This window comes from Coregonus clupeaformis, unplaced genomic scaffold (genome assembly GCF_020615455.1).
Source record: "Coregonus clupeaformis isolate EN_2021a unplaced genomic scaffold, ASM2061545v1 scaf1545, whole genome shotgun sequence".
Lineage (NCBI taxonomy): Eukaryota > Metazoa > Chordata > Actinopteri > Salmoniformes > Salmonidae > Coregonus > Coregonus clupeaformis.
The window spans coordinates 3,891-72,216 of record NW_025534999.1 but is presented as its reverse complement, the minus strand read 5'-3'; the positions used below and the strand labels follow the sequence as shown (position 1 = coordinate 72,216).

The following is a 68,326-nucleotide window of genomic DNA, read 5'->3' as shown; positions in this document are numbered from 1 at the left end:
CAGAGACAAGTAACAAGTAGGTGGATGGTTGTGGGTAGAAAGACAAGATGGGGAATGTGATGGGACGCTGACATCCAAATGGAGAGCTGATCGCTGATGGCTGTGGATCAGAACAGGCTCCACCCTCATTACAACCAGGAATAGGAAATTGGAAGCAGTGCTCAATGCTCGCTGCTCTGTCGGGAGGGACTGGAGCACGCAGCCTGACTGCTTCACTGTTCCGTACAGCTACTCAAGTTGGACAGGTGCGGGCCGATAATTGGTTGCCGTGTCGACGGGGAAGCACGCCGAGCCTGTCTCCTGGAGCTCATTACTATCACTCAGAACAAATCCAACTTCTCCCCCCCAAAACCTGAGCAAACCTCCAAATGACTAAATTTATTTCTGTGTGGGACATCGCTGATTCATTCTTGTGAGGTACCACTGTTTAAGGAGAGCATCAAATACAGAGCAGCGGCAGCCATCTTTGATGGGTGATCAATGACCAGGCTGTTTATCTGTTTGTGGCCTGTTTCTAGAATGTTCTAATAGGACTAATTTAAAAAAAGTTATTTACAGTAAATTAACCTGAAAGTGATTTAGACATGCTATTTTGAGCATATAGGGCCTACAGGTCCTACCACTCCTATAGTACCATTGTTCGTTGAAACATTCTAGACCAGCCTCTCAAAACAAGTGAGTTCCAAGGTATTCCTAGTTGATCACCAAACATTTCTGTAGAAAATAATGATAAAGTCTTGTGCTCCTATTTTTTTTTATTGGTCTTGCACTGTTGGCGGTAGGTGCACTTGATTCAGAAGCCCTGCTGTGCTGCCGGGTAGGCAAAGTGTTACCATTTTGAACCATTTAAAATGCTCTGAAAGGGACAAATGCCGCCTACCAGCGGACCAGGAGGAGCTGTGGCTAAATCACGTGCACCTACTGCGCTGGCAATTCGGATAGCCTCAAATCACTGTGCCTAACCACAGTTTCCACGACCCCACAGCAAAGTTTGATGCAAGCCTAAGTGAGATTTCACAACTTTTAAAACAATGACCAGAGAGAGACTGTCAAAGAATACAGCAAAGAGCTGATGTTTTTATGAGGGAGTTCATGTTTAAGTTTTTATTCCCAGCACTGTCAACACTGTTTTTATTCAACACATTAACAAAACATAAAAGGCTCTTTTCCCTACTTCCACTTCGCGTTGCAGCTGCAATGAATTCGAGTATCCAAGTGTATAGATAGCCCTCGTTTTTATTATCAGCTCGTAGTGTCTATTCTAATATTAAGGAATATTTCACTTTCTCTGGTCATAGGAACAACATGAATTTGTGATTGAGGCAGAAATAATGCAGTGCGACTCGGTTTCGCCATCAGGTGGAAGACGGTGTCCCCTCTCTCCGGTCAGTCTCACCAGAGAAAAGAGAGCAGGAGACTGTGAGCTGCTGCTCTCCCTCCTCTGATCATAGGGCAGGTTACCATCAGTCCAGTAAAATAAAATAATTAGCAAATTACTTCAATTTGTGCTCAGCTGTGCCTTGCAAGTGATACAACAACTGATCTAGGTTCTATTTTATTATCAAAGCTCAGTTTAGAAATATAACGTGGTCTGAGATGAACAATATTGGCAGGCCAAGCATAATGCCAATATACTCTCGATAATGTTTGTCGGACAGCCCACTGGGCACACACTGGTCGAATCAACATTGTTTCCACGTATTTTCAAAGAAATGACGTTGATTCCCACTTGGAACAGATGTTGAATTGGACGTCTGTGCCTAGTGGTAAACCTCATTCCTACAGAACTGTTTTGTTTTACGTTAATGTTGCATAGGCTTACATTTTTTACAAAAACATTTTCTGAACGGTAGATCTCCTTGCTTTTTGACTGCAAAGTGATCTTGACCACTGTTCTAGAGCAGTCCAAGAACATAAAGTTGGAAACTTCCCTGAGAAAAAAAGTGTGCCTACATTCAGAGAATGTTTGAGACCCCAAAAATTGTTATCTGGTTTTGTAAGGCATACAGAAGTTGATGCATTGTTGGAACTGGCAGTCGCTCTTCAAGGCCACCAGTGGACACAAGCCATGACTGGGGGCATCATTAAGCCTACAAAACTCAAGCCTGAGTAGGAACTGTTGTCTGAGCACTCTGTGGTAGCTTACATAGTCAGAGGGCTGAGGGACAGGCTGAAGAATGACAAGAGAAAAAATCTAAGTAGATCAACTGTTCAGCCCACATTTTCATGACGAACAATTGGGCCCCGGATAATACACTTTGTGATGTAATGTATGATCCAAACCAATTGCCCCCCTTTTACCAAATGAGCTGGATAGTGGTGCAGGGTACAATTGTCCTGGCAGCTTGTGAATGTATAGCCTATAGCCCACACTATTAAGATTGTAATTTTAAAAAAATCTATTTGCCATAATATCAAACAATAGGTTCAAAAGATAGGCCTATTTCTTTTGAGAAGGACTTCTGATAAATGTTTTGCCTTTTCTGAATGAGAATGTGTTCATGCTAAACACACTATTTCCGCTTGTGTCATCTCAGCACACAAACACACACACAGAACAGAAAAATGCTGATTGAGCAGATGCTGCTGAGTATGTGTCTGAACTCTGCGCCTTAAATAAAGTCTGGTGAGGAAAACTGACACCTCAGGAAAGCTGCTGCAAATTGTAGTGTGGCACTGTCTGGGTAGTTCCATAACAGCATGGTCTAGGAAATACATATGCGCATAGAGGACTGACATATAGACATAATATAATACTGATGAACATAATAGGTGACTGAATCAGCCTTCAAACTAATACAATCAAGCTACACTGCAATAATGTCCTTCACACCTGTATACTGCAAAGACCAATAATAAACCTACATTTTCCACAACCTTCTCCCCCCCTTTTGATAGATTAATTGAATTCTCATCCATTTCAAACGCTTTCTTCCATCTCCATCCATATAATTTTCTGCTGTAGGCTCACATTGAGTTTACTTTGTCATTAACTGCAGATAATCAACACTTGACTGATGACCACTTGAACGATTTACATCAGTTTGTCTGATATCCTCTCCTATAGTTTTACAAAAATCCAATTAGGCTAACACTCTATTACCATACCTCAAAAAGGTTCTATCTAACCTAAGTTCTTACAACGCTTACCCTTCTAAATATCATTTCAGTAATTGTCCATGCGTCCTTTACCCATTTTTCTGAGTGTCGCAGCGGGGTTCCCCTGGTGTGGCCCGTTTACGTTTTTATTTGGCCCCTAAGTTTCTTGAGCAAAAAAAACAACAACAAAAAAAACACCAGGAAATCAGCTCCAAGTGATTTTTTATTCAGGAAATCTGTTCAATATTCCCCCTAATAAAACAACGTGATCGTAACAAATGTAAGCAAGGTTTATATATGTTTTAGTCAAACATTATATCTGTTTGGGCTTCTTGCTGTCAATTTGCAGTCTACAAATGATTTACGTAACTCTGTTCCGGCCCCTCACCATCCGCTCAGAAAAAATAACTCGTCCCCGGCTGAATCTAGTTTATATCCCTGTGTTACAGTATGTGGTAGTGTTTGCCCAACATCCTGCATGTTACCAGCGTTTAACCCTTTAGGGGCTACAATGTACAGATAAAGTTAACATCGGATCACTCTGATTTCAGACAGAACCATCTATACAATACATTGAATCTTGATATTTAGGCTCCGTTCCTTCTATAGCTCACTGCCAAAGCATCATCATGTTAAGATAATAATAATTACAGGCAGTGAGCAAGGTATGCTATACCAATCCCCCTCACTAAGCTAAAACAGAGCCAAACAGGTGGAGGCTGGGGTGGTGGTGGAGATAACAGAACACTCTGCCGTTAAAGCAACAGCATGGCACCAGTAAAGTAGTGATAATATATTGGTGCAATATCAGCTGAATGCTATCACTCTGATTTCCTGCATGAACCTTCTCTATTAATGAGTAACAAACTTCTTCATTGCTAAATGATTCATGTGACCTAGACTAGAGTCCCTGCCTGCAACCATAACAACCAACCAGAGCCCAACACTGGCTTGTTCTATTGGCTTAGCAACAAGAGCCTTGTTTTTTATGCATTCACGGCATGTTACTGTACGTGCATACTGGTCTTATATTTCTTATTCTGACATTCGGCAGTGTGCCTGGGTTGACAAGCAGCTACAGAACCAAAGGCGTGGCTTTGAACTCCTCAGAGTTTTCTTCCACCACCCCCCACCTCCTCCTCCCTACCTCTCTCACTTTCTCTCTCTCGTTTTCCCTCCCTCCTTCTCTCTCTCTCCTGTGGAATAATCTCTGGTACAGTCACGTAGAATGCAAATACAGCGTGAGTAACTCCGTCTTTCCTAATGCCCAGATCTCGTTAGGACCTGGCTTACTTGTTACCCAGGAGTGTGTTGATTCAGCCATGTGTTGCACAGTGGTCATAATAACAATATGACCACAGAAAAGAGCTTTTGATATACTAGAATGGTCATATCTTTGGTTGACTACTTGGCTTCAATTTCATTAATATATTAATATTATTTGCCAATCCCTCAGCCATAGTAATAACAGGCAATACCTGCTCTGTTCCATTCAAGAATAACTAGAAGTAGCAGGCAAAGTGATCTGATCTCACCTCTGCTATTCTTATTTTCTATGAGCCCCTGGCCCAGGCCAATTCCATCTTACACTAATCTCTCAATTCTCCGGATCCACGTCATCTCCAATATATCTACAATATCTTACTTAGACAATGTATCTCAAACCCTCCCCAAACACTTTGAAGATCATAACAAATTCAGCTCCATCTCCAATTATATAAAATAACTCTAACCAAATCTCCCTGTTCCTCTCCAACCCTCCATCTTATGAATCCCCATCGTTTTCCATTCTAAATATTTAGGAATAGATATATTTCCTTCCTTAAACAAAACCATTGCCAAACTTTCAACAGATATCTCAAATCAATTAAATCCGACCTCAGTAGATGGTGTGAGGACTGTGATAGAGGAGAGTCAGGCGCAGGTGTTAGTGTTTTGAAATTGGATGTGGTGTTGGAGTCAGGCGCAGGACACACAGCTTAGTCCAAACAGACTTTACTTGTCAGCAAATGACAATACAAAATAAAGGGCCTCAAATAACGAGCCGATTGCCAAGAAACAGATACTAAAACACTAAACATAAACGTCGCGCAAACAGTTGCATCAATACCCACTTAATAACAAAGAATGCAAAATTCCCTCCCTAGTGATACAACAACACACAACTACACAAACAAAACCAGGAAACTTATAGGTGACATAATCAGGACAAGGATAAGACACAGGTGCACCAAACAGACAAAACCAACAACACAAGAACATCAAACGTACTAGTACTCGGGGGGACGTCGAATGCCAAGCCTGCCCGAACAAGGAGGAGGGCAGCCTCGCGGATTCAGTACATATTGACCCGCGGCTCGCCCATGTGAATCCCAGCCTCGGGCGGCCAGGGGGACTGGAGCAGGGCGCTAGGATACTGCATGAACTCATCAGGAGGGATGGATCTCAAATGTCCCTCCCAGGCGCCCAGCACCGTTCCTCCGGACCTTACCCACTCCCTCACACGAGGATATTGTAACCCCCATCGGCGATCTCAATCCCACATGACCGACTGATCCCCCTCCGATGTCCAGTGAGGCCGGGGGGTCTCCCTAACTTCACTCTCCTGGCTGACCAGCCTACCCCCGGCCTGAGGAGAAACACATGTGGAATGAGGGGTTAATATGATAGTCATTGGGCAGTTGCAACCTGTAACACACCTCATTCAATCTCCTCAGACTTTAAATAGCCCCCCCGCCCGGCCAAACTTCCCGGCAGAGGCAGGCGAAGGGCCGGGTTTGAGTCGGCCAACTCATCTCCCAGGCGTGAGCTATTGTGAGGTCGGCGCTCGCCTTCTGCCTGCGGATGCCCGCTGCAAGATGACATGAGCAGCGTTCCACGTCTCCTCCGACCCTAACCTCTCATCCACCGCGGAGCCTCGATCTCGCTCTGATGCCATGGTGCCAGAACCATCTGATAACCTAACACCACTGAAAAGGGGGTCAGGTTAGTAGAGGAGTGGCGGAGAGGTTCTGACCATCTCTCCCAGATATACCCCACCCTCCCCCCCCTGGCAACAGGATCTCAAAACCTACCCTTTACTCTCTCCCCTCCCATTACTCTGTTTCCCATCTAACCAAGACCCCCAAGCGTTCCATGAACCTCCAGACTCTAGGGGTGAATGGGGACCCCGATCCAAACACTATATCCTCGGGACCGTTCGCATGCTGGTAACAAGCCTCAGCAGTCTGTAGGGCAGTGGGGGAGACCCGGCATGTGAATGAGATGACAGGCCTTAGGGAACATCCACACTGACCAGAATAGTGTATTCCCCTGGGAGGAAGGTCCGTACAAGTCCACCGAGGTAACGGCCTTGTGAGGCGGGCAGGGGTTTAACTTCCCCCCTGGGCAGGTTCTCCCTTACACTGAGCGCACACACCAGCAGGAGGAACACACCCTCCGTCCTTAGCCATGTTCCCATATTTAATTCCACTAAGGCAGTGCCTTCATAGTCCTGGATGTCCAGGGAGGGTCTTACCAATAAATAGCCGATCACACTCGTCCAACCCACTGACACTCTGGGATAATTCTTTTGCTCAATTTCCTCACCTCCCTACCCCGTTTCCACCCAGACAACTCTGGCCATATGGGAGTGGGCTCAATGACCTCTCCTCTGCCATCATACCGCCGGGACAGGGCGTCTGCCTTACCATTCTGACCCTGGATGTACATATCTTAAACAACTCACTGTTCCCAACCTAGTTTTTTAATCTCCTAGCTGCCCCGATGTACTCCAGTTCGATGGATCGTTCAAGAATGAGAAAGGGTGTTGACCCCCTCAAGCCAATGCCTCCCACACCTCCTTAGGGCTTAACTTCACCTAACAGCTCCCTGCTCCCCTACGTCATATTCACGCTCCGCCCGAGCTGGCTTCTTAAATAAAAGCACGCGGCCAACTTGGTAGGTGCCTGAGCGTTGCACTCAATTACTGCCCCCAATACCGCCTCCTCCACTCTTGACCTAAAGCGGGGGTCGGGTGCGCCATCACCGGGACCCGAGGTAACTCTGGATCCTTCTGTTTACAAAACGCCCTGTCCGCCTCAGCTGACCACTGCAACTTGCCCGGGCCCCCTTCCCAGCAGGGAAGTAATGGGAGCTGCTCCTGTCCAAAACCCGGATAAACCAAACCAAAATTGTCAAAAAACTACTGCACCTCTTTCACAGTGGTTGGGGTTTCCATCTACTCACTATCAATCTCCATCTTTCACGGCCAGCGTTCAATCATACCCAAAGGAGATGGACTCCTGAAAAACAGACATTTCTCTGCCTTACATACAAGTCATGCTCCAACAGTCTACCCAACACTTTCGGCGTACCAGGGCCACATGCTCACACGTGTAGCAGAGTACACTATGATGTCGTCCAATTACACTACCTCCCTTCCCCCATAAGAAGATCTCATCCACAAATGATTGAAACTAAGAGCATTCATTAACCCGTATGGCATGACAAGATAGTCATAATGACCTGAGGTGGTCACTAAATGCTGTCTTCCATTCATCTTCATTTACCTTTTAAGTTATGCTCCTGAGATCCAGTTTTGTGAAAACCCAGTTCATCATACTCGCAATCAGAGGAAGAGGGTAACTGTATTTCACAGTGATCTGATTAACTACATAATCAATACCACCAACCTCCATCTTTCTTCTTCACAAAAAAAAAATAGCGCATGGGTTTCATCTGTTTCCAGACTCTATTATGTCCCGCCGCCGTCTCCTCTTGAGACAGAGGATACCCATGGCTCAGGAGTGCCGCACCTGTCTGGTTATCTACATCTCCCTCCTATCGCAATCGTTACCTCGTCTTTACCACAGTGCCAAATCCTCATACTCAGGGGGAGAATGTTGCATTCGCCTTTTTACTCTCCCCGTGTGCCCAAACACCTAACATCGCCCAACACACTGGCCAACCATTCCTTATCTGTTGCCCTTGGTCATGTGATAATAATAATTTCCTCATACCCCTCGTCTTCATCTTTAGTGGCGCTGTGACTTCCCCTAATCAACCCAGACCCCCGGCTATCTAGGGCATGGACAGGGAAAGGGTGTATCAGCGGGCGGAATCCCTAACCTAAAACAACATTTCAGATAATAAAAATTCCCAGCTGCGCCTGAATCACTAGCTCCCTTATGCTGGGAATGAGATCTACTGAGGAAATACTCAGGTATACAAAAGTACACGAGCTCTGGGTTAGTGGGGCGCCTACTCACCTCAAATGACTCTCCCAGTCCCGCTGTTTTCCCGATTCCCTAACCCTCCGCACCTGCCCAGTGTGTCCTCCACCGGCCACAGCTGGTGCGGGGGGCGGCGCCCCCTGGATTCTCTTTCCTTCTCCCTCTAGCGCCAGCACCCCGAGCTCCATTGGGATCGCTCCAGAGGTGCTGGGAAGATGAATGACCCCCCATCTCGGCGTCCGCGGGTGCCAGCAGGTATCCAGCCGGATGACATGTCCACTAGCTGGTCAAAGGACAGATTGGTTCCTCACTCTCGCACTCCTCTCCAGCTACACCTATAGTGGTCGATGAGGCCCTCTCATTCCACCCCGCATCCGCCAGCTCATCCAAAATCCAGGGTGAAATCCTGGCGCTCCTCTTCCCCTGTCGGAGGCGGCGGAGGGAATCTCTAGCTGATGGTGGCGCGTCTATGCCCCTCCATTCGGCGTTGTCCCACTCCAACGCCTTGCACGGAGAGACAGGGAGATGAGGCCTTCCCGGGGCGCCGGGTGTATGGTGGCCAGTAGAGTTCCCACCTGCAGGAGGACCCCTGACCTCCCAGCTGCTGTGCCATCATCCGCCCTCGGGACCACCAATCCCACTGATTCAACCGATCTGGTGGGACTGGCCGATGGTGGTGGTACTGTAGGAAGGTGTGGGCACCCTCCCCTTTCCCCTCCGTTTCATACTTCCTGCATGGCAGAGCCGAGATTGCTGATCCTGGCTCCTGGCAGCTACCCACCTCCCACTCATCCCCTTCTCCTGCTACTCCATAATGGTGTGTTGTTCTGTCAGTGTTTTGAGTGAATGATGGTGTTGGAGTCAGGCGCAGACACAGAAGCTTAGTCCAAACAGATTTTACTTTCAGCAAATACAATACAAAATAAAGGGCCTCAAATAACGACGTCAACAGTGCTAAAACACTAAACATAAGATGCTCCTAAACAGTGCTCAACCTAATAACAAATGCAAAATCCAAAACCTCAATGACAGGCGTACAACAACCACTACAAACAAAACCAAGGAAACTTATAGGTGACATAATCGACAGATCCAGGTGCACCAAACAACACCCCCAAACATCAACGTACACTATACTCCGGGGCCACCGCGACCGCTGCCCACAAGGAGGGGGAGCAGCCTCGGCGGAGTTACGTGACAGCAGGAGGGTATTCACCGAATGCAGAGTTTATTCCGTCGTACACAAATAGTGCTGGATAGCGTACAAACAAAACACGCACCGGGGAAAATCTATGGCAATAACAAGTAGAGTAGCTCCACTGAGCCTCTCACAATAAACAATCACCCACAAGACAGGGGGGGCAAGGAACACGTACACCATATGAGGGATATAACCAGTTGTTAATTAACAAAATAAGACAAATCAATATTATGGAGGCGGCAGTGGCTATAAGCCCGGTGACACGAACCCAAGCCTGCCCACAAGGAGGAGGCAGCCTCGTCAAGTGGTACCAGTACCCCCCTTACGGCGCCAGCTCCAGCAGCGCTTCACGACCCCGAGCGGCCAGGCCCAGGCCATGCCGGATAGGCGGCGGTGAAATCCCGCAGCAGGGGGGGATTCGGGATATCCCTCCCGACCCCACTGTTCCTCCCGGATCGAACCCACCTCCCCTCCCGGTACTAAGGCCCCCCCCACCCACCCTCGAATCCAGGATCGACCGTCGCGCCCCCTCGATGTCCAGAGGAGGTGGAGGAACCTCCCGCATCTCAGACTCCTGACGATCACCTCCACCGGCCTGAGCCATACGAGGGTTTATCGATAATACCTATAAGTGACCTCGTTGATTCTCCTCAGACTTTGAGCGGCCCCACAAACCGCGGGTTCAGCTTCCGGCAGGGCAGGCGGGGCATTCGGGTCGAGCCACCCTCTCTCCTGGTGGCTCGCGTTCCTTTCCCTGGAGTACGTGCCTCCCCTCTCCTCCACCTGGCTCAATCATCCACCGCAGGAGCCTCGATCTGGCTCTGGTGCCATGGCGGCAGAACCGGTTGGTAACCTAAAAACACATTGGAACGGCTTGGTTAGTAGGACCCATAACCTACCCACATCTGATTTACCCCTCCCACACTGCCCATTTGACTCAGGGTGAACCCAGAGGTCAACTGCCAACCCCCAGATGTTCCATGAACGCCTTCCAACCTTCTAACTGGGGACCTCGGTCGACCTACTATCCTCTATAGTAGTGCGGACGTGAGTCGCCTCCTTTCTGGGAACCGGGCAGACGCATTGAAAAGCGGTCCAGCAAGCGACCAGATTGGTGTTACCTTGGGGGGAGGGAAAGATCATCAAAAAAATCAACACTTGGGTGAACCTGTTGTTGTAACTTAAGGTTGTACTTACCCCTGGAAGGTGCCTAGTGCCTTACTCTGGGCACACACCCAGCAGGGGGGCCTACACCTCCGTCCTTAGCCAGGTGCCACCAGTACTCTCCAGTCAGGCAGCCACTGTACACCGATCTGGGTGACCAAGGGGGGGTGCGTGTGTGCCCAGCAGATCAGGGATCACAGATTGGCACTACCGCAGCCCAGCTGACACTGAGGTGGAGATGATCTGTACGTAATGCGCTGCTCTATATCCTCGTCCATCCCCATACTACCAGCGCCACAATGCAGGAGGCCAGGAGTATGGGGGTTGTTGTCTCTGGGCCTCTCCTCTGTTCATACAGCCGGGACTGTGACCATCTTCCTTCACGTTCTTCGTCCCGGAATGTATGACGGTTAAATTCGAACCGGGTGAAGAATAGGGCCCAGCCTGGCCTGGCGAGGGTTCAGCTTCCTCCTGCGGATCTACTCAGTTACGTTGGTCCGTCCAGGCGAGGAAAGAGTGTTTCACCCCTTGACCTAACTCTCCCTCCAGTACGTCCAAGCTCGACAGCAGCCAAAGCTCCCGATCCCTGCGATCGTAGTTCTGCTACCACCAGGCTGAGGTTCTTTGAGAAGGAGGCACAGGGCCGGGCTTGGGTGGCGTGCCCAGCTTGAGACAGGACAGCGCCTATCCCTACACTCGGACGCATCCTCCTCCACTACGAATGGTAGTGATGGATCGGGGTGGCCATACCAGGGCTGAGGTAAACAGACCCTCAGTTTGCTGAAGGCCAGGTCACCTCAGCAGACCAAGCGGCCGGGACGGCCCACCCTTCAGCAAGGGATGTAATGGGAGCCTGCGACCTTGCCAACCGCATAAACCTCTGATAGTAGTTGGCGAAAGCCAAGGAAGCCTGCACCTCTTTAACCGTGTTGGAGTCGGCCAATTACGCACGGCTGAAATACGATCTCCCTCCATCTCCCACACCTGGGGTGGTAAGCATATCCGAGGAAGGAGGCGGTCTGCTGAAAAACATCCACTTCTCTGCCTTGGCATTAAGGTCATTTTCCAACAGTCGGCCCAGCACTTTGCAGAGACTAGGGACACATGCTCGAACCAGCAGAATACACCAGGATGTCATCATGTAGAGCCACAACACCGCAACCAAGCATGTTCCGACACTACTCTTCGTTCACAAAGGACTGGAAGACGGATGGAGCATTCATCAAACCATGGGGGGGCATCACCAGGTATTCAGTGCCCGTGGATTGTGCTGAATGCTGTCTTCCACTCATCCTCCTCCAACCGCACCAGGTTGTATGCACTCCTGAGATCTAATTTGGTGAAGACGCGCCCCCATGCATTACTAAATCTTATAGTTTCCTTGTTCAGTGAGTCATAATCAATCACCAAGTCTTTCTTTTTCTCAAAAAAAAAACTTGAGGAGGGGGTTACTATGTTTCCATAGCCTCCCGTTTCAGCCTGCGACAGGGGGTACACACATGACTCCTGGGAGGTACAAATCTACCCGAAGTTTATCGCGCAATCCCTCGCCCATGAGGTGTAGTTTTGTTGCCTGTGTCTTAGCAGTCGCCAGATCTGTTTCGGGGAATGCGCCCGTGGATCCGTCTTTCCAAACACCTCCCTACCCTACACCTCGCCCCCCTGTAAACCTCTGCAGCCATGAAAGGTGGGGTTGTGAGTGCTACCAACGATACCTAATAACACAGGGAAAGCTAGAACTCAATAATCGAAAAAGTAACTGCTCAAAATGAGTCTCCCTGGGTGATCATGTTACTGTACAGTGATTTCCTTTACAACCACCTAATGTCCAGCTATCAAGTGCTCTGATGGAGTAATATGGAACCAATGAAATGCCTTGACGGCGTGAGAATGCCCTTCCATCAAGTTCCCAAGCTCACCTGAATCTTAGCGCCTTACACTGGGGAACTACCATGTGATCGGGAAAGTGGATAGGTAGGGTACAGTGTGCAGCAGGGGGCTCTGAGCAGTGTGGGTGTTTTGCTACCTGGGGTGATTTGAGAGTGCACTCCTGCCGCCTCCAGGCCCAAAAGAGCGTTCGACTTCACATGTGGTGTACCTGTCCCTTACGTCCACCAAGTGGCACTTCTCCATCCTTCGCTCTCTCCGGACGGCCCTCCCACCCACTCCATCTGATCCATCATCCGGGAGTGGAAGCGGGCAGACCCCTACCACGTCCTCTGGCTGCCAGCAAGTTGTCCCAGCGGATGGCCATGTCCATCCAATTTCGTGAAAGACAACATGGTGTCCCGCAGCCTACTCCCGTCGTCCTCCCACAGATGCACCAATGCCATCCGCCCCTCTTCCACCACCCCGCTGCCAGATTCCAACTCCACCGAAGTCCTCCTCCTCGACCCCCTGCCTCCAGGTGACCACCGTTCGCCCGCCTCTCGACTCGGGCAGGTATGGCCGCCCGCAACTCCCCGGTCGTCCTCCAACCGCTCCTCCTTCGTTCCCAACCCGTTGGCCCACTCCAGGGCTTTCCCGAGAGGCAGGACGGGCACCCCAAGCTGGCCAGCATCGTGGAGATGCTCCTGACCCATCCCACTCCAGGCATGCGCTCTTCTCCCGCTTCGACTCTCCATAGCGGGTGGGTAATTCTGTGATGAGTGTGATAGAAGGGGTCCCAGGCACAGGAGGGTAATCACCGAATGCAGAGTTTATTCCTTCGTACACAAATAGCGCTGGATAGCACAAAGCGATACAGGCACAGGGGAAAATCTATCCTTGCAATAACATTCGAGTAGCTCCACCAGCTACACTACTCTCACCGAATAAACAATCACCCACAAGGACAAGGGGGGCAGAGGGACCTTATACACTACTAATGAGGGGATAAGAACCAGGTGTGTGTTAATTAACAAACAAACAATATATATATATGCGCAGTGCTATAAGCCGGTGCCGATCCCTGCCCGAACAAGGAGGAGGCAGCCTCGCGGAAGTGGGTGACAGATGACTGATATCCCAGTTGCTTTAACAGGCAGAATATCTATTGTCAAGACTGTTGGATAGATGGGATGGGGGAGTTGGGGATGTAGGCCCACCTCTTTTTGTTTCTTTTTCTTTACCTACCAATTTTACTATTACCAATATGATCATTTCTATATTTATTTCTTACTTTTGTTTTTTCTTTTCAGTGGAACTGTCAAAATATATGAATTAAATTATATTTACCTTTAAACCTCCCAACAAAAAATACTACTTTCCTTTTTTTTTTTATAATAACAATCACACACACCTGCATGCACAGCACACCTGCACACACACACACACACAAAACATACAAACACTTAACTGCCAATTCCATTACTGCTATATCACTATATCATAGCATTTACTACCAGATGTTAATGCTATTCTTGCTAGTTTCCGGAAACCAAAACTATTAGTTTTAATTAATTGAATGGGGTCCTGTACAAATATTTCCCAGTATTCCCTGAGGCCAGTGTTTTCCCTTGAGAAAACTCAACCTCCCTGTTTTTCTGTGGTCTTCTTATCCTGTTACTCACACCTGACACCATGTCAGCCTTATCTCTATCCTCACTACACTCCCGCTGCCTGATAGGGCACTGCTGTAAGCTATTAAAATGGCCTCTTCACCAGATAAGAGCAAAACGTCAATTGAAAGCCACAGTCTCTGAGGTAAAGTCTTTAGGTTACAGCCCCCGGGTTAAATAGCCTGAGGGGGGCAGAGTGCCAATCAAGCCCGGCTCTGTGTGTGTGTGTGTGTGTGTGTGTGTGTGTGTGTGTCGCATCTTGGGGGTCACCAATTCTCCAAATCTACAAATAGCCACCTCCATGCCAATAAGCTATTTGGAAGGGTTGCCATAAAAAGCCTTTATTGAAAGCAACCAACAACTGTAAATGCCTGGAGTTGTCTAACGGCATTGGCCCTTGGATTGGACCTGCTATGTCCATGACAAATGGCTCTTTGTCCACACACACCGTGGTGGGTTTTTCCCTCCAAAAAAGATACAATATCAAAAATAAACTCAAAATATGGTGGTAACCTTTGATGTTATGGGCTATTTCGCTTCCACTGGTCCTGAGGCCCTTGTTAAGGTCAACAGCATTATGAACTCTACCAACTCTACCAAATACCAGACATTTTATCCAAAACCTGCTGCCTCTGCCAGGAGCTGCTTGCTCAAGTTATCTCCCAGCAAGACAATGACCAACGCACATCAAAATCCACAAAAGAAATGGTTAATTGAAGAGGGCATCCATAAGAGCAGGCAAAATAATATCAAGGATCTGGAAAGATTCTGTATGAGAAATGGTCTAAATCCCTCCCAATGTGTTCTCCAATCTCATAAAACATTATAGAAAAAGCTAAGTCCGTTATCTCGCCATGGAGGGGGTTCTTGAAAACAGGGTCCAATAATTTTGGCACCTATCTTTCTAGAGATTATTTTAAATTACTATTTAAACAAAATATTTTTCTCTGAACAATTTGAATATAAATATTAAATTCCCGCTTTTCTTTTGTCAATAATTTTGGGAGGTGATTGTAGTAGAAATGCGTAGAGCATCCATATATATGTACAGTGAGAAAATATTTTCCACCATTGTGCAAGTTCTCCCACTTAAAAAGATGAGAGAGGCCTGTACTATGAACAACTATGACAGACAAAATGAGAAAAGAAAATCCAAAAAATCACATTGTAAGGATTTTTAATGAATTTCATTATGCAAATTATGGTGGAAAATAAGTATTTGGTCAATAACAAAAAGTTTCTCAATACTTTGTTATATACCCTTTGTTGGCAATGACACAGGTCAAACGTTTTCTGTAATCTTCTCAAGGTTTTCACACACCTGTTGCTGTATTTTGGCCCATTCCTCCATGCAGATCTCCTCTAGAGCAGTGATGTTTTGGGGCTGTCGCTGGGCAACACGACTTTCAACTCCCTCCAAAGATGTTCTATGGGGTTGAGATCTGCTGGCTAGGCCACTCCAGACCTTGAAATGCTTCTTCCGAACCACTCTTGTTGCCAGGCGGTGTGTTTGATCATTGTCATGCTGAAAGACCCAGCCACGTTTCATCTTCAATGCCCTTGCTGATGGAGGGGGGTTTTCACTCAAAAATCTCCATACACTGCCCCATTCATTCTTTCCTTTCGGATCAGTCGTCCTGGTCCCTTTGCAGAAAAAACAGCCCCAAAGCATGATGTTTTCCACCCCCCATGCTTCACAGTAGGTATAGTGTTCTTTGGATGCAACTCAGCATTCTTTGTCCTCCAAACCGCGACGAGTTGAGTTTTTACCAAAAAAGTTATATTTTGGTTTCATCTACCATATACATTCTCCCAATCCTCTTCTGGATCATCCAAATGCACTCTAGCAAACTTCAGACGGACCTGACATGTACTGGCTTAAGCAGGGGGGACCACCGTCTTGCACTGCAGGATTTGAGTCCCTGCGTAGTGTGTTACTGATGGTAGGCTTTGTTACTTTGGTCCCAGCTCTCTGCCAGGGTCATTCACTAGGTCCCCCCCGTGTGGTTCTGGGATTTTTGCTCACCGTTCTTGTATCATTTTACCCCCGGGGGTGAGATCTTGCGTGGAGCCCCAGATCGGGGAGATTATCAGTGGTCTTGTATGTCTTCTCATTTCCTAATAATTGCTCCCACAGTATATCTTCTTCAAACCAAGCTGCTTACTATTGCAGATTCAGTCTTCCCACCTGGTGCAGGTCTAAATTTTGTTTCTGGTGTCCTTTACTCTTTGGTCTTACCATTGAGTTTGGAGTGTATGTTTGGGTTTGACAGGTGTCTTTTATACTGATAAAGTTCATCCATTAATACTAATGAGTGAGGACGCCTCTTAGGTTACAGGTCTGTGAGAGCCAAAATCTTGCTTGTTTGCTAGGTACCAAATACTTATTTTCCACCATAATTTGCAAATAAATTCATAAAAAATTCCTACAATGTGATTATCTGAAAAAAAATCACAATTTGTCTTCATTTTACCTATGATGATTACAGCCTCTCTCATCTTTTTAGTGGACTTCACATTGTGCTACTATCTTTTTTTTCCCCACTGTATGTATACAAAATATCCATCATCTTTTTTTGCTTAACACACAGATGCCATGTGCACATACTGTAAACACTCAGTCAAACTCGGCCTACCAAGATGGCGTAGCAGTGCGTCGTGTACTCTGTGTGTGTCCGTGTAAAATAGCCAGTTTTTTGCATTTTTTTTATTTTTTCGTACATATTTCCCTATCACACTTTTCATCCTTCTACTAAATATACTTTACTGCAACCCGCCTCACTCAATGTGGAATGGATTCTATTATTACTTACTTTTATCTAGAATCTCAGTTGAAACTCACCTAGTCACTAACTATCTACTTGCTATTACCACCGTTATGCGGTTTTCAGCAGAACATGTCGGATTTCCTGCCGAATAACTGAATCACTGTACATTAACTCGATCCACTTCACTATGCCCAGCCAATGATGTTCTGTTGCTAATCACCACTGCCCCCGAAGCAAGCACCAGTTAGCCTTGAGCTAGCCTCAAGCCAGGCCCATATCCCGCTATCTACCTCTCTGTCTCTCGTGTAGCCAGCTAACTACTACTTGCTATTAGCCACCGTTAGCGGTTTTCCACCATTGTCCGTGGCCTGCACTACCTCCAGCCAGCTCCACCTGGACTTTATCGGCCAGTCTGCACTGTCTGCACCCTTTCGACCCAAAATGTTTTTCTGCCGAATCACTAATCACTGACCTTTAACTCCGATCTCGCAACTAGCTACTGCAGCCAAATGATGTTGTTGTTGGCTAATCCACCTTGAGCTATCCTCGAGTCAGGCCCATCTCCCGGCTATCTACCTCTCTCGTCAGCGGGACGGGACCTCCTAGAGTCACCCCTTCCATCCATCCACTGTCTCCGTTTCTGTGTTTCACGGCTTCCCTTGCGCACCCAAAATCCATCTGCTAGCCCGCCCGCTAGCACACCAAACAACAACCGTGCTTCCTTCTACCTGTGCTGTAGCACCAATTAACTGCTCTCGGACTCACTTTCTTTCACTGATCTTCATATTCACTTTATGCCTCTCTCCCATTCAATATCCCTTCCTATTGCTGTTCCAGTTAGTTGTTATTATCCAATTTCACTGTAGAGCCCCAATCCCCTCTCAAACTGCCTCAAATAGCTCCTTTGTTCCACCCCCCATACACGCGGGGACTGCTCAGCTCGGTCCTCCAGTATCTATCTCTTTCATTGTTCCCAACTTAGGTTTACCTCCTTACTCATATTCCTATCCTTTTCTGTACATAATGCCCTGAATCATCTCCAATCTGCCCCCTTTTTCTCTTACCCAATGCACTAGAAGACCAGTTCTTAAGCCTTTAGCCTTATCCTTATTCTAGTCCACCTCTGTTCCTCTGGTGATGTGGTTAATTGGCCCTGCAGCCCCCATATCACTCCTACTCCCCAGGCTATCATTTGTTGACTTCTGTAACCGTAAAAGCATTGGTTTTTTGCATGTTAACATCAGAAGCCTCCTCCCTAAGTTTGGTTATTCACTGCCTACACACTCCCCAACCCTGATGTTTTAGCAGTGTCTAATCCTGCTTAACCACCAAAAAATTCAAAATATCCATCCCCAACCACAACATTTTCGTCTAATAAACTGCCAAAGGGGGTGGAGTTGCAATCTACTGTAGATCTGCAGAGCTCTATCATACTATCCAGGTCTGTGCCCAAACAGTTTGAGCTCCTACTTCTAAAAATCCCACCTTTCCAGAAATAAGTCTCTCACTGTTGCCACTTGCTACAGACCCCCCATCAAACCCCCCTGTCCCTGACACCATATGTGAATTGATTGCCCCCCATCTATCCTCAGTTCGTACTGCTTGGTGATCTAATTGGGATATGCTTAACACCCGGCCATCCTACAATCCAAACTAGGTGCCCTCAATCTCACAGAAATTATCAATCCAGTACAACCCTAAATCCGTAAACATGGGCACCCTTATAGATATCATCCTGACTAACTTACCCTCTAAATAACTTCAGCTGTCTTCATCCAGGATCTCACTATCACTTTTTTGCCTGTCTGGGTCTCCGTCAACACCACCCCTCATCACTGTCAAACGCTCCCTAAAACACTTTAGCGAGCAGGCCGCTTCCCTAATTACCTAGCCCAGGTACTCTGGATGATATATCTCATTCCGTCAGTAGAGGATGTCTGGTTGTTCTTTAAAAGTGCTTTCCTCTCAATCTTAAATAACATACCCCATTCAAAAAAATTCAGAACTAAAACAGATATACCTAGTTCTCCTCAGACTTGACTGCCCTCCAGCCAGCACAAAAACATCCTGTGGCGTACTGCATTAGCATTGAATAGCCCCCTGATATGCAACTTTTCAGGGACTTAGAACCATTACACACTAGTTAGGAAAGAAAGGCTAGCTTTTTCAAACAAAATTTTCATCCTTTAGCACTAACTCCAAAAAGTTTTAGACACTGTAAAAGTCCATTAAATAACACCTCCTCCCCCTCCCACTGCACTGAGGCTAAAACACTATCACCACCGATAAATCTACAATAATCGAAAATTTCAACAAGCTTTTTTGCTACGTCTGGCCATGCTTTCCACCTTGCTACCACTACCCGGTCTCCAGCTCTGCACCCTCCGCTGCAACTTCCCATCCCCCCCACTTCTCCTTCACAGAAATTCAACAGCTGATGTTCTGAAAAGCTGCAAAAATCTACCTTTCTTTCTAAAATTGCGCGAAATTGTCCCAACCCCTATTACTAGCCTGTTCAACCTCTCTTTGTAACGTCTGAATCCCTATGCTGCCACGTCATCTCTTCCAAGGGGGTACACTCTAATCCAACTGCTTACATACCTTTCCATCCATCCTGCCTTTCGAAAGTTTTTAAAGCCAAGTTAACAAACAGATCACCCACCATTTATCCCCTACCTTCTCCCTATGCAATCCGGTTTCCAAGCTGGTCATGGGTTCACCTCAGCCATGCTCAAAGGTCCTAAACATATTATAACCACGATCGATAATAACAGTACTGTGCACCGTCTTCCTCGACCTCCAAGGCTTTCACTCTGTCAACCACCGCATTCTTATTGGCAGACTAAATAGCCTTGGTTTCTCAAATGACTCCTCACCTGGTTCACCAACTACTTCTCAGATAGTTCAATGTGTCAAATCGGAGGGGCTGTTGTCTGACCTATGGCAGTCTCTGGGTGCCACAGGGTTCAATTCTTGGGCCACTCTTTTCTCTGTGTATATCAATGATGTCGCTCTTGCTGCTGGTGATTCTCAATCCACCTCTCACACATGCCGACACCATTTTGTATACATCTATCCCTTCATTGACACTGTGTTTACACCTCAGCAGCTTCAATCCATACAACACTCCTTCCTACCTCCAACTGCTCTTAAACACAAGTAAAACTAAATCATCTCTTCAATCGAGACCTGCTGGCACCCGCCCACCCGGCCAGGAATCACTACTCTTGTGGGTCTACCTACAAGATATGTGACAACTACAAATACCTAGGTGTCTGGTTTTAACTCTCCTTCCAACTCACATTAACATCTCCAATCCAAAAGTTAAATCTAAATTAGCTTCCTATTTTGCAGCAAACCTCCTTCACTCATGCTGCCAAACATGCCCCTCTAAAACTGACTATCCTACCATCCTTGACTTCGGCATATCATTTACACTCTACTCTGTAGTCCTCTGTAGCTCAGCTGGTAGAGGCACGGCGCTTATAACGCCAAGGTAGTGGGTTCGATCCGACACACCCATACACAAAAAAATACACGACTGTAAATCGCTTTGGATACGTCTGCTAAATGGCATATTATTATTATTATTATTATACTCAGCAAATTGGATGTAGTCTATCCACCAGTGCCATCCGTTTTGTCACCAAAGCCCCATATAATACCCACCACTGTGACCTGTATGCTCTTGTTGGCTGGTCCTCACTACATATTCATCCTAAACCCAGGCTCCAGCCATCTATAAATCCTGCTAACCAATTATTTTTGACTTTATGTTTTGTTTTACCCCATATTACTCTGTGTTTTGTTTTTATCACACTGCTTTGCTTTATCTTGGCCAGTTCGCAGTTGTAAATGAAACTTGTTCTCAACTGGCTTACCTGGTTAAATAAAAGGAGTAAAATAACATTTTTTATTTTTTTTATTTTAAATGAACAGTTCTGTCATGAGCATTCCATTTAGATATCCATACGAATCACAAGGATACCCTCTCTCAGATTGTTTAGATTCTAGAATGTCAGTTGTTTAGATTCTAGAGTGTCAGCTGGAATTAGTTTATGGATTGACGTTGCAGATGTCTAAAGGATGAGCGTTCAGTACAGTCCAGTGTCTCAACACCTACAGTGGGGGAAAAAAGTATTTATCACCCAATTGTGCAAGTTCTCCACTTAAAAAAAAGAGGCCTGTAATTTTCATCATCGTACATGCTCAACTATAACAATTAATTCCAAATAAATTGTAATTTTTTATAATTTATTTGCAGAATTATGGTGGAAAATAAGTATTTGGTCACCTACAAACAAGCAAGATTTCTGGCTCTCACAACCTGTAACTTCTTCTTTAAGCTCCCTCTGTCCTCCACTCGTTACCTGTATTAATGGCACCTGTTTAACTTGTTATCAGTATAAAAGACACCTGTCCACAACCTCAAACAGTCACACTCCAAACTCCACTATGGCCAAACCAAAGAGCTGTCAAAACACCAAAACAAAATTTAGACCTGCACCAGGCTTTGAAACTAATCTGCAATAGGTAAGCAGCTTGGTTTGAAAGAAATCAACTGTGGACAATTATTAAAATGAAACATACAAACCACTGATAATCTCCCTATCAGGGCTCCACCATAATCTCACCCCGTGGGGTCAAAGGTATCACAAGAGCGGTGAGCAAAAATCCCAAACCACCGGGGGGCCCTAGTAATACCTGCAGAGCGCTGGGACCAGAAAGTAACAGAAGCCTACCATCAGTAACACACTACGCCGCCGAGACTCAAATCCTGCAGTTTCAAGGCGACGTTCCCCCCTGCTTAAGCCAGTACATGTCCAAAGGCCACGTCTGAAGTTTGCTACAGTGCATTTGGATGATCCAGAAGATTGGGGAGAATGTCATATGTCATAATTTTTTAAAACTCAGCTCGTCGTGTTTGGAGGACAAAGAATGCTGAGTTCATCCAAAGAACACCATACCTACTGTGAAGCATGGGGGCTGGAAACATCATGCTTTGGGGCTGTTTTCTGCAAAGGGACCGGCACTGATCCGTGTAAAGGGAAAAAGAATATGGGGCCATTATTGAGATTTTAGTAACCTCCTTCCTCAGCAGGGGCATTGAAGATTAAATGTGGCTGGGTCTTTCACATAATATCCCAAACACACCATCAAGGAGTGGCCATCTAAGAAGCATTTTCAAGGTCCTGGGTGGCCTGGCCAGACTCCGGATCTCAACCCCCATAGAAAATCTTTAGGAGGGAGTTGAAAGTCTGTATTTGCTCAGCGACAGCTAGCCCCAAAACATCACTGCTCTAGAGAGGCTGCATGAGGAATGGGCCAAAAATACCAACAACAGTGTGTGAAAACCTTGTGAAACTTCAACGTTTACCTGTGTCATTCCAAAAAAGTATATAACAAATATTGAAAACTTTTTTTATTACCAAATACTTATTTTCCACCATAATTTGCAAATAAATTAATCCTACAATGTGATTTTCTGATTGTTTTTCTCAATATGCTCTGTCATAGTTGGCGATGTCACTATGATAAATTACAGCCCTCTCTCGTCTTTTTTTAAGTAGGAATCACAATGGTGTTGGCTACTAAATACTTTTTTTTCCCCCACTGTCGTGAGAATGCTGTTCATTGGCTACAGCTCCAGCGTTCAACACCATAGTGCCCTGACTCATCACTAAGCTCAAACCATGGGACTAACACCTCCCTCTGCAACTGATCCTTCTTCCTGAGGGCTTGGCCCCAGGTGGTGAGGTAAGCAACAATACAATACAGCTCTTCCACCTTGTGAAGAGACCTACCCTCTTTCCCCTCAGGGGGCTGTAGAGAGTTTGGCATGGGCCCTCAGATCCTCAAGGTTCTACAGCTGCACCATCGAAAGCATCTTGACTGGCTGCATCACCACTCCTGATATGGCCGCTGCTTGACATCCACCACAAGGCGCTACAGAGGGGGTAGTGCGTCGACCCATATACATCACTGGGCCAAGCTCCCTGCCATCCAGGACCTCTATACCAGGCGGTGTCAGAGGGCCCCACATTTTTTTTCGAACTCCAGCCACAGACTGTTCTCTCTGCTACTGCATACAAGCGGTACCATTGCACCAAGTCTGGAACCAACAGGACCCTGAACAGCTGCTACCCCCAAGCCATAAACTGCTAAACAAACTGCTAAATAGCTAATCAAATGGCTACCCGGACTACCTGCATTTACCCTTTTTTTGCACTAATTCTCTTGCACTGACTCTATGACAACTCACACATACAGTGCTCACACTGACACCCCAACACAAACACACACACACACACACACTACATGCCCTACACACACACACACACACACTTTCACACTCACCACATACGCTGCAGCTACTGTCTATTATCTATCCTGTTGCCTATCACTTTACCCCTACTTTTTTTAGAGTTCATACTACCTCAATTACCTCGTACCCCCTGCAAATCGACTCACACTGCTACTCCCTGTATATAGCCATGATATTGTTCTACTACCTGTATATAGCCATGATATTGTTCTACTACCTGTATATAGCCATGATATTGTTCTACTCCTTATATGCCATGATATTGTTCTCTCTTATATAGCCATATATTGTTCTACTCCTGTATATAGCCATGATATTGTTCTACTCCCTGTATATAGCCATGATATTGTTCTACTACCTGTATATAGCCTGATATTGTTCTACTACCTGTATATAGCTGTGATATTGTTCTACTACCTGTATATACATATATTTACTTGTTATTTGTATTCTTTATTCATTTATTATCCTTTTCACATTATTTTATTTTATCTTATCTTTAACTCTGCATTGTTGGTAAAACCCTGTAAGTAAGCATTTCCCTGTTGTCTCCTGAAGCTTGTGACAAATACAATTTGATTTGAACAGAACAAAGCTATCTGAAACTCATTTGAGCTGCCTAGTTGTGTTGAAGGGAGGTGTGATGCCAGACATTTGTAACGCCTAGTCTAAATCTCTAGTCAGGCATTGACAGTCAGGAGGTTGCTGATTCACCTTGTCTGTGACCTGAACGCAATTGCCTCCTGGAGCTACAACCTTGGCTTTAGCTCAAAGGGTTAACAATGTCTGTTTTGAAGAGTCAGAGACCTACTGGTAAACAACAGTTTGATATGCTACATATTCGCCCCACAAACCAACAAAAAGCAAGGAAAAGAGAGAGTTTTCTTCCTCTCAAAAGTATCTTGGTATTTGTGTCTGAGACTTCTCCTGGCCTTGCTGGCAAGCCTGCGTCCATGTTTTTAAGCCACTGGCCACACCAGACCCTGCTAAACCCTGCAGGAGAGATAAAACGCTGTGGTGGGGAAAAGGCGGACGCACACCGCGGTCTGAAACAGGATCACAGCTGACTGGAGGGACAGCCCATGAGGGGGGGGGGGGGGGGGAAGAGAAAGGGGGGGGGGGGGGGGGGGGGGCAATTTGGGACAGGGGTTGTGAGACCACCGCACCAGAAGAGAAGGGGGTCCTGGGACGCATCTGCCCATCTTCGTTTAATGGGGAGTGTTGTTATTTAGATTGTGTGCACACGAATGCCTATGTAATGAGCTTGAAACCTAATAACCATCCCACTGCACAGGCGTCAATTCAACATCTAGTTTTGATTTACATTTGAGTGTCAACTCTAATTTAAATCACCAAACATTTCACCCTGTCATTGGATTTAGGTTAAAAGTTGGGTGAAAAAAAGGATATTCCCTTACTTTTTCAATCCAATCGTTTTCCACGTTGATTCAATGTCATCACATTTCTTTTGGGTTGGAATTACGTAACAGTTGATTCAACCAGTTTTTGCCCAATGGGCTTGGTCATCGAAATGAACTTAGAAGAGCATCAAGGTTCAATAACCTACTCTTTTATAATTGTGTAATAATGTTGTCTGTGGTTCTAAAAAGGTATCCTCACATCTCAATTGCTGAAACCGGATGTCGACAACGGCAATACCTACTAGCCACCCACTTAAAACCATACGCCATCCACAGTATACAGCCGATTCACAGGGCCAGTTTGATGGGCCATTTTTTTTAGTCATAAACACACAAACAGGAAGTGACTCAATGCATGGTGAAATTTTATATTTCCAATCTAACTACTATAACCTCTTTCATCCTGCTAAATTAAACCACCACTTATAGAAGCATGTGATGCACAACACAGTGCAAAACAGCTTGCTTCACTCAGTATTATTTGATGTAAATATACAATTACCTCTCCAGAGACAAGGGAAGAGGAATGAGAGGAGAGAATAAAAGAGTGAGAGGGCGTGAAAGAGATGGAGGGGGTGGGGAAGGCAGAGGGATCTACATTGTCGAAACACCACGACATGGGTTAATTGGAAAAGGAACAAAGCCTTCAGCCTCTAACAAACTAAAGGCGACATGATGCTACTCCCGCATTGGCAAATGATCCTAACCCATCAAAACCCCTGGCACTAGAGTGCCAAAGCCCACAAATGAAGATTGGATGAGACGAGATAGGAGAAAATAACATCTAGGAAGCATGAGGTGTATGTTAGGAGTGTGTGTGTGGGGGTTTTGTGTTAGATGAAAGGTGGGGGGGGGCGGGGTTTGCTGTTATTTTGGCATTTCTGCTCTCTTATTTATTCTGCGGCTGTAATTTGTTTAAACTCCAATTGGAAAAGGCAGATCAAAATGAACCAGGGAAAAATGCTTCCCTACATCCACAGGCACAGCCGGTGCCAATCAACTACCAATTTTTCTCACACATTTCTATAGTTTCTCGAAAAGGAGTACCTTGGCCTCTGAAGTCTTTTGTTTTGATCACAAAAAAATGAGCCCAGAGAGTCGACTACGTATAGGTTCTATCTTTGCAGAGTAATATAAAAATCTATCACATTCCAATCCTTTCAAGTGACACCAAGGATATGTCACATTGATTTTAAAAGTTGTGACAAAAGTACTTAAGGTCATAGGCTATGTTTATTTAGTTTGTCTACGTGTCCTTTTGATATTCTACCCATGTAGGCTAGGTCTAATGAGAAATTGTCTATAGATTAATCCCCAATGTATTGATTTTATAGAATCCCATTAGGACTATAGGTCATGTTCCTCTGTGACCCTTATCAATCCGTACCTGAATGAGTTCCCAACTCAGAAATGTCAGCTAACCACAAACCAAAACATGAGCATTCGTCAAAATAAACTCATGAGGTTGCTGTCAGTGAACTAGGAAGGGTTCCCAAACATTTTTGCATCAGGACACCTTTTGTGATAGCATATGCATCGTGGACCCTCTCAGAATATTAAACACAACTCCTATTTATTGTAATTAAAATAGCATACACTTTTATATCTTCTGCAGTGCATGCCACCTAATCAAGTCTCACCTGGGAAATAACATTTTCCAGTCTCTCGAATCTGAGAAACATTTTGCAGTTTTAAAAGCTAATTTCATGCAAATTCTACACATTCTGCCTTTGGGCAGAAGAAAATATTGCAGTTTTAAACCTAATTTATTGTAATTCTACAGATTTTGCCATGGGGCAGAGTGAAAAGAGTTGCTGTTTTAAAGCTTAAATTCCAATGCATTATATTCATAACACCATTTTGGGGGAATACAAGAGAATTTAGTAGAAAAAAAAATGGTCAATGATGGCTTCACTCTGATACCAATATCCCTCTGCCTCCCGGGCCCATGTTGTTCATCTAAAGGAGTTAAGAACATAAATTGTGGATGAATAATATTACATTTATTTACCCTCTACTTTGTCCACAAATATCTTGTCCAAAATTCATTTCTATTTCTATTTTTTTACATTTAAATATTAACATCTGTGTCCTCATTTTCATCATCCTTAACTTTCAATTTTCCGTATTCTACCTTCATGTCTTATTATGACTGTAGTTTCTCTTAGTTTATTTGACTGTTCTTGCCATAATATGACTTGGTTTTTACCAAATATGCTATCTTCTATATACTTGTCACAACACAACTGATTGGCTCAAACACATTAAGGAAGAAATTCCACAAATTAACTTTTAAAAGTCCCTTTAATTGAATCATTCCAGTGACTACCTCAAAAGCTGGTTGAGGAATCCAAGCCATCAAGGCAAAGGGTGGCTATTTAAAATCTCAAATATAAAATATATTTTGATTTGTTTAACTTTTTGTTACTACATATTCCATGTGTTTATTTCATATTTTATTTTACACTATTATTCTAATGTAAAAATAGTTTTTTAAAAATAAAAAACCTTGAATGAGTAGGTTTCCACTTTTGATGTATTTTTAGGATCTTACCATGACCCCCTGCCATACCTCCTCCAACTCCACTTTAGGAACCCCTGAACTAGGATGCCTCATTAACTCTTACTGAAAGTTCACCAACATACAAAAACTCCAGAGAACTTGAACCCCGGTGGTTTATGGGTTACCCTTGGGTTCATACCCCTTCTCGTATTACTTCTCAAACACACATATCTTTACCAACAACCTTCACCAGTCCCCCCCCGTCCTCCCTCTTGAACCACCCTCCAACATAATCTACATCTCACATCAACTAAAATAACCCTCTCCCCCCACAAATCTGTCATTTTCAACAGCCTAACCCCTGCCACTTTGTTTGATAAAATGAAGGAATGAGCTGAGGAAATGTAACCACTCTCAAATTCATAAGATGGATGGACCAGTGGTAATGCCCTGAATGGGAAGGGGCACAGTACACACCATGGATGTACATTAGAATCATCATTGTCTGGCCAGATCTGCAACAGTTCACCATCACCAGTGGAGAATTTCTCATAAGTCCCCCAATAACCAATGTGCCCATCATTGTCTGTTTGAGGGAGTTAAGGTAGGTGTCAGTAGATGTTATTGATGTGAGTTGATTAACTACTATGTATTCACCTGTGTGTGTTATGTGTGTGTGTGTGTGTGTGTGTGTGTTCGGTGTTCGCTATCGTGCGTGTTTCTCTCTCCTGTGTGGGCAAATTCTTCCCATCTTTGAAACCTATACGCCCTCTCCCTGAGGTGTAATATAATTGTCACTGGTGACAAATGCTCATGTATCATCTGATTAACAATGTCAGTGTGAGATATAGCAATAAATATGGAATATTATTCTAGTAGCAGCCTGACAAACGCTTAGATATTCTATTGACTGAGATTTATGATAACGTCATCCCTAACACCACAAGGCTCTTCAACTCCACATTTAGTTTACATCATCTATAGTGTATGCGTGGTATGTATCAAAGCTGTCATTAACTTGCTCTATCTGACTGCCAGTAGGAAAACCACATTTTAAAGTCTATTTCATATCAAGCCTCTCAGTAAATCTGTACGATACTTGTGGTGATGCAAAAACACCTCATGTGCCTCTGAATTGGTATGGAGGGTGTAAGGTGCAGATACACAGTAAAATAAAAGACAGACAACCTATTTGATTGAAACCCTAGGTTTTGCTGATAACAGAACACATTTAGCTTCTCCACAGTGAGAGATAATTTTAGTTTTAATCCCTTTGTTTTAAATTACATGATTTCCTGCCTACATAAATCTCCTATGCTTTTGTTCTGGTATACTGTCTTGTGTTGAACAGCTAGTCATTAGGTTGCATGCTATCCAGCGACACACTTGCCTTTCATGCATTTAGCCTGTTAATTTACAAGCCTATTCAGTATTGGATCTTGACAGTACCATGTTAACAGCATCTCTATCTTGTATGCAACCCACTGAATACAATGATTGCACTCCACAGACCAATGGATATCTGTGCATAAAAAGTGATGAGGATCACCATATATGTTTTCCCTGATTAACGGCCCCAGACCAAATAACAACTTGACAGTTGAACCATATTAAGGGGTCAAAGGATTAAGGGATGTCTGATTCTGAAGGTTCAAGAGAACCAGTTTTAGATGGCCTATTCAAGATCTGGAATTAGCATACATCTCCTGCGGCATTTATTCACTCCCTGTCAACTACATTTTCTAATTATAAAGATAATCTAAATAGTTACAATGATGCCAGAAATGTCAGTGGTTCAACTTTTTGATCTAGAGAAATAAACAATGAAAGGATGCAGTTGGCAGAGCCTAATAAATGGAGTTCCACACACCACTCTGAGGTGCGCTTTCTCGAGATGAGGCGATTACTGGCAATTAAACTCATGCTGTGAGCTAGTCTGATCAACATCAAATTAAAAACATCATTATCGCGCTAATTATTTCAGACTTGATTGATATTGAAAAGATTCAAGTTAAGCACTTCTTGAAAAACAGGTTGAATCAAAATTGTTTCTACATAATTTCAACAACAACAAATGTGATCCATTGAATCAAGGTGAAAAACTGATTGATTTGCAAAAAGTAATCAACTAAGTAAAAGGTCCTCTTTTTCCACCCAACTTTTAACCCTAAATCCAATACATGTACATTGTTTGTTCATTTCCGTTGAATTCCCGTTAGTTGACAACTCAACCAAATGTAAATCAAAACTAGGCGTTGAAATACATATGTGCCTAGTGGTACTCCTTTTAGCCAAACTCTCTTGTAACACGCAATAAAAAAAAATAGTCCTACTGCACTTTTTTAAAGATTTTTTTTTTGTCAGTAACCCATCATTATCAGCACACAAAATTGACCAAGTGTGTCTAAAATCAAGCATCTTTTCATACCTGCTGCCCGCTCCCTTCCGCGCACCTTGCGCCCTCCAGGAGTTTTAAAGGTTGCCCTTTAATCCATCTACTGCTACAATCCACGGTGCGTCAGTCCACGCGCACATCGCACAGCCTAGATTTGTGCAGGACCGGTCCAATATTGCTTGACACAGTGATGATTATCCGAAAATTAAATCCCCCGCACACAAAAAAACTGCTCGTTTTCTTGGAACAAATACTTACTGTAGATTGATAGAGCACAGCCAAATTATACAGGTACTTTCTCGTCTTCTTCTTATGCTTTCTGATAGAGAGTCAGCTATTTTTGTCCAATGTGTGAATACACTGTAATTAATTTGTCCCAGTCTTAGCGGAGTGTGATCAACCTTGAAGTGAGAAAAATAAAATATAATCTAACATAAAAATTGATAATAAGATCAAAATTGAAGTTAAATTGTCCCGACTTCTGCCTCAGTTGCGGCACCCAGTCTGTATTCCACTGAGTTGCATCAACTAGCTGCATCGCGCCGTGCGCACCAATTTATCATCATCACAATAACACCCACCCGCCGCGCTCATCACAGACTCCAACAACCCATCATATAGCACACACAAAGCCACTAACACTATCCATCGCCACTCCGTAAAACACACTAATGGCCTACATTGGTCAATCACATCAGAGCCACACAAAAATCTCTTTGCGCTTTTACGCAATGGGAATTTCGATTGATGACATTGAATTGCATCATGATATCGTTAAATATGATTCTTAAAAAGTTGTAATAGACATGACATCATAGCCTAGGGGGTAGTATTTGCATTGGTCTAGTAATGTGCAAGATTTAACTTTGGCATATGTGAGTGTTAGGAGACCCGTTTTGCATAAGTATAGATCTATTGTATTGAGGCCTTTTGGGTTTGGTCTTATGTGAGAACAGGTGTTGTTGGATATTGCACACACTTTAATTAACCTCTTAAAGGCCCAGTGCAGTCAAAAACGTGATTTTCCTGTGTATATACACCTACACACATCCACACTATGGAATAATACTGTGAAATTGTGAAAATTATAATAATGCCCTTTTAGTGTAAGAGCTGTTTGAAAAGACCGCCTACAATTTCAAGCCTGTTTTGGTGGGGTGGAGTTTTGGCCTGCCTGGTGACATCATTAGTTAATAGACCAATAAGAAAATTCCCCTCTGCCAATAACAGCTAGTTTTCAGTTTTCCCCTCCCCACTCAAGGACTACTCCCCAGACAGTCCTAACAAAATTCTTGCTTGAGAAATTGCTCTTTGCTAAGAAGCTATTTGTTTTCTTTTTGACAATTTTAATTGAAAACAAAACCACAGTACTGTACTAATTGTTACCCGGAAATGATTTGATATTGAGATAAAAACAGCTGCATTGGAACTTTAACTTCAATAGAGCTGGACTTGGTCTACAGTGCAGTGAACTATGATGGTTTACAGTCAAAAGTGGTGCAGCATTGCCACCATGTGGATTGTTTCCCAGAATAAAGTTCCAAACTTCACGTCTTATGTAAAAAAATTAAGAAGAAAAAAAAAGTTCACCATACATTTAGCCTACATATCACTTCATTCAATCGTTTCAGGAATGATTACTAGACATATGCTTCAGGCAATAAGGTCAGATGCATTTTAAAGAGGTCGGCCATACAAATTGATCAAAAGATTTATTCTGTGGTGAAGACGTTCCAGCTACACACACCCTCCCATTATTTGCATAAATTGCAACATTTTCTTATACTTAATGCACATGTGGAGAAGAAAAAAATCAACAATGTATGACATGACAAACATTAAATGATTGATTTGCTGTGGCAGTTCAGGGAAAAGGAATGCTTTTTTAAAAGTCTCATGAGATATACTTGTCAGCCAGGTCCTTTGAACTCCCTTGCATTAAGACAGAAAACAACTGATAAGATTTGTCTGGAAAGAAAATCTTAAAGTTTTAAAGGGAATCTAGAGATCGTCACCTTCAAGTTCCTCTGAGTTTTAGATAGAGTGAATGTCCGGCGCTCTTCGGTTTGAGACGATTGTCGGCTGCTTTCCGAAAGGCATCAGCGGCTGTAGTAGTTCATTCCTTTAGTGGACTCCATTTCCCCAGAGGCCTCAGCATTCCTCTTTGATGTAGATTTGATCGTCCGTGTCAGACTCTATGTGATCCAGCCTTTCAGTTTGTCCACTCATAATCTCATCTGGGGTTTTCATGAACCTGAACCACACATACACACAGTGGTTAATCATTAGTTAACTCAAACTGGACAAGTGTATATATTGTTTTTACTTCAAATCATTATTGGGTTTTAACTCAACCCCTACCATACCTGAATAAGAGTCTCTGTCCTGGCTCTTTCCTGATAATGTTCAGTTTGTAGTAGTGTCTCAGTACTCGTGACATCTTCTCGTATGTCATATTGGTCCTGTTCTGTTAAAACCAATGGAACAACTTACAACTTTTACACAGAACTTTTTAGAAAACCGGCACTGTGGGAAAATGCCTTTTCCAATCAAACACTGGGGGGTGTAGTTGCGTTACCTTGTGGTTCCCCACAGGCGAGCCAGGCCATTGGGGTCCATGATGCACGGAAGACTTTGGTCTCTGTGTCCTCCCAGCGGATGTAGTTCTCGCACCGGCTGTCTGAGAGGAGCTGGTAGACGTAGTCCCACAGCAGCCTGCAGTCTGGGAACACAGTACCTGTTTAACTTCAACTTTAGCTGTCTTTTAGCCACACTTTATCCAGAGAGTTGGTTGAAGCCGTGAACACCACCCTCTAAGATGAACCCTTAGTAGTTAGGAGCGTTAGTTACCTGCTATCCGTCCAATGGGCATTGCCTGCTCCTCTGGTGGCGGACGGGCATGATGACGTGGTGGTTCCTGTGCGGCGCCTCCTCCTGCTGATGCAGAGCATGTTGCTGCTGCTGGTGGTGGGCCAGTGCCAGCTGGATGTGGCCTTTCCCCTCACCATTTTCAGTGGGGCCTGAGGTGTGTGGCCCCCCACGGCCATGCCCTGAAGTCTCAGCAGCACCTCCTCGCCTGGGCTGAGCAGCAGGGGGTGCATGATGGCGCTGGGCATGAGCTGGATGACACGATGGGGGCAGCGTCCTGAGCACCCCGGGGCTGCCTGGGCAGGGACCTCGCGGGGCGTGGCGCAGCGGCCGTTAGGGGTGACCGGGGACACCGACAGAGTGTACAAGTCCTCGGGCAATTGGTGGTTGTTGTCGGGCAGCTGGGAGGACGTCTGGAGGTGGTCCCCCGGCACCAGGGCGTGGGTGGTTGGGGTCCAGGGGGAGAGGCGGGATGTGGGTTGGATTGGCGAGCGGAGCTGTGTCGGAGCTCGATGGTGGGAGGAGTGCTGGGGTAGGGGCTCTGTACCACGTGGTGTCCGCCGTACCGTTTCTGCAATGAAGGGCATATGTTTCAAACATATTTACATGACGTCCAGTAGATGTCACTACACCCACTTACAAACGTCATCATGTCTCACAATGTATGTGGGTGGTAGATTATTAGTGATTGGTTTGGACTGCCCTCTACTGGGTAGGATATTACAGTACTTACAGTATTTACAAGAAATAAATATCTTTGCTTCTGCTTACCAAACAACAAGGAAGTCATGCGAGCATCTTAATCATCTAACTCAATCACTTCCCCTATAAATCATGTAGAGATGAAGAACTGTAGATAGTGGACTGCTAGACCAAGATTGTTTAAATATAGAAGCATTTCCTTGTGGAGCAGGTTTCACTGTCAACACTCCAACCCCACACCTCACCTTCTATTCCATGGCAGGGAAAGGAGTCCAAAGTGTAGCACGGAAGGCAAGTCCCTCCCCTTTTCGGGTGGATGGTAAACAGAGACTTAAACAGCCTCTCCTCTAGAGTCTAGAGTAGGCAATTGAACCACGTTACTTTTGTCAGATTCACTTAAAGCAAACTTGAGATGCTTTCTACGCAAGTATTGCTACACCTGACCAACTGATTTTCGCTGATCGTGTGTTATTAAATACTTGAATTGAAGCCACTGTCTAAGATTGTTGAGTAACTCCTGCGAAACAGAAGTCAGATCAGTTGGGTTCTTCTGGGGAATTTACTCACGACAAATTCCCCTTGACAAGAACAGAATTGTGAAATCCTTCTCCCCAGACAAGTTTGATGAATAACAAAATAATAATGTCAGGAAAGTGATGCAATGGTCATACGTTCAATATTCCACTCCATGGTGGGCCTCAAATGTTGTCGTTTTTCCCCCCATAGGCTAATAAGTCGATTTCATATTGGTCTGATTGAACTGGCTCTCTAAGATCACGTTATAATAATCAACAACCATCCTAAAGTTGTTGAACTCAACGCCACCGTGTTCCCCCATTCAATTCAACGCTTCCCTGTAATCGTCCTCTCGATTCTTTCTTCAGTTTGTGTGATCTCAGGAACATCGTCAGGCTGGTGTTCAGTAGGGAGAGTGAAACGTAATGTACAACCTGAACTTGTCTGAACACAGATTTTCTTTGCCGTTACAAAGCCTTTTTGCTACAGTGTGCCTATTGAACATCACTGACCTTCCAGTTTGTGGTGCTGGAGCTCCCACTCTGGCAGAGGGTAAGGAGTTGCCGGGGGAAGTAGGCGGCAGGTAGGGACGTGTGGCTTCCTCTGCTTCAGGATGTGCTAGCAGCAGCTCGTACAGGACGTCCCCTGCAGGAGACACAGGTCAGAGGTTAGAGGTCAGAGGTTACCGTATGAGCCCCTCCAATGGCGTACCACATAGACATGGCAGCAGCTGTCAATCAATGTCAGTCAAAAGGATCAGGCTCCGACCAGTGATCTTTACTGGAGTCTAAAAACATGTCTGGACCAAACAGATGGGAAATGATATCAGGACAAGAGTCATAGTGTTCTAATGATTCAGCATGCCAAGAGACAGTAACTTAGCACGTATATGCTCAATGTGTAAAAATTGCATTACCAAGCCACCCCTGAAAGATGTAACTCGTTACCTGTATATGAAGGGCTCAGAGAGAGTATTTCCCCTCAAAGAAAATGGAGGGACTTTTTTTCTCTTCGATTTGAGAGGCTTCCCGTCAGAACATCAAGGAAATGGTTCTCATAAAGGAAGTGAAGCCGCAGGCACACACACACTCCAGCACACACACGTACTGACACAGTCACACACATAAGGAAGTGAAGATGCCACAGGCACACACACACGCACACATACACCCCTTTCAGTTCTCACTTTCTGGCCCTGCTGTTTCTAACACGGCGCTGCAGGGAAATTCCTGGTGTTAGCAGGTGACAGTTGAGGTCGGTTTGCACTTCCTGATCGGCCCATTTACCCAACCAATCTCCTACTTCCTCCCCCCAACAACTAAGACAGACAGCAACTCCACTAAGGCAGCTGCTGAATCGCCTGATATTGTTCTTCCTCTTGCTTTCTTCCAGCTGAGCAGATCTACTGACATATTTTACAAATATCGTCTAAAGGTCTATCAAAGACATTCAGTGTATGCTCTAGACACAAGACTATTATCTGAGGTCACTGTGCCATTTCTCCAAAGTAATTCCCCCTTCAATATTAATTATTGTTAAACATGAGCATGTTGTTAGAAAAATGTGTTATAATAACATTTGCAACCCTTTGATTTAACAAGGGCCGTGGGAGGTGGGCGTACCGGAGTGGGGCGGCGGTAGCGGAAGTCCTCCTTGGTGAGGAGGAGCAGGGCCTTGCGTTCATCTGGAAGCTGCCACCGCTGGTGTTGGGCCGCAGGGCAAACTCCTCTCCCCCAGCGCAGCCACTGGCCCCACGTCCTCCCTGCTCCAAAACACCGGCTGCAGGCCTGGGGGGTGGGGGGATGGAGGGAGAGATGAGTGATAGGAGAGAGAGAGAGAGAAAGAGAGAGGAGGGGGGAGACCGGGGGGAAGTAAAGGAAGGAGAAAAGGGAGAGAGGAAGAAGGAGACAGAGGGGGCAGTAAAAGGGGAAATGAGGAAAGGAGATCAAAGTAAAAGAGGGATTGATTAGAGGATTAGCGGAGAGGGGGAAGATGAAGGGTATGAGGTGAGATAAACAAAGTGCAGGAATGGAGGAGGTGGAGAACAAGAAAGAGGAAACTTAAGTCAGACGTACTCACATACAGTACATTAATTTCATATTTGCTTCATGTTTGTCAGTATTTGTGAGTTAACCTTGGTAGACATGTAGTTTGCAAAGGAAAGCCTGTGGCTTTCTCTCAGTCAGTCTAAAACATAGTGTATGAATAAATGTGTAATAGACTAATCTAATAAATAGTTCATAAATGGCAAGGATACACTGAGGAATACCAGAGGAAATAGCGCTGACATCTTTCACCCTGCAGTCTCTGAAATATTTATTTCACTGCCGTGGGAACTTACGAGAGCGAAACATCTGCACTGATGGATTGCCCAAACGTATAGTGACTGACTGCAATGAGCAATAGCCTAGGAATCAACGCTCACCACAAATGTGTGTCCAAGACCATGACTTACTAAATGATAACCTTGTTCCTTGTAACCTAAACAATAACAATGGGTTGAATCAAACCTTGAGGTGCATTCCATTCATTCTTTTTAGGAAATGTATGTCATAAAATCACATTACATTCTTCGTTAAACCCACACATGGACAATACAATAGTTTTCGCAAAGGGAAAACAATGGTGTGTGTGACTGCGGCAATCAGAGGCAGTGGATGTCTAGAAAAGTAAACAGCATGTCATTCATATCAGCTGGAAAGCCTTACCATGGGTTTATACGGCATATGAGTCAATTCATTTGTTTTCCCAGTCTTGCTCATCATAATGCAATAGGGATTACTATATGTTTAGCACATAAATCATTGACAGAAAAGTCAGTGTTGTTTTGTGTCAGGAAATGTTTTCTCTGGCGTCTGTAGCAGGAGGGTATCTCTCCAGGAAGAGGGTTGGAGAGCCCTGATCTAGATGATGTCATTTGGTACTGGTGGCCTATATTTACATGAATATATCTGTGTATTTGTACTAGGATTTACAGGCGTATCGTTGTGCTTCACCTCATGGACTCCCTCACACACACACAGAGCAAACCACCAGAGCAGCATCCATCACGCCCACACCAGACAAAAAAAGCGGCAGTTTCTCAACGTCTCACTTATCGCCAGGCCTCAAACACTTCCTCTTGGAATGGGACAGTTGTTATCTTTGGCGCGGCGCGCGCAACGTCACTGTCACACGAGTAATCAGAACCGTGCTCGGTTCCCCCCGCCCATCAAACAAAGGACGTTTTAAACAGGGAACAATCAATATAAAAAAGAAACTTCTCTTAGATTGCCAGTTTCCCATTTCCCTCTTCCTTTCCATATTCAGAAAGATAGCAAGATAGAGAGAGATGAGACATTGGCAGGGCTTGTGATAGACTTGTGAAGGGAAAGTTTATCTCTTGAATATAGCCTATGGACATAACCCACAGTGAACAACTTGATGAGTAGATGTGTCATGGAATGTTTTATGTAGTCTATTCCATCACTACACAGGGTACACAAGCGTCTACTTACATAGTCTCCACAAACAGTCAAGTCAGAACCAAAGTCTGAGAAAAAATACTACAGATTGTCACAGGGGCCAATTGGCACCCCGAGGGGTAACATATGACAGGTAAAGGGGCCCTCATTATGAGTAAAGAGCTGTAAACATATAACAGTTGGATACCGGTGTTGAAGAATAACATGCTACGCCCATTTTTTGCAGGAATTTTAGAATGCCAAACAATGTCCCAATGAAATATGTTTTTCATATCCTTTTACCCTTTCAATCTAGATGTCTTTTTCTAATTCCAGCTCTGGATTTTAGATTGAACAACCAAACAATGCCATTGACTCCCGTAGTGAAAACAGAAACGCCATCAGTAAGTTACCAGTAGCACCTAACAAGAGAACAGATCTAATTACCATATGCTCAGCATCCACCAGCTGTGTCGCCTACGGGTGACCCCTTAATCACATGACCTTAGTGATGTGTACAGCGTACAGGGAGGCCCTGGTTGTGAGGTCACTGCCGTGGTATGTTCTCTCCAGGGCTGGAGAGAGAGAACAAGAGAAGGGAAGGCACAACGCTGCCAAAACCCCTCTGAGATCCGGCCTGCCAGACCCAGCCATCTGCACAGGGCCCAGTGGAGGGGAAGGAGTGGGGGGAGAATAGAGGAGGAAGGGCCCAAACAAACGTGTCCCAGCACTTGGGCAGGAAGCGATCCAGCATGGGCTCCGTTTCAGCACAGGAAACTTCCTGTGGTACGGTTAGGGAGAGACGCTGTGAGGTTTATCAACAGTCAGCCGGCAACGGAGAGAGCAGAGTGAGAAAAGGGTAGAACGCGGAGGGGGATAGAAAGAGGGATGGGAACCAGAAACAACAACGGAGAAGTGGTAGAAAAAGGGAGAGATATGAGAGGTAAATAAGGGGGGGGGAGGGGGAAAAGAGAAGCAGTAACCAGAGGGAGAAAAGAAGGGGTTGAAAAAGAAGGGATAGCCCAACAGAAATAGAAACGGATATTAAGAGTCAGCAGACACAAACACATGCGCAGAGAGAGAGAGAGAGAGCTCACAGAGGCAGCCAGAAAAAGAGAGAGTGACAGTGCCTCTTTGATTAGCCCTACATCTTACTCTGTCCCTCACGGGCTCAGAGAAGTTTCCCCCTTTTGCGCCCAATCCTTTTCACATTTCAGTTGTGTAAGAACATGCAACAGATTTATTGTTTCAGTGTTCATGACCAAATCAATTTCAGCCCCGCTCTCGTTTCACCATCCGTGTCTTTGTTGGACACCATCTCGGGTTTCTGGTGTGCAGTCTGTTTGTGTATGGGATGAAACACTCTCGAACTACGCCTGGCGGATCAACCGAAAGGCCCTTGACTAAACCGTAGGCTACTAATCCTCTCTGATGACACATAATTTTCACTCTGTGGATTTGCAGGCCCCCCGCACGCACACACACACACACACACACACACACACACACAAAGTGGTGCCTGCTGTTGCGGGGGGCAACTCGTAAGACGCTTGGGATGAATGAAGGAGAGAAGGGGATGAGATCACTTGTATCTTGTTTCGTTGTTACCCTCCACAACCCCCCAACCTCTTTAACGCCTCTCACCCTACCCCTCTCTCGGCAAAAACAGAACATTCAGGGGAAATATGTGTCCATTCTGTAGAACTCTAAGGTCGACCAGTAATGTGTGTGTGTGTGTGTGTGTCAGTTTTACCTGGAATGAATAACAACATATTTTTTGTGAATGTACTGTAAATGCTATAGAAGTCTGCAAATACTTTTGACAGCTAAGGACTTTGGTCAAAACATCCTGAATCAATGCTCTCTCTAGTCAATCACCTCTGCTGCAAATGTTTGCTTTCCCTCTTGAATGAAGAGGCGGATATTGCTCTTTCATTCTTGATTGAAAATAGCTTTTCTTCATGCAGAGTAGGAAGGAGAAGAGGAGGGAGGGGAGGAGGCCTTTTGACCTTGGTCACAGACATGAGGGTGTGACACCTTACACATTTCCCCTACTCACACCCTCACTCTCCCGGTTTCTGTCCTTCACTTTATCGCCCCTCCAACAAACTACATTCTTCACCTTATCGGAAACTGCCTGTCCCAAGTCTAGCCGGATTGGACTTCATCCAGTCAAAACAAGCATAAAACAGATGACCAATCAAACGCTTGGTTTATGGGGAGGAAGTAGTCCAACCTGTTTGATAAGTATGTTGCGCATTGGGGGCAAGTTGGCTCATGTACTGTAGTTTGTTTTCAATAAGTTCTGCCTTCACTGATTCTATTTATGCTTTTTTTTATAAGAGAAGGTCCGCCCTCTTTTAGAAAATGCAGGAACGAGTAGTACTGCTACTAATGCTGTACTTCAAAAGCTACACTTGTGAATTTTAAATGCACACCTACCAGCTACCATGATTTCCCTTCTCTTTGGGCAAACAGACCACTGAACATGTACATGCTAGATAGAGGTTATTGTTCAAAACAGACTACGGCTAGCTATGCCCTTAAAAGTTTCAACTGACTGCTTTTTAAAATCTTATTGTGGACACTGGTTCTCAAACGAGACTTAGAGCCATAGAATACCAACCAAGAACTTAAATAAAAGCAATGTTTCACATTAACAGACCCTTACAGGATTGAAGGTCATGTATGACATGCTGCATACTAAATCATGCAGATGTATTAGGAACATACAGTTGAAGTCGGAAGTTTACATACACCTTAGCCAAATACATTTAAAAACTCAGTTTTTCACAGTTCCTGACATTTAATCCTAGTAATAATTCCCTGTCTTAGGTCAGTTAGGATCACCACTTTATTTTAAGAATGTGAAATGTCAGAATAATAGTAGAGAGAATAATTTATTTCAGCTTTTATTTCTTTCATCCCATTCCCAGTGGGTCAGAAGTTTACATACACTCAATTAGTATTTGGTAGCATTGCCTTTAAATTGTTTAACTTGGGTCAAACTTTTCGGGTAGCCTTCCACAAGCTTCCCACAATAAGTTGGGTGATTTTGGCCTATTCCTCCTGATAGAGCTGGTGTAACTGAGTCAGGTTTGTAGGCTTCTTTGCTCGCACACGTTTTTTCAGTTCTGCCCACAGATTTTCAATAGGATTGAGGTCAGGGATTTGTGATGGCCACTCCAATACCATGACTTTATTGTCCTTAAGCCATTTTGCCACAACTTTGGAAGTATGCTTGGGGTCATTGTCCATTTGGAAGACCCATTTTGCGACCAGCTTTAACTTCCTGACTGATGTCTTGAGATGTTGCTTCAATATATCCACATAATTTTCCTTCCTCATGATGCCATCTATTTTGTGAAGTGCACCAGTCCTCCTGCAGCAAAAAGCATCCCCACAGCATGATGCCGCCACCCCAGTGCTTCACGTTTGGGATGGTGTTCCGGCTTGCAAGCTCCCCTTTTTCCTCCAAACATAACGATGGTCATTATTCCAAACAGTTCTATTTTTGTTTCATCAGACCAGAGGACATTTCTCCAAAAAAAGTACTGATCTTTGTCCCCATGTGCAGTTGCAAACCGTAGTCTGGCTTTTTTTTGGCGGTTTTGGAGCAGTGGCTTCTTCTTTGCTGAGTGGCCTTTCGGTTTTCGATATAGGACTCGTTTTTACTGTGGATATAGATACTTCTGTACCTCTTTCCTCCAGCATCTTCACAAAGGTCCTTTGCTGTTGTTCTGGGATTGATTTGCACTTCTCGCACCAAAGCCACGTTTATCTCTAGGAGACAGACCACGTCTCTCCTTCCTGAGCGGTATGATACTGTGTGGTCCCATGGTGTTTATACTTGCGTACTATTGTTTGTACAGATGAACGTGGTACCTTCAGCGTATGTGAAATTGCTCCCAAGGATGAACCAGACTTGTGGAGGTCTGCAATTTTTTTCTGAGGTCTTGGCTGATTTCTTTTGATTTTCCCATGATGTCAAGCAAAGAGGCACTGAGTTTGAAGGTAGGCCTTGAAATACATCCACAGGTACACCTCGAATTGACTCAAAATTATGTCAATTAGCCTATCAGAAACGCTTCTAAAGCCAATACACTCAATTTCTGGAATTTTCCAAGCTGTTTAAAAGGCACAGTCAACTTAGTGTATGTCAATTTCTGATCCACTGGAATTGTAGATACAGTGAATTATAAAATTAAAATAATCTGTCTGTAAACAATTGTTGGAAAAATTCTTGTGTCATGCACAAAGTAGATGTCTCCCTTGCCAAACTTGTTGTTAACAAGAAATGTTTGGAGTGGTTGAAAAACCAGTTTTAATGACTCTAACCTGAGTGTATGTAAACTTCCGACTTCAACTGTACATCAGCCCAGCTAAAGTGGTTTCAGAGATGTTCAAATGAATAGCTGTTCTCAGTTTGACCTCGTTGTTCAATCCAGAATTATTCTGTATTAAACCACAATGACCAAGGCCATGTCATGAAAATTTGCATGTCATCTATTCTAATGATATCTGCAGTAGCCCCTTCACTTAAAAAAGGTAAACTGCCCCTTAGCCATTTGAAACGAAAGTAGCTTGTTTTTTGTGCCATCGGTATGAGTTAGAAACATTAATTCTAGTGTCAAAATTAACTCAAATGTAAATAGGATAATTTTGGTCATAAAGTCAGTCTTTGGTCCAAAAACTGGAGTTCTGTAAATTAGTTTGTCATCCAATTGGTACTGGGGGGTAGACGGTAGTGGATTATGATCTGCCCACTACGACACGTCATAGCAGCCAGAACCTCAGAGCAGTGTAGACAACCTGCCCATTACACAACGCTCACTCAGACTTGTTTTTTACATAAGACAACACGTCGCCAACGTTACGATGAAATAACCCTTGGCCCTAAGCCCTTTATGGAGTGGCCACTTTTTGAATGTTTGATAGTGTCAATCACTCGAGTCTGCACACTTTTTTGGGCAAAAATGAGAATTGAGAGACGATCAGGAGCACTTTTCCAAAACCCATTCGCAAGCATCTTGTTTCTCCCCATGACCTGTTTTGTAACATGATTCCCTTTGAAACACTGTCAGACAGCTGCACACTCTGGTAATAGATAGTGAGAAAAAAAAATTTAAACGGCACTCGAAGCACACACATTCGCCAGTTACTTGATAAGCCAATTGTGGGCTGGCTGCTCAATGTGCCTGCTAGCTTCTACTTGTTAGCTTCATTGACAAACACAGAGTTGGGAACTTCGCTAAGCTACAAGTGATTTTGTACACTGATAAACAGTGTGTTGCTTATGAACTTTATTTGGCACAATAGTTTGACAGCTTGCAGATGAATGTTGTAAAGATTATTATTTGTTCTCAGAAATCAGTCCTGAGCGTGGAGCCAGACTTTCCCGGCTCGATGGACTGTATGCAGTGCACGGACTAGTTTTTCATGCAAATGTTTTTACTTAAGGATTAATGCACCAGACACCTTAGCTAGATGCAAAAATTGCACGACTAAGACCTCCTCGGCAAAAAATTGTCTAAATTAATTAATATTTTGAGGAAGTGGTTGTTGTTGCAACAGTGACTCAGGAGGGACAAACAACACATGCCAGGGTACAATAGACGACCCTTTCTGTGTTTGCAATCATTGCCTCACGAGGCGAATTACGCCAAGTTGGTGTGCAGAACACGGGGAAGTTCTTATAGAACGACAGCAAAAAAAAGCCTCTATTTTACATGTTGGATTTTTTTAATAATGTATTATTATTTTTGTCTCATCGCTGCAACTCCCCAACGGGCTTGGGAGAGTCAAAGGTGGAGTCATGCCATCCTCTGAAACATGACCCTTCGCCTAACTGCGCTCCTTAACCCGGAAGCCAGCCGCACCGAACGTGTCAGAGGAAACACCGTTCAACTGGCGACCGGGATCAGCCCGCATGCACCCAGCACGCCACAAGGAGCCACTAGAGCGAGATGAACCAAGTAAAGCCCCCCGGCCAAACCCTCCCTAACCCAGACGACGCTGGGCCAATTGTGCGCCGTGCTATGGGACTCCCCGCCGGTTGTGGCACAGCCCGGGAATGAACCTTACTGCAGCCAAGAGTCCCAATGCCATCTGTCAGTGTCGTATACTGGAAAGAGTCTATATGCAAACATAAGACAACCACATCAAACCACCCCCCAAGACAACTCTGGTTTGGCTTCAGTCATGGTCTCTAGCATTTCTTATTGAGCAATCTTTTAAAAAAGCCAAAGGGAAGTGCAGTCGCCCTTTAAAGGGAAGAATGGGTAGCATTAGCAACATAGGCCTCCTGTAGCTCAGTATGAAAACGTGTGCACTCACTAACTGTAAGCCTCTGGGATAAGGCGTCTGCTAATGACTAAAATGTAAAAAAATTCTATGTCTTTTAAGCATCAATCTGTCTGGTGGGATCAGTTTGCTCCCTGGCTGGTTTGGGGTGGGGAACTATGACCCCACTTTCCCCCAAAACCCCTTCTTTCCTTGATGTCATGTGGAGTGTGTTTCAAACAGGAAGAGAACGGGGCTGCTCTCCACTTGGCTGTTGGCATGTGAGAACAGTTTCCCTTTCAGAGAGAGAAAAGGAACGAGGGGGAAAAACAACAACATTTATTCAGGAAGCGCCGTCTGCCCACTCAGGGAAATTCCTGAGGACGAGAACGGCTCAGGGGCAAGGAAATTTCCGCTCTGCAAGGCACTGGCGTATACACACAGTCACACGTCTACACACACACACACATATATATATATATATATATATATATATATATATATATATATATATATATATATACACACAATGACTGCACACACACAGACACTCAAATACCCTTTTTGTATGTACTGTACGAAGTAGATATGCATGCAAACATCTTTACAAATACAGCAAAGACTCCAGAAACGAATATGCACGGCACACACACACACTGTACAATTACTCACAGAGTGACATGCGGACACGCACACACAGAGAGATTGACTAATACAAACAAGCACACACCAAGCCATGCCTGTGCACAAAGAAAGTCTCACACTCTCAGCCACCCCACACACACACAAAAAAACAACAGTAGAAACCCCAGCTGTTAATAAAGCAAACAATCTATTGAGAAAGGTTTACAAAGACCAACAGCAGCAAGCCAAGTTTCCAAGAAGAGGCTTCTTTCTCTGTCACCAAGCAAGAGATTTGTCATGTTCAATAAGCTTCGATGTTTAATGTAAACTTGCTCTGCATACAACTTCCCACACAGACACTCACCCATATTCTTTGACCTTGTGTTACTTTGCACAGGTGTCTCAATGTTACATCCCAATCAGTACCCACCCGACTTGTGACGTCAGTAAATAGTGTGAATCCCTTATTGCAGTGAGCCTAAATGACACCGCTACGCTTCTCAGTGTCTGCTAGGCGGGTGACCTTGAGGCTGACACATAGCAAGACAATTAAGTAAACTACGAAATGCATCCTGATGGAATTATTAGGGTTGAAAGTCATCCACTTAACTCAAGTGCAAGCAAACAGTAGAAGATTGGAGTGTTTTACAGTTGTGTTTATTTCCTTTTCATTTGCATGGTCTGTAGTTCAACAATATGTCGACAACTAACAGACAGGAAATTGAGGATTCAAGTGAAAATCCACCAATGTGATGGAGAGATGGAACCCTAAATTAACTACTTCAAAAACATTCACCCAGACACACGGGTAAAGACAAACCTCTCCCATTCAGAGTGGGGTGCTTTCTAACACTCCTGGCTAAAGGGGATAAAAAGGAGAGTAGCCTTCTTTGAGAGTGAGGAGCAGGCTGCAACTCTCCCTCTGATCTAATCCACTTCCCTCCTCAGGGAAATGGAGAAGGCGGATTTCTGCCCACACTGCAATTTCCCTCTCCCTATAAAAAAGTGTATTTCTTTCTTTCCCCCTGGACAAATTGCCTTTGAATGTGGACAGTTTGTCTCTCACAGTACGTGTGCCAGTTGGATCCAGCTGTGTGATGTGTGTGTAGGGGAGCAAACACTGTTATCGTTGTTTGAGGAAAAAAGGGTACTTGATCATTGTCAGGAAGAGCGGTGACTTTGAGCCAAAGGAGGTTCTAATAAGAGGGATTGGGTAGTGTGGCCTACAGGTGAAGGTTCGTTGATCTTTGGCCCAACAGAGTTAAAGACAGAGTCAACATGTAGAATGGAGGGAAATCTTCCCTAATCTAAAGATTCAAATAAAACGTTGATTGCTCAGTCCAGGAGACCACATTTTTCACGCCCAGATAAACGGCCTAACAGACAACCTCAGACCAAAACAGACATGTTAAACGTTCTTCCTTTTTCTCGTGACACATGCAAAAGGGGAAGTGGAACTGGGGAATTTCCTCTGTACGGTCCATGTGCATAGACACCACAGGTCATTTCTTTTAGACATTCGAGTTTACCACAAACTGTGTTAATATACTGGTCTAATTTATGAGTACTGTACCATATCTTTTGCCAAACACACATCAACAAACCACCAATATTTAGGTAAATTACTCTCATATAAGTTCCCACAACAACCCATTCGGCACACACTGGTAGAATCGACATTGTTTCCACGTCATTCCAATGAAATTACGTTGAACCAACGTGGAATAAACGTTTAATTGACGGCTGTGCCCAGTGGGAAAATGTATATGCAAACTCACTGAAGAAATACAAATATGAATCTCACTAGTCTTCTAAACCCTAAAAGTCCTACATGTTAAAAGGTGCCTGGTTAAATATTAATCGTTTTTCATAAAGAGCAGGCCCAGTGACTCTACACAACTCTTTAAACACCCCGGCCTATATCCTGGCCGTGATCCAACCCCGCCTGTTGTTTTATTGGCTCAGGCAGTGGCCGGTTGAGACTTGCCGTCGCAGCTCCACCAGACCTTTGGTTGTCAATGTTCCCTCCTCTCCTTGTCCTTCTTTACCTTCCTCCCTTCCTTCCTTCCTTTTTGCGGCCCTTGGGGGATTTTACTGGTCTTAAGAATAGGTAGAAAACATGGCTTCACCAATGCTCCTTACTTTTCCAACCATGTCAGATCAGTAAACACCTCAAATCAAAGTTTATTCGTGACAGTGAAATGCTTACTTGCCACTTCTTCCTCAACAGTGCAGAATAATGTAAAGTAGCAAAGTTAATCAATATACGCATCTGCCCTCTCGATACAAATCAAATCCTCTCCACCTCACCCCTCATATTTACTGTCTTCTTGCTTTTTCCTTCCTGTGCATCCTGTCCTATTCTGTCCCTGTATTACCTCCCTCACTCTCCTATTTCTAGACTCTCCCCGTCCAACCCATCTTCTACTTCCTTTGTTCTCTACCTTCTTTCCATTCTATACCCTCCATTATACTGGGCTATTATTCTGTGCTGTTCTCTATTCTCTTGTACTGAGCTGGGTTGTGCTGTCCTTCAGTACCCTGAGAGGTGTTATCGTACTGAACACTGCCGTTGTACTGAGTTGTGTTGGCTGTCACTGTCCTGCTTTTGTGTTGCATTCCACCGTGTTCTACTGTGTAGTGTTCCAGTACAGTGCCTCTGCTAACAGTATGGTCCAGTAGACGTCTTGTGTTGGTCCCTGACCCTTGGTCTGCCAGCAACTCAGAGGGGATACATGAGTAGGTCTGTCTACTGTCCACATGGGGAGAGTCATGACGTGTATACAGCAAGTAGCTATAGTAAATCATGGCTTTCAATCTGCCATTTTCTGAGGTCAAAAGCTCTCAAAACAAATGTTTATGGGATAAGGAAAATGCAGGCTGCAAAGACAAAGAGATTTCTTTGTTGATTATGACTGCTCATGTTTGTTTCTCTGTATGCGCCTGTGGGCGTCAATGCAATTGTGTGTGTGTTACGTGTGTGTGTGTGTTTGGCATGCGTCTGCATGTGTGTGTGTGTGTGTGGCATCGTCTCTGCATGTGTGTGACTCACGAGGTGCACGGGCAGCCTGGCAGGTTCGTCCTCCATTCGGCTGCCTGGCCCGCCCGCCGTGGGAGCATGGACGGGGAGGGGAAGTGGAGTTTGGTCAGGGGGCCTCAGGAGGAAGGGACTGAATGAGCTCCTCTCCTGCTATGAATAGACACACAGACACAAAGCATGCCTTAGTTACAAACCTCCACAAAACCATCCTTAAACCCAAAACAGCCTGAGAATCACCATGCAGAGAAACTATAACACCCTTTAAAGACATTCTTTATCTAAGCGATAAGTTACCTACACATAGCCAATCTTTTTATTCATTAAATCATATTTGACTTATTTGAGAAAGACACTCAAGAGGTGCGTTTGCATGGTCAATGCAGCCAGTCACTAAACAGGAGGTTGAACTTACTGGTAATTGTCACAATTTGCTTTAAGTCACTCTGGATAAGGCGTCTGCTAAATGAGTAAATGTAATTTACTTACTACAAAATGTTACCCCTCGAACATGACAATGTATACATGTGCTGTTGTGTAATATGTTATTGTAACATCATTAATTTGCCTCTTTTCTGTTCTGCATCTTCTATGGACAGCAACAGTTAACAGGTGAGTGTATGTCTGGGCCAATCAGTGCTGCTGAATATGATGTTTATAACACGGATTGGTGATTCATTCAACCAGTCAATCTAAAATGGCTAGTTCCTATTAGCCTACTGTACCAGGAACTCACTGTGGGATATGCTAGCAATAAGTTTTTAATCTCATTTTATTACGCAGACCGCTCTACTCTTCAAGAATACTTATGTATTCCGGTAGCCTATAGCCAACAATAGCACACCTATATCAAGTCTTACTTTTAGAAGATTTCGCATTTGTACAGCCCAGAATTGACAAGGCTGTGACTGTCAAAAAGGTGTTCAGGTACAGATGGGGTCGAGAGGAGCGAGAGAGTGAGTGTGTGTGTGCGTGTGTTTAGAGGAGCATACATATAGCCTACATTAACTCTGCTACGTCTCTGCAAAACAATATAATTCCAAAATATATCTAGGCCTACTCTCCTAGGCTACATCCCAACAATCCCAAATAGTTTCCTTGTCACCTGAAATTTGAAGATCCAACTTTAGACCGTCATTGTAATGTAATAACATGATAAACAGCATGCCTTTTTGCACTGCAACCATTTTACACTATTTTAGGCCTAGATATTTCAGGTTTACATATACAAAATGTATTGTATAGAAAATTAATTATTATCTGTGTACCGTATGCTATATAATCGTGACAGATACATGTATATTCCCATGAATAGTTGCAACAAATAACATTAACCACATTTCTGGTGGTTTTCAAACAAGCCATATGCCGCGTTCACAACACACTGGGACTTCCGTGGGTTCAAGACAACTGGTGGCAACTCAGATAAAAACGAGTCCGCCTGGGAAAAATCTTTTGAATGGTCATCCAACTCGAAATTTCAAGTCGGAAACATGGGCATCTTTCTATAGCTCCGACTTTCCGACCTGAAAATCACTGACGTTATGATTTGACCTCGTTTTTTTCCGATTTCCCGTTCTCTTGAAAGCACCAATAGCCTATGAAATGAACGTCGTGACGAAAACAGTTTATCTCATGTGTGCTGCGAAGTCTAAACTTGCGCGCAGCATGGATGGACTTACCAGGCGCTACTGTAGTCTATAACACAGCGGCGAAACGTTCCCCTCAGCAACAGATGATTACCAACACAAACGATGCGGTTGGGTCAACAACACGACGCGTCTAGCGCATCTCACCGCTGGGTCCTAGAACTTGATTCTGCTTTATAAAATCAACAAATACCTTGGTTGTGATCTGCGATGGAGATTCTGACATGTCTCACAAATGCAGGAAGTTCTCCTCTTCCGCACTCCTTTTCCCGTTCTCCTCTTTGAAATAAACCAGAAAAAAAACCCACATCCGACTCCCTGACTTGGAGAGGGTTACGGCCACGTAATAAATACGTTTAAGGTTTGTTATCAATCCATTATATGCCCATGTTTATCATAAACGCGTTAAAGTTCTTTGTTTTCTGTTGGTGCTGTGCGCTACATTTCGGCGACGACGTTGGTTAATTCTCTTCCTGGAAGACTGACTAAAAGGCGGACATCTCCGTGGTGCTGCTCATTGATATGGATGTGTAAACGGCGAAATGACGTAAATTCCCAGCATTGAGCCCAGCCCCCTTGTTGCACAGGGGTTTGATTGCAGCCTGGATAAAAAGGCGTTCCTTGCATAGAATTATCTTATTGGCTCCCGGGAGTTTCGTAGGCGTTTCTTGTTGAGGAGAAAGGTCTCCAAATAGTTCACTGCTGGGAAAGAGACGCCTACGAGATCCAGGGAGCCAATTAGATAATTATATTCAGGAACACACTTTAGTCTAGCCTGCAGCCAGAGTCTGTTCTGCAGCCATTTCTCTTAAAGGGAACCCCATATTGGGATATTGCTGATTGTGTTTACACACAGCTGTGTCTGCAGGTTTTTCGCTCCACCCTTGTACTCTGAGCAATACATTAAGATCACTAATTAGTAAGGACCTCCCCTCACCTGGTTGTCTAGGTCTTAATTGAAAGAAAAACCCAAAAACCCAATGCAGACACTTTCGGCCCTCCGTTGAATGAGTTTGTAACGCGAGTGGTGGGTTCGATCCCCCGGACCACCCATACACAAAAATGTATGCATCGCATGACTGTAAGTCGCTTTGGATAAAAGCGTCTACTAAATCGCATATTGAGAACCCAACAAATGAGGTACTCCTGAGTGGGCGCAGTGGTCCTAGGCACGCATCGCAGTGCTGTGCCACTAGATCCCTGGTCCAATCCAGGCTCTGTCGCCAGCCCATCCCGAGAGAATCATGTGGCGCTACATGTCGCCAGGGTAGGGGAGGGAAATGGCCAGGGGATGTAGCTCAGTTGATAGAGTATGGCGTTTGCAACGCCAGGTTGTAGGCCAGGGTTCGATTTTTACGGGGGGCCAGTAAAAAAAATATGTATTCACTAACTGTAAGTCGTTCTGGATAAGAGGTCTACTAAATAAACTAAAATTTAAAAATTTAACCCATTCCATAGCCATAAAAAGTGGGCCAATAAAAATGTAAATTAGTAGCCCAGGTACTGGGGTTTCAAGAGGGCCCTGTTAATTATCAGGTAGAACAAAAACCAGCAGGCTCCGGACCTCGTAAGGTAAGAGTTGAGTACCCCTGAGTAGGCTATTATTATATGCATACTAGCTCATTCAGTGGCCCTACTCTCCCTATGTGTACTTTGCGTTAACATGGTGTTCAATGGTACACTTCCAACATAGGCTAAGAGACAAAAAGGGATATCCCATATCTGCCACCAATGTAATACATGAGAGATCTCTAACCTGCTGTGCAGCCGTGAGTGTAGTGTGTAACTCCCTGGCATCTGTAAATGGCAGCACACTCCCAGTGGAGGCTGGGCTGAGGAAGATGGCTGGCATAATGGTTGGAATGAGTCAATGGAGTGGTATCAACCACATGAAAACCACACGTGTTTGATACCATTCTATTACTCCATTCCAGACATTAATATGAGCCATCCTCCCATCAGCAGCCACTGACACTCACATATATGCAGCTTTTACACTGAAAAATTATGCACAAATGTAAGGGATGGAAATTGCGACAAATTCTGGCAATATATTTGATAATAATGACATAAAAAATTCTGATCACAAAGTGATTTACACTGACATGAATTTCCCACTTAGGCCTAGAGTTTTTGGATGGGATGCATCTGACATCTACCGGGCATAGTTGGTATTTTTTACAGTAAGACAAGTAGAGCAGGGCTCTCAATTCCGGTCCTGGAGGGCGAGACACCTCTGTTTTTCATCTCCTTCTAATCAGGCGCTAATTCAGACCTGGGACAACCAGGTGAGTGCAATTAACTACCAGGTAGAAATTAAAAACAGAAGTGTTTTGGCCCTCCAGGACGAATTCAAGAACCCTGCAGTAGAGAGTAGTTCCGAGATTTTTGTGTGAGCTATGTGAAGAGAGATTCGAGAAGGGAAGATAGAGGAAGGGATGGATGAAGTGGAATCTGAATACAATGGCGGTAGAATCTAAGGAGAATTGGAGTATTGTTCAAAAGAAATGGAAAACAGAGAAAAGTAGGGTACAGTGATGAGAATGACCCCTTCGTATCTAGTAGGAGTCGGTTTATTAATAAGGAGCAGCTGAGCAGAGTACGAATCTTGAAGAAACCATTTGAGTTCCTCCAAACTGGTGGAGAGTGTAAGCTGGGTAAAGTGAAGGGATGTGAGGGGTCACGCAGAGGCGGGCTTGTTTAGATTTTTTGGTGATTCTGTGGACTCTGAAGGAACGTGGTGTTGTGTGTTTAATTCAATTTGATAAGTTTGAAGTGTTATGTATGTCTCTTCGGAACAGGCACCCCTCAAGGGGGGTTATATTCTGGCGTTTCGTGGGAAGTTGATTAGGAGAGATTCCTGGAGTGATTGGAAGCACGTCGGAGAGTGAATGGGGAAAAAAGTAGAACAGTCAGTTATTTTGTTTTTTAAATGGAGTCTCTCCCTAATGTGAGTGCGGTTAGGGTATACAACTACAGAGTTAGACTTTATCCCTAGACCAATGCAGTGTGAACATTGTAAAGCTTTTGTTCATGGGAAAGTGTTTCGCAGAAGTAGAAGCCGAGATGTACAAGATGTGGGAAAATATCATAATGTGTTATAAAAGTGAAAAAATGTGACATGTTGTAATTGCGGTGGGAATCATGAAGCCACGTCTCTGAATGCCCACAAGGGTGAAAGAGAATAGAGGTGGGCCAAAGTCAGGGTTGTACAGAACATTTTAATATGCAGAGCAGAGAAAAGGGTTGAGGGTTTGAAGGTTGCACAACCAGAGTCCATGGTAGTGGATAGGCCTTCACTGCAGGGGTTGTCTTACACCGGAGAGGATCCACATTTTAAAGGTTGGTGGAGTTTGTGGCCTTTACGCTAACTGGTGATAAATGCCACTGCCAAGATGGAGAAAAGATCTAGGAAGATTTAAATCATTGTGATTAGGCAGAGCGGTCTCCTAGGGCTGAAAGATTTCACAGCCAAAGGAGTTGCATGGAATATCAGTAAAGCTGTACCACCTTCTCAGATCCTAGAGCCTGAGAAGGGAGATATGGAGAACTAAAAGAAGGAAGAAGTGGGAGTTTCGTTTGTTTTGGCAATGTACTATTTTTTATTAGGGTGGATTGTTTAGGAATCACTGAGTAGGGATGGTTTTATTTTTTATATTTTGGGGGGGTTTCAAACCGTCCAGTTGGTGGCAACAGTTCAACTTTTGGATGTAACATATAACCCACAGAAGAAGAAGTAAGACAGTAGCCGATAGAGGCAGACCCACATATTTACATTTTCCAATGCATAAAGATTCCAGGCTTATTTATATAAAAACGATATATTGGCTACTGTCAAGATCTTTCAAAATTTATTTGGTGCAATATGAACGCTTTTATTGCATTTGCAGAAGAAGGAAAGATCATAAAGGGTTATACTAAGTTTCGGTTTCGATTCACTCACCTGCTTCCCTTCTCAACACATATTCCTCGTCAGAGTTCCGAACCATATGTCAAGAATATAACGTTGTTTAACGCGTTGAAGAAATGACGAATCGACCATAACTAAACTTATTTGTGCTAATCGTGGATCAATGAACGTCGATGAATTAGATGCGAATACCTTTTTGACTTCAGTCCGTCTCGGTGCGGGATGTAATTACCAATCGAGCGAAATTCTCTGTTTAGTTGTTTTTTTAACGGAGAGCAAAGGGTGGTAGCCAAGACTGGAGTTCGACTGTGGCAGATCCAACGATTGCCAGGGATGCCGAATTTGCATTTTTGTAAACGATTCCTCGCTTGGAGATTGCCCATTCAGTCGGAGAAGGGTATGGAATTGTGCCGCTTAAACTTCAACGCTTCCCAAATGTGTTACTGTTTTTACAATCGTTTGTTGGTGACGTTATTGTAATCACAAGGCCTGCACTGGGGAACTTTTCTCCACATAGCCTTTCCATTTGCGGTTATGGCAGGGATCATAATTACAAATCATTTGACTACAAATTGACCGCAAGAATCCCAAACAGATATAATATTAGACTAAAACGTAATAATTTCAAATCTAGTTTACGTTTGTATACGATCACATGTCTCTATTACTCCGTGGCAATAGCTTTGGGAACAGACTTCCTCAAATTAAAATCACTTGGCTCGGGAACACTGGTGTTTTTAGTCTTTATGTCAATATGTATTTATTTATTTATTATGCTCAGAAAACTTGGGAGCCAAATAAGACAACCGTTGCTGCCAGTTGGGGAACCCTGCTTTATGGCGTTATTGGTGTGTTATGGAGAACCACCAGGGGTTGCCAGGTGAACAAGCATTTCTAAACCAATGACCCCTCAAAACCAGCCCACAAGGCCTGAAAACTAGGCCTGAAAACTAGACCCCCATTTGTTTTCTAAGCAAAGAGAGGATTGCTTTACATGGAGCAATTAGGAAGGAATATTGGACGTAATTTTGTAACAACATAGGCTAAGAAGCAAAATCCGGTTATCCATCAAAATAATGATTATTGTGAGCTTAGGAGAATATGTTGCGCAAGAGAAAGATAATTCACCCTTATTAAACATTTTCCATCAATGGATGTCGATTTAAGTTGTTTTGACTACTATGATTAAGCAATAAGGGCCCAAGGAGGTGTGGTATATGGCCACATGGTCCATGGCTAAGTGTTCACAGCCCTTAGCCAGTGGTATATTGGCCATATTGCCAACCTACGTGTAAACCCCCTGAGGTGCCTTACTTCATATTATAAACTGGTTACCAACGTAATTAGAACAGTAAGAAATAAATGTTTTGTCATACCTCTTTGTGGTACACTCACTGAGGCACCAGCTTTCAACCAAATCGTCGCATTCAGGGCTCAAACCACCCAGTTTATAATTAAGCAATAAGGCTCAAGGGGTTAGCGGTATCTGGCCAATATACCATGGCTTGGGGCTGTTCTTCGCTGGCAACCTTTGCAGAGTGCCTAGATACAGCCTTTGGTCGTGGTGTATATTGGGCCATATACCACAAAGTCTAGAGGTGCCTTATTGCTATTATAACTTGCTACTAACGTAATTAGAGCAGTAAAAATAAATGTTTTGTCACAGTAAATCAGCATTCAGGACTGTAAATACAATCCAGTTTGTGCATGTGCATAACTGTAGATAAATCCGACAGGAGAGTTTGAGTGATGAAATCTCTGTGCAAGAAACACTTGGACAAACTAAAAAAAAGAAAAAAAGAATGTTAGGCTATTTTCTGGCAATTGTGCGTGTTATTATGTGCCAGATGTTAAGACTACAAACTGTTATAAATGGCCTATTTGCTTGCTTGACTTGTTATTTCAGGGTTTATAATTGCAATTGAACTTGCCATGGTTTGCTGAACTAGATGCAGATAGCCCATAGCCCTGACTAGGCCAACATCTCATTTCAGGAAAAGTCCACAATGAAACTGACATTGAGTTGTGTACCATGATTGCACAAATGATAACTTCGCAATTTAATTAACTAACATTGTTCCATTAATAATTGCATAATAACACAAGGCTACAACAACAAACTGAAGTTATAGGCTATTTATTAAATATGTTGCCAGCTCCAGGTAGGCTGCAACAAGTGGCACAAATTGATTTGCAATGACTCAAGTGATATCATCATTTCAACTTATTTATTGTATCAAATGTAGGCTACGATATTTTCAACTCGTACGTTGCTTTTACCGTGCAGGGTGGTACAAAGCGGAGTACACACACAGCTTTTAGCTAGTTGAAAAGCGAAACACGTGCCTCAAGTATGTAAAAATGCAGGCTGAGCCTGGCCGACTATCTGAGGTTGACCTTTGTATTTTATTCTTATTTTGCACTGTCTCTATGCACACTCACAGGGCCCTACCACACTACGACACTGATACTCCAACACACACTCACTCTCATTTGCTCACACACACATCTGTGCACATACATTTGCACTACAGACTCTACACACCCACTCACATACAATAATCATATACGCTGCTGCTCTATTTATCATATATCCTGATGCCTTGTCACCTTACCCCATACATATCTACCTCTATCAATCCAGGACCCTGCACGTTGTAAATATGGTACTAGAACTGACCCTGTATATAGTATGCTTACTTAGTTTATCTTGTTCTTCTTATTTCTATATCTCATGTGTTTTTTGTTCTACCTTGTTCTTTTTTATATTACATTGTTATTGATTACTATATTGTTGGGGGTTAGAGCTGCAAGAAATGCATTTCACTGTACTTGTACATGTGACATTAAAACTTGAAACTTGAACACCTTGCAAAAAATCTGTGTCATAATGGTCAACAATGAACGACCTTATCCATGGTGCTTTAATAACAGTAGTATTGATCCCTTATGACAACTATATTTTTAACGACTATAGGCTAGTAGGCTACGGCTGAGCACACCCATTGAAATGATTTATTTTAGGATCCTGGAGACCGGGGGGCTATGCATGTATTTGTCCCAAGTCAAGCTGCTCTCCAAATTGATCAGCTGGTGATTATCATGCAAATAAGTGCCGGTCTCATGGTAATTGGTGACCATTAATCAACATAAAGACGTTTAGCATCTCTGACTCCATGCATAGCCCTACAAGCCACTGATGAGGACCTTTGGAACATCTACATGTTAAAAAGTCAAATAAATCCATTTAATATAGCATGCCCTACACCATAACAATAAATCCATTATTTATTTTAGTCAGGTCTAAAGAAAATGTTGCCTATTCAGAAGAATAGAATAGCATATTCTGAGACGTCCTTATGTTAGGGCCCTGATCTGACTATGCCATGTGGCTGTGGGGGCTACACTAATTTAGCAGGAAAGATTTGCTTAAAATTCCCATGTTATTTTATAGTAAGAAAGAACAATACAATTGAACATCGTAGCTGAATAAAATAGAAAGGATATTTTCTCCAACTGATTTCAGAGGGAAGTGGGCACATGCGGCTATTCTGTGTTGAGGCGGTTAACAAGGAAACAGGTCCTCCGATATGCCTTAATTGAAAGTTATTTATGCAACTTTAGTTGTGATACAAATGTTAGGCTATATATATGGATTTTTAATACATTCTAAGGCTGAATGATGCGACTAATAATGTTTTAAAAAAGTCCATGAAAGCTTGCACACACTTCATCAGTCTCTCTTCACAATTTGACAAGCACTTGATAATATTCTCACCCATCAGACTTTTCTCAATTCTTAATCTGGTCTTTACATACAGTATATCATGGTGCACAGCATATTAACTAACAGGTTATAGAGCAAACAAATGCAATTGTCACAACACAGGTTGTTATATGGCTTTTTTCTGGCTTCCCGTGATTTTACCCATGCACCCCCCTACTGTTAGCGACTGGCCGTTAGCAAGTTTGGTAGGCTACTAATGACCATCAGCGGCATCAGAGCGCAGTTTTGGAGAAGCCTAGTTACCATGACTCAACAGTCACGTGGAATTTGACTGCGGTCATGACTGTGACTGCCGGTGTAGCGGTGTAAGCAGCAATTTTACGTTCCATTGTTATAACCTAACAGATCTAGCCACTAGCCTTTTATAAGGTGAACAAGTGGTAGCCTAAGTTAGCGTTATAAGCTGAGACAAATAAGCCTATAACGGAGCCTATACATCCTTCACTCCTCCCATCCTTGACGACATCACCGATTAGATGGATAGTGAAAGGACATATTAGCTAGACTACCAACCAAGTCATGTCAGATTCAGTGATTATTTCTTTATATAGGCTAGCCTATATGGCCCTCTCGATGATCTAATAGGCCTATATTTGATAAATGATTATGTCAAGAAAAGGAGTTAATTAATGAATATTAATATATTGAAACAGCCCTCAGATTAGCTGCTTTGCGCACTGCCAGGAGTGGTCCTCGAGTTGCCTCCTCTTACAGACACGTTTCGCGTAAAATCCCTGCTTCATTGTTCATTCCTCCCTTGCAGCCGTTGGATAGGCCTATAATTTACTTTCACTTGCCCACTGTAACGCATTTGATTAGTGTACATGTTAGGGTACCCAATCTAGTGGGCCGCTATAGGATTATAATGGGATGCAAAGTAGCGGTGTTGTAGCAAATTTGGAGACAGCTTGACATGGGACACGCACACACATAGCCCCGGTCTCCAGGATCCCAATATAATTTGTTTCAATGGGTGTAGGGTGCTCACGTAGCCTACTAGCCTATAGTCGTTAAAAGGATAGTTGCGATAAGGGGTAAATACTACTGTTAGTAAAGCACCATGGATAAGGTCGTTATAGTTGCCATTATGCACTGATTTTTTGCAAGGTGGCGGGCATGCGTGACAGCGACTCAACCCAGGTCAGTGACAGTGCCAAGATTAGTTTTTTTGTTTGTGCTCATAACACCACCATGGCCATTGAAGAGTGTATGCCTATAGTCTGAAATTGCCAGGGGGAAACTTGTGAGTGTGCGTGCGAGTTATTAGATCATTAGGTTGATAAGCGTGAGTGCGCAGTGACGCCCTGTTTGAACAAGTGTATTAGATTATTATGGCCGTTTGTTTGTTTTAACGCACCCGTCTCTACCTATTTATAACCACACGGACTTGGATGAAATACCTAATCCAAGTCCGTGTGGTTCTTCCTAATGAAAATACCCAATCTGTGGCAGTCACAACCTCTTCTAGGTCCTAATACTTACAATAATTTGGTTATGTGCTAAAAGAGCAAGGATTTCCTTGTTACTAAAGCCAATTCTAAAGTATAGTTTCAACAGTCTTCTAACTCAGACATTTCAAAGGTGGCGCACACAGCAACAGAGAGCCAGGAGGTATGCATTTATTAACCAAATCCCCTACTTTAATCTTGAAATACAACTGCGACTTTATTCTCAAAATATTGCCACTTTATTCTCAAAATATTACCACTTTATTCTCGAAATATTGCCACTTTATTCACAAAATAAAATGTTGACTTTATTTAAAAAAGTACATTTCAACTTTATTCTCAAATGTCTACTTTATTCTCAAAGTATTTCAAGTTTATAAAGTACAATCTGTCCAGAAAAAAATCCAGGTACCTCCACCCATAATGTATATTTTATTTTTTTGTCTTCACTTGGGCCTAATACTCTTCCATATCATGCATACCAAAATCTGAGGGGGAACAGGTATGAGAATACCTCTGGGGTGGTCTGAGGGCTAGGCCCTTTGGCATGTTGGAGAATGTAGCATTTTTCAAACAACTGAAATCACAGCTTTTTCCTGCAATCTAGAGTCATAATCATTATGCTTAATCTCTATGTCAGGAAATGTTTTTTTTTGGTTCGTTGCATATTTAACATACAGTGCTTAAATTCTCCCCCAATCACACATTGCATTCGAACACATCTTGAACCCTCTAGGCACTGCTCAAAAAGTTTTTCCATTGTGCACTAGGCTAAAAAGTTCATAAAATGTAGGTCTAGAAGTTGCAATAAATTGTAAGAAACGGCCTGGGCATGTTATCATCGCACTGATCAAATACCCACTGAGAACAAAACGTCAGTTCAAAGTCTATTTTTGATTTACATTTGGTTGAGTTGTCAACTAACATGAATTCAACGTGGAAATCAACCAAAATCCATCACATTAAGTTTAGGTTCAAAGTTGGGTGAGAAAAATAATGTTTCCATATTGATTCAACATCATCACATTACATATTTTTTTCATGACGTGTAAACAACGTTGGATTCAACTAGTTTTTGCCCAGTGGGTACTGTGTCGGGATCACTATTTTTACTGTTTCCAATGGAATAAGTATAGGCCTATAGGCGCATCCAACTGGGCACACTACGTCATTTCAATGTGGTTTTTTTTAAATATTTGATTGAGACGTTGATCGAAATTTCAATATTTATTCGCCCACTCAAAAATTACGTTCTGTCTCTGGCCTAACAACACCGTGCCAATATATCCTCAAACACCGACTTCTCGGGCATTATCACTTAAATAAATACTGTTACTTGGTTTGCAAGATAGCCTTAACTTGGTATTTACTTTGGCAAAGGTGCGATATTGAAATGTCAATGCAACCAAATATCAACATTTGAAAGAGATGTAGCTTTTGTGCCACTGACTTAATCTGGCTTAAATTCCAGTTTGTCTACAAATTAATAATATATTTGGATTCACGTCTCCATCTCAACCCAAAATCTAAGTTTAAGAATAGAACTAAATCAAATCAAACTTTAAATGTAGTTTGATTTGATTTTGTCTAATCTTTAACTTAGGTTTTTGGTTGAGATGGAGACGTTAATCAACATATTAATTATTAACTTGAGTACATTTGAAATCAACCAAAGCTTGAAACCCTAGGCCTACATGTGTTTGTCTATTTTTTGTTGAACCCTGGGTTGAATTGAAACAATAGTTGTTGATTTCGCAAATGCTACATAGGCCTATTAGATTATATATGACTTTTAAAGTAAGGTAACATTTATTTTGCTCTGTTAAACCTGCAGAATTACTTCGATGCAACAGTAGAATCTATTTGGTTATTAAGAGATCTTAATAATAATTCTCACAATAGCACATTGGTAGTAGTCAGTGACAAATATCAAAGCTGTGCAGGTGGGCTGGGCTTGGTTAAAATCCTGTAGGAGACCAAAAGGTGCTTTAGATGGATCAATTCTCCAGTTGGAGATGCTGCCCAGTCTATAGTTTCTTTTGATAGTCAATATAACGTTGAAGATCTGACCCGTTGTTTCAAAGGTCCAAATTCAACATATTTTATACAAGCTTTGTCTATGTTGAAATTTCCCCTCTACTTTTCAAATCCAAGTGCACAAAACATTAGGAACATCAGCTTTTCGATGACATAGACTGACAAGGTGAATCCAGGTGAAAGCTATGATCCCTTATTGATGTCACTTGTTAAATCCACTTCAGTCAGTGTAGATGAAGGGGAGAGACTTAAGCCTTTGGGAGACAATTGAGACGTATTGTGTATGTGTGACATTCAGAGGGTGAATGGGCTAGACAAAATATTAAAGTGCCTTTGAACAGGGCATGGTAGTATGTGCCAGGTGCACCGGTTTCGAGTGTGTCAAGAACTGCACGATGCTGGGTTTTTCACGCTCAACAGTTTCCCGTGTGTATCAAGAATGGTCCACCACCCAAAGGACATCCAGCCAACTTGACACAACTGTGGGAAGCATTGGAGTCAATGGGCCAGCATTCCTGTGGAACGCTTTCGACACCTTGTAGAGTCCATGCCCTGACGAATTGAGGCTGTTCTGAGGGCGGGGGTGCAACTCAATATTAGGGAAGGTGTTCAGTAATGTTTTGTACACTCAGTGTATTTTCTACGTAGATTTCATGTCACATTCGTTGACAAATAACGTTGATTCAACCAGTTTGTGCCCAGTGTGATGGAAGGTTGTATCAAGAAAATGTTTACTTTTGACTACAGAGGAGGATGTCGCTTCAACCATGACCTGACCTCGGGGTACAACAGCAGAATCCTGAAAGAACACGGACTGGAGGAACTGAACAGATCTGAGCTGTGCACTCTGCTGCTTCAGAATGATGGCTTCCTCTTACCACCAGTACGTCAACACTGCAGGCCCCTATCGCAAAAGTATACTCTGTCTGGTTAAGGTGTTGTGTTTAGTGATCATGATCTAAATTAAGCTAATATTCCTCCAATTTTATGCCATAGTGTGCATAAATATAAATGGAATACTGTGTGTGTGTGTGTGCTCATACGTACATGTGTATAATAATAAGCAATATGCCATTTAGCAGACGCTTTTATCCAAAGCGACTTACAGTCATGCGTGCAGCTACATTTTTTTGTATGTATGTGTGTGCGTGCATGCATGTATGTGTGTTTGTGTGTATATTTTTTCTCGTACAAACATTTTCCTTCTGCTAGGTGTGCCACAACTACAACAACGGTGTTGGAGAGTATGGCAAATGCCAGGATGGCGAGACATGCACAGAGGCTCCACATCTGTGAGATGTATCTCAGCGGTAGCTGCAACTGCTTCCCAGGTGTCATGATTTCTACGAGACCCCACCCATTAAAAATCCTGCAGGACAAAGGGTGCCCAACGAGCTCATTGCCTCCTGAAGTCTGTGTACATGAACATCGAATGGTTGCAAAAGCAAGACCGTGGCAAGCAACAATATCAAAGAGCTAAAGCTAATGCAACCACTAACACTGGGTAAGTCAAACCGAGGCCCACAGAGTAGTCACGGTAAGGGCTACACTGTTATTAGCATGTTAACTCAAGTTATTAAATAATATTGTGTTATACTGTAATATAGTTTTACTAAAGTGTAGAAGATAGTAAAGTGAGTTTGTATAATTTTATGAGAACATAGCGTTAGTGGAACCTAATGCCTAATTCCTAATATCTTGTAGGTGTTAGAAGATATAGTGTGTGATTATAGATGCATTCTCATAACTGCAACCACCTCTCACATGCCCAGGGGCCCACTTTGGGACCCGACCCATGGTTTAAGAAACCTTGGGCTACATAATAGGCTCACTAAATAAAATATCCAGTGGCACTGCTTACCCAATGATAAAGAGTAGCATGAATATATGTGAGGCCACTCACCAGTGATGGTGCTGTTCGTTTAATATTGAAATTGTTGAGGAAAACATTTGGTAGCTTCTGCAGATGATTAGTGTTCTCTTTTCAGCAGGAGTCATTTGCTTTTCAAACTACGTTTTTCCCGCCGATTGTATTTAGACATTTACGAAAGGCCTATAGCTGCTCTTCACTGACAGAAATAGAATCCTAGAACGGTTGTGTCCATTGAAGTTAGACTGGCAGCCATTGTGGAGTGTACTCATGAGTTTACCAGTCAAATTACCAGGGTTAGAGGTTCCAATCTTCCATGGATTCTATTTAGATGGCCGCAACACAACAAGCAGTTCGATATTTGGTGCGCTTGCTTTCCCAAATTGCAGCTCTCTGGTGTATTATTTTGAATGTTATTATAAATCTGTACAGATCAAGTAGGCTAATTTATATATTTTTGGAAAAACAGACCTGGTCAAGGTAATGGTAATACTGCACTTAGCATGGTGGTGATGCAGTCATAGCCCATCATTGATGACAATAATCCCGTGGGTTGATTGTGGATTTCTTGTTTAAAATAACCTATAATTTAGCAAAACTATTTCATGTGCTCAGTTACAGTGTATTTACATGGTTATTAACTGGTATTAAGATCCAATGAATGATGAACAAGTTCCCGGTCACAAGCTATCAAAATGTATAGCTGTTGTTTTTATTGGCATGATAAATTAAATGTTTGGTTCTCTTTTTTCAGATAAAACTGAAATATGTATGTACTTCATCAAGGGAGTTGCATGCACGGTGGTAAGACAGCATTTTGCAAAAGCATAATTTTATGAATAATCAATGCTTATAGCTTAATAAACATAAGACTTCAACACCTAACTTTACTCATATTGTCAGATAAGTGCACAAGCCCACTCTCACCATAGCCCTACCAATGGGAGGTGGAGGGGAGGGACTAAACTGGACAGCTCTACAAGACAACGAGGTGATTGAGAAGGACTATTGCGACCAGCAAAGACATACAGGTGTGCTCTACGTTTAAGAAGAATGAACTTGAATGGACAGTAACAACATAGACACTTGGTCAATGGTGGGTGAATAGCGTTGCTAGTTGTTAGTACAATGAGTTAATGCAAATTTATAAACTGGGTGTGTTCGAGCCCTGAATGCTGATTGGCTGAAAGCTGTGGTATATCAGACCGTATACCTACGGGTATGACAAAACAATTATTTTTACTGCTCTAATTACGTTGGTAACTAGTTTATAATAGCAATAAGGCACCTCGGGGTTTGTGGTATATTATCAATATCACCACGGCTAAGGGCTATATCCAGACACTCCGACGTTGCATTGTGCGCAAGAAAACAGCCTCTTAGCCATGGTAGATTGGCCATATACCACACCCCCTCGGGCCTTATTGCTTAAATACGCTTCTAGTTTGTGTGTATACAGCTTCCCCTGTTGTGATTGCTGATAATTAACGTTGTGTTTTATCTTGTCTAGTCGGGAGTCCAGCCTGTGTGTTTCGATACAATACCTGCTAGGTCTGAACAAGCCAGCGTCCTCTCACCTCCATCTCCTCTGTGCTCCAGCCTACCTTCATCCTCACCTCAGAGGTGGGCCTGATTCTGGGGCGAGTTTGGAAACTTATCCTCCTAGTGCCCCGAGCAGTGTTGAATAGTGATGATTTAATGACGAGTTCAGTCCCTCTTTAAATAAAAATTATGCAAATAATCATAACCCCGATGTTTTCTGTCTTGCCCTAAGGCGGTGGACACAGGGCAGCCACCAGTGAAGACCTAAGAGGTTCCAGGGAAACAACAAGGCTGTCAACAGAAGTTCACCCCGGGTCACTGACCTATCAAACTCAGTTTCCCAGAGTGAGCTTCAGATGACGTATTTCCAAGATAAACCAACTGACTAGACAGTAAAACCATATACACCAAACATAGTATATTACAGAAATGATATGCAGTGATTCTTCACACATACTACTGCATATCAAGTACAATTGAATAGTTCTGAATATCACTACAGAAAAATCATCTGCTGTGAAGTAACTGTCTGTTCTTACGCCATAGCTCTGCTCCTTTTCAGACCTTGATTCAAACAAACAAGCAGTACAGCGCCAAGAAAAGGTTGTGAAGGAAGGCTACCTGTGTTTGTCTCTTCAGCTGATGCACAACTATCAAAACCAAATAAATATAAGTTGTGAATGTTTTTTATCATTTGCTATTTAAATACTCCCTTCACCCAGGCTCCTTGTGTGTTCTCTTACATGACTAAGTCGATAGAAATATTTAAATATGTTCAACTGCTGTTTAATCTTTGCATGTCCATTATCTGAACCTTTGTCTAGTAGGACCTGCTACAATTCCATCTCCTTGTCTTAAATATGTCATTCTTCTTCTACATTTCAGCAAATTTTTCCAAAAAAAAAAAATCTCAGCAATCACTCAAATTTCAGAACTTTTACCAGACACTGGGACAGAGAGCCTACACTCTCCTGAAACAGGAGTGCAATATTATTTATATACAGTAACATACCAATCCATTAACTCTAACAATAATGGCTGTTTGTTTTACTTTCCTGCATATGCTTCAATTTGGCCCTACTTAGGCTAAGGTGTTTATACTGTGTTCCTCTGTCTACCCCATCATTACCTATCGAATCACCTTCCCCGTGTTTCCAAATCGTAGTGAGTTTAAAGATTCTTTCAAATTTTTCACTTAGAGCTTCACATCCCCAAATCGAGAGATTCAGACCCAAGCTTCTCTGGATTTCAGTGGTATTCCTAATCTTTCCTGTATCACCTAAGTTATTGATTGTCTAGAATATTTCCTGTCTGCTTGCACAATAATTGCACAATATAAAACATTCTACTCCTCTCACTACTTTCTTCACAAATATCATATTTAAAAAAAATACATATATATCCTGTCTACAGTGCTTCTAACACACACATGATTGCAAGGCAAAGTTTTTGTTTTATTCTGATTTGAAGGAATCTCATGAAAACAACAGAGGGAATGTGCGGAAACATCTTTTCCATGCCAACTCCAAATACACCGAGTATATCTGCTTAACAATCGACTGACGGATCTGTGACTAAAACATATGAAGGTGAGCTGTCTCATATACTGTGCTATTACTTTTTCAAATTATTGCATAAAGCGAGATATATTCATTTATTCTTTTACCACAATGTATTATTTACTACCCACCCTTTATCCCCTCTTATGTCAGGTTACTTTGCCAAGGATCCTCTCTCGTTCACTGTCAATCAAATAAATCATGTTTGTCTATCGTTGTTGTGGTGATTACACCAAACACTCCGCTACCTCGCCCCCTCGAAGATCTATCTTCTACGACAGCTGTGTGAATATTTCATACCCCTCCATCTTTTGTGGTGTTTGAGAAAGCACCAGGTGTACCCAGAGTACCTCATCCATTATAATAGATGACGCATAGTCCCAGTCTACCAGCCATACTTCCACTCCACTCCACGCGCCTAGACCAGCACCAGCGCCTAGCCAGTCTGCCTCCCAGCGCCTAAGCCTGCACCCACACCCCCTTAAACTCTGTTCTTAGATTGAGCTGACTGTAAGCTTTGTGAACTGTAGGACCCACTTTGATATTAAACTGAGGGCAAAGTAGGCTTTTGTGAATTAGAATATTTACACTCTGTTAAATGTTTGACAAATCACAGCTCATCTTGACATGCCCTTACTATGAATTACTAGATGTGCTATGTATCCGTTTTCTACAATACATAGTGCTATTGACTTTTATATAATGTAAATTACAATCTATGTACACACCAGATGTAAATTAAAGTTATGCACCAATAATTAAATTAAACTAGAAGTGATAACAATTTTAATGATGGGTTAGTAACACCACATAAATAATGTGCAGCATTGAGGTGTCGTGGTTTTGTTATGATTCTGAGGGGTCCAGATGACTGGCAGCATTCAAAGCTGCACCATGTGGGGTTTTGTGGCTCTTTCACTTTTTTATCTTTATGAATCACCATGTCTTATTTTATATTTCATTGATTATTATTTTTATATTATATACTATTAATCATTCTTGCGTTTTTGTACCTGGCAGGTGTTTATGTGAAGAGCTCAATTTTGGGTGATGATATTTGTTCTCATCGAACACTGGTTCTTTGTATCTGTAACCTTCCCTTGGACGTTACGAATATTGTCTAAGGGGGGCTGGCTGAAATCTTCTCACTATGACAGGTTGTTATATAAACATATCTCTGTCGGGTGCATCGTCCATCTTGTAGTCTAATTCATACTCAAGTCTTTACTCTAATTGGCCAAGATAACTCTCTCCTGTCATATTTGAGCAACAATCTGAAACAATGGATTAGTTCTCTACAGGTGCCCCTCGAGGTATTTCAACCCGTATATCCCAAACATCATATTTACCTCATTGAAAGATTTTAATTAGTTAAAATAACTAGTATATCTTAGAATCGTGTTACCTCTTTTTGTTTAATGCCGATTTGAATTGAAAAACTTACTAATGTCAATCTATTATGTAGCTAAAATTCTCTAGCTAGCTAACCACACTGTAGCGATGTATTTGAGAGACAAGTGCTCATTGATCATTTTTGTTTTTCCAATAAACATTTGAACATAATAGAGTTAACATGTTATCAAACAATCTAAGCCAACCCCTGTCTGTTTTGCCCCAAAGTGCCACGTTAGTTTTGTTGCTAAACAACCAACCCATCTATGAACTACTCCTTTTGGTACCAATATGACAGACCACCGTGGCTTTTAAAAAGGCTCTCATTGCCAATACATATAATTAGCAATCTATTTTATACATCATTTAAAACAAGTGACCTCCAAATCTAACTTGTCCCTGCTATCCATTCGGGTCTGGTCTGTTATTTTTAATGGTCCATCCGGGTGTGATTGTCCTCGTTCGGGTCTGGGCCCAACATTTTCGACCTGTATGAAGCAAGGTGTCATTGGGTATGGCAGAGTATGTTCACACATACTCCTACCTAACTCAAACCAACATTTAAAATTGCAACTAAAATCTTCCTATCCCAAATTGCAAACCAGTTTTCTTAGAGACTGGTTTAAGGAACATGCGGAGGGCTCAACGCAGGGCGGAAGGAGCTGTTTGCCCGCCCGGTTGGCTTACCCCCAGACTATGTTTGCTTGCTGGCTTTGGGACTATGACGCGTAGCTCTCCAGAGAACAGTGCGACTTTTCTCAAAACAGTACCAGATCTGGAAGATAGGCTCAGTAACTGCTGTTTCACTTGACATGTAACTTAAACTAGAGTGTTTGATCAGTCCTGTTCTGTGGCTAATCGCGTAGTAGCTAATTGCTTTTTTTGAATGTTAGAGTCCCCTATCACTGAGGTGATGACTACTGCAACCCAAGGTGATGATACATTGAGTTTGTTCTCCAAAATGCATTTTAGAGTTTAATTGTTAGAATTTAAATGAGCTTCACCCCCCTATTCACTTTGCCATACCTGGTTTAGTTGAAATATTGAGAAAAAAAAATATGCACTCACTAACTGTAAGTCGCTCTGGATAAGAGCGTCTGCTAAATAACTAAAATTAAAAACCTCAACCCCTGGGAGCTTCATCCTCATTCTTCATTGAATCATTCAGCTTGCTCAGGTTTGTCACTGGGGAATTCCATCCACCAACCATTTCTCTCTTACCACTCTGAGATCAATAGTTCTATTCTTATCCCATATTATAAACTGGGTGGATCGAACCCCAATTCTGATTGTGACTTCGTTTATATCAACCATATACCGTATACTAAAACATTTATTTTACTGTTCCATGTTTAACTAGTTTATAACCAATAGCACTCTGGGGTTTTGTGTATATGCCACTCCACGTTGAGTCGTGCATAAAACCCCTTATCCTGTATATTGCTTCCACACCCCTCGATGCGTTATTGCTTAAATCAAATCCCATATCTTCTCCTGCTGCGAAGGTTGCCTATCATGCTGATTTAAAAATGGTTGCCTACACAATATCTCACTATGTACACCTTTTCATACGTCCAATTTGTATTAACTGTCGCTGTCAACTACTTTATAGTCCTACATAATTTTACACCAAATAATACACTCAATGCTGTTTGAAAAATACTGTATATGGCACCTCAGGCAAACCCAACAATAAGAAAAATAGAAATCTAGAAATGAATGCACTTAGCCCAAGGCCGCGGGCGTTATAATGACTCAGTTTCATTAATTTCGTTTTTACCTAAGTTTGACAAAATAAAAGTTAAAGTATGCCTCTAGTCGAGTCCAAGTCGCGTCTTTTCCATAGTATTTTCCCGAAGGCTGTGGATAGTCAATGAAATCGATTAAATAGTAAAATCTTTTGCTTAAAATCAAATACTATTATGTTATATGCGGTGTTTTAGATTCACACAAAAAATACACTATAGAACCTGCAGATTGCATGCAGTTCACAAAAAAAATTTAACCGATTTTCTCAAAGTTGAGTAAACTC

General features: G+C 43.2%; 1 pseudogene; it reads left to right on the top strand.

Annotated features, from left to right (window-relative positions):
* Positions 1 to 51,815: 51,815 nt before the first annotated feature.
* Positions 51,816 to 61,468, top strand: LOC123487226 (annotated as a pseudogene).
* The last annotated feature ends 6,858 nt before the right edge of the window (positions 61,469 to 68,326 follow it).